Source organism: Anguilla rostrata, chromosome 1 (genome assembly GCF_018555375.3).
Source record: "Anguilla rostrata isolate EN2019 chromosome 1, ASM1855537v3, whole genome shotgun sequence".
NCBI lineage: Eukaryota > Metazoa > Chordata > Actinopteri > Anguilliformes > Anguillidae > Anguilla > Anguilla rostrata.
Window position 1 is genome coordinate 50396544 of NC_057933.1, and position 72089 is coordinate 50468632.

At 39.5% G+C, this 72089-nt stretch overlaps 2 protein-coding genes and 1 non-coding gene across 4 annotated transcripts; 1 reads left to right on the forward strand and 2 right to left on the reverse strand.

Annotated features, from left to right (window-relative positions):
• The first annotated feature begins 5446 nt into the window (after positions 1-5446).
• On the forward strand, positions 5447-22501 carry LOC135257774 (T-cell differentiation antigen CD6-like). 2 transcript variants are annotated; one of them, XM_064340897.1, is made up of 17 exons: positions 5447-5836; positions 11868-11945; positions 13128-13412; positions 13565-13870; positions 14984-15028; positions 16224-16382; positions 17096-17206; positions 17333-17452; positions 18224-18298; positions 18486-18599; positions 19019-19099; positions 19301-19360; positions 20303-20383; positions 20623-20718; positions 20961-21035; positions 21207-21320; positions 22048-22501. In XM_064340897.1, exons 1-17 carry the CDS (start codon positions 5785-5787, stop codon positions 22188-22190), a joined length of 1995 nt encoding a protein of 664 aa, XP_064196967.1. In that variant the 5' UTR covers positions 5447-5784; the 3' UTR covers positions 22191-22501. The 2 variants fall into 2 exon arrangements, with proteins under 2 accessions (XP_064196967.1, XP_064196959.1); XM_064340889.1 differs by having other exon boundaries at positions 5450-5836; positions 17087-17206.
• Positions 22398-37476, reverse strand: cfap418 (cilia and flagella associated protein 418). The gene is made up of 6 exons (XM_064340911.1): positions 37274-37476; positions 32806-32902; positions 32575-32633; positions 32184-32249; positions 28571-28666; positions 22398-27255 (listed from the first exon to the last, which is right to left on the reverse strand). The coding sequence occupies exons 1-6, from the start codon at positions 37405-37407 to the stop codon at positions 27096-27098; spliced, it is 612 nt and encodes a 203-aa protein (XP_064196981.1). The 5' UTR covers positions 37408-37476; the 3' UTR covers positions 22398-27095.
• Positions 37477-37754: 278 nt separating this feature from the next.
• trnas-aga (transfer RNA serine (anticodon AGA)) lies at positions 37755-37836 on the reverse strand. The gene has a single exon. It is a non-coding gene; the product is annotated as a tRNA-Ser (tRNA).
• Between the last annotated feature and the right edge of the window lie 34253 nt (positions 37837-72089).

The following is a 72089-nucleotide window of genomic DNA, read 5'->3' on the forward strand; positions in this document are numbered from 1 at the left end:
ATTCTCCTGTGCTCGTGTTCTCCGGTGTCTATGACTGTTTGTTATTTTGGTTCCAGTGAGAAAGTGAAGTCTCCAGGTCTCTAGTGTCTATACTTACCTGAGTCTCGCGAGTCATCTCTGCACTTGGGTCTGCTACCACTGTGACATAATAATGATGATAGTTGTAATCATAAGAATTGCAACAGAATCTCGCCTAATGCAAACCTTTTGTTAAAATAAATTGAGCATTTAACCTAAATTTTTCTTCACAAGCTTTTTTGTTTTGTGTATGCATCACAAATGCATGGTATTTGACCTAAATCTATTGCAGAAGATATCGCTGGTTGACCCCCCTCTGTTTTTTGAACACTCACTGTGGCTCAGAATTGTAGTTTAATACATATGAAATGAACAAGCCGCTGGTAAGACGCAAAGCACGAGAAAATGGTTAGCTGCTTCCCTCGTGCAGATAAGTGAATTTAAGAAGATAATGGAGAGAGGGACTTCTTCCAGTTCAGAGAAAGTTCTTGCTTAAACAGCGGCAGCGAGACCTGCCTCTGATTCTGCACACTATGATAAAGCGGTCAGCTACTGAACCACACGTTTGGGGTTGCCATGTCACAGCATAAACAAACACTTGATATGGAGTCTCCAAGTATAACTCATGACTTTGAGCATGTCAGTATACTTTCATACATTTGCTGTGGTCATCATAGTTGCAAATGTGTTGTCAGACTCCCTTAATCTACCCTTAGGCATTTGAAGTCTTGCATTTATAAGTGAGCAAGTAACCTGCCAATTTTAAACAGTGCCAGTACAAATATATTTGTGTGTGTGTTTATATATATTATATATATATATATATATATATATATATATATATATATATAGTTTCTTTGCTGACATTTCAAATGATTGCTTCTATACATCATCTCCCATTCCCTTACCCCCCACTGTCCCAAGCCACCCTTAATAAAATTTCGATTTAAAAAGATTTCATTGGGGTTCACGCATTATAGGTAGCATTCACAGTTTCCATCCTGGCAGTCTGCACCTCCTTACAATCTCCTTACAATCACTGACCTCCCTGTCCCCCCCAAATTCCCTAGTTTAATAATCCCGTGCTACCCTAAGCATACGCTGGCCCAGTGCAGCAATACCCCTCCAGTTCACGTGCAGCCCATCACGTTTGTACAGGTGACCTCTGCCACGGAGGTTCTGCACCAAAGCTTTTGTGCTAGCGCCACAAATTTGTCCGGCAGAACCTAAAACCTACCCTTATGTATAACATTGGCTCCTACGTAACCCATGACCATTGGATCCCTCCCTGCAGGAGCTTTTCTGCACACTCCAAGAGATCTCCTTCCTGCCACCTGGCAGACAACACTGTGCAAGAGATTCCTTTTTTTGCGAACAGACTATGCTGTGTACCCCTCTAATGTCTAAGTCCCCCACTATCAGTAACTCCCTTTTCCGGGAGGATCTGACCAGTTAGGTGCCCGGTGGCTCATCAGTACCCTCAGGGTCAAAAGCCAGGTCCAATTCCTGCAAGAGCTGGAATCGGTTGGACACCACCACCTCTGGAGAAACCGTCCCTGTGTGCATGCCTTTTTCTACACTTGTCCCAGACTGTCACCCAACTATCCCTCCCCACCTGCTCTGGAGTCTCCCGACTTCCCAGCTCTGGCATGCACACAAGTTCCTCAAAGGACATGCTACTAATTTCCTGCAACTGTTCATAGTGGGTATATCAAAAATGTACATACTGAGATTAAACATGACCAATGCACATTAACCTTTTTAAGATTAACTGGTTAATGCATTCATATGAATACATTTAAATTTGATTGAGTTTTGATATACTCTACATAATATTTCCTAAATGATGTATTGTTTGCTATTATTTTTTGCTTGAATAAACCAGTGATATTGGTTGAGAAAGAATGAGTGTAGAGAAAAATTATATTTAAAATATGCCAATGAATAAATATTTCATGTATTCATTTTTACCTGTATTCTTCAATTACATTCATATAAAAAGCACAAGATCTGAAATCTGAAATGCAGCAGCATAATGGCACACAGACCCTCTCAAAAACAGTCACAGTGGCATTCCTGTCAGCAGGAGGAGCTCTAGACCAGGTTATGTCAACATGACCGTAGTTTGGAATATTTGTGGTTTAAACAAGAGAGGATAATACAGTATTAGTGTTTCATACTGTACTATTGTTTTGATTAAACTATTGTCTCTTCAAACATTTTTCCCCACTTTCCTCTTGACTGTTCTGGGAAGTGCGTACAGCAACACTCTTCTGATTACCATTCAATAATAGTAAAAAAACAAAGCAAAATAAAAGCACAATCTACCTTTAAAAAAATGTAATTATTTTCTCACTCAAATAAAACAAAATAAAAGTGATAAACATTAGGGGAAGGGTGCCTAATGTTAAGTAAGTTTTGGCATGCAAGGAGTATCTCTGCAATGACTTGACCCAGTACCCCCACAGGAAGTGGTCCAGAAAGTAAAAAGAAACTAAACAAAAACGTCCATTTGTTATGTTTGTTCTTCTCAAAGACGTGCTCCTACGTTACACAAAATAAAATGGAAAACATCCATCCAAAAACAGGGATACAGGGTAAACGTACAGTAGCAAAAGAAGCATTTATATTTTTTGAGGTAACTTACGTCTTCTCATGATGAGCATACAATTAACTAACAGCATTAAGTAGCCTAGGCCAGACTAAGACATCAAAAGGTGCATTTACCACATTTATGAAAAGTTAAACACATTTACATCTCGCTAGGTAGCAATACAATCTGAAACTCTAACATGTTAGCGAGTATGTAAACACCATGCAATTACCAAGCTAGAATGGCTAAGTTAGATCCCTTGCTAACAATAACATTAGCTAATGCTAGATTAGCTACTTGCGACAGCTACACTCTTATTCATAAAATGAAACACAGTGGTAACACAATTTAAATACACACAACAAATTGTGAAAAGGAATTCATTAGCTAGCTCTAATGTTCATCATTAGTGCTCACCGGCCCTATCAAATTAGACCGACTAGCAAACTAGCTATACTTAAAAGTTGCCACAAAGATCCTTCTAAAAAGATAATGTTAATCACCTCAGCTGTAACTATCTAGCTAGCAGACAGGAAAAAATATATGGTACCTATTTCCTCAATGGACAATTCATCTTCAAAATTTCTCATTTAAATTTATTAAAATACAAAGCATAATAAGCATGCACGTCCGACCGACACCAACACAAAACAAACAAACACAAAAACAGCACAATTGATTTAACATTATGTTCAGGAACATTATTTACAATACTTGAGGATTGTGGGTTTTGAGACAAATCCTCTCTGGACGATCACACAGCAGTGTAGAACAGAGAGAAACTGGATAATGAAATTGGATGTGGGTTTCCTCTGGGGGTTGAATGAAAGAGTGTGACACAGGGCAATACATTTCTTTAGATCCTTACTTACTGGATTCTAGTAAATATCTTTTTGAACAGGTGGGCCTAGAGGAAGCACAATGGGATCAAGACCTACTCAGGTCTACAAGATCACCTTTGCATACAAGAAGAACAAAAACCTACAAACAGGCCACTATAGTCAGGAACAACACTAGAAACACAACATACATAATTAAATAAACACAGTCAACACAAAAAAACTGCATAAGATTTTTTTCATAACCTAACCCAAATTCAACCCTAACCCTAAGCCTAATTGCAACACTGTCCTGTCCTTTCATAATCATTCATTATGAAATATGTACTTTAGTGATAAAATATCTAAATACATGTCCCAAAAGTGAAAAGGATCATCGTGAATATTAAAGTCTTTAATTCACTCGTAAATATACAAGTAAAATTTAAGAGCTAATGAAGTTAGTGTGTTCACTTGTGGTCCTTGTGATTTGCAGCTCAACTAATACTGTAAGCATTATTCATCATAATTTTGTCTTCCACTGCCTGGATTAAGAGTGAAGACATTTATTTCAACAAACTGAGTTGAAACTGGTTGTCATTGTCAGTGCCTATCCCTAGCTATTTTACTGTTTACTGTTGAGGGGTTGATTTTGCTGTCATTCTTGGCTCCCAGAATTTCAGAGCTTTTTTGATGTGTTGATTTTAAAGGTCAGCCGCCGTTTTCCTACGTCTCCATTTCCTGAGTAGGACCTTTTTCTTGGTAACGCTTTTTCTCTTTTGGCATTTCACTTACTCACCCCCGCACTAGAACAGTCTACATGCTTCACTCACACTGCTCACCCGATCAGTTAGGTCACCTTTGTCTGATTCATGTCACACTGCTGAATCGGGCTAGCTTAAGGCTGCCATTGATTTCTTACCACAGACAGATAATACTTTCTTCAGAACTAGTTATTTGGGCACACACAATTCCCTCTGTATTACACATATTGGTTCTACGGTAATGCAAGGGTGTCTCACATGTGAATTCCTTACTTGAGACGATAGTGAACAGTAACATAAAAGGCCCCAAATGTTATGTTTAATAGTTTTCACACACACGGTACAATTGATTAATACAGAATGTATATTAACCAGAGTCCCAAAAAATGAAAAATGCATGAAAAAAAAGAATGATAAAAAATAATTACCAACCCATGTGCTCAAAGAAGTTTTAACAAACTATTTAACAAATAAATTGGTGCGTTGGCTTCTCAACGATAATAATAGAAAGGAAAGACGGGAGCCCGCACTCTTAATGAAGAGACTTCAACTTCAAGACACTGAGGACGGCTTAGGCCGAAACATGTCTGTCTCTTTGTTGTACATCGCTCTGGATAAGAGCGTCTGCCAAATGCCTGTAATGTAATGTAATATAATGTCTTTGTCCAAATAAGAATAAAATATGCTGAAAATGATTTTGTTGCGTAGACATTCATAATTTATATCTCATTCATTTAGAGTGCAGGCTCCCGTCTTTCCTTTCTTTTACCAACCTGCATGCACAATACAGGCATGCATGGCAACATTTAGCCCTTTGCATGGATGGCACTAATGTGATAAACATTCTCGCTTCTTTGCGTTCTTGCTTTTGGAACAAAGCTTTGGCCGTTAAATATTACATCACACAATTTCACTAGAACACAAAAACAGACAAGAATATATATTGAGAAACACTCTTTGTCTAACTGAAGATAATTTATCTTAGAAAGAATGTCAAAAATGGTTAGCTCGAACTACCACTATTTTGGAGTGATTTCACATATCAGTGTTATTTTGATTTCACTGACCTCACACTTCAACTACAAGAACACATTTTCAACTAGTATTGTTTAAGTTTCCAGGTCTGCTTTCTGAGTTTTTTTTGCTTTAATATCTAAGCCATGAGCTGAATGGAGAAGATGAGAATCGAAACTGAGAGGTTTGTTCATTTTCTCCCCTCATTACTTTTTCCCGAAGATGCCTTTACCGGCACAATGTTCGTATCGCCATCATCATAACAAAAGCTGAACTTCAGAGGGAGAGAGAGAGAGATAGAGAGCGCAAGCTTTACTAATTCTGCCAATGGCACATGCATGTCAGTGCCTTGATGAGGAGCACATGAACTGCACACCCACGACAGAACCAAGCAGCAAAAGGAAACCACACGTTGCAGTGCAAACAAACAGCAGCAACTGTGGCCCGTTCGCAAAGCTTTTTTCATGATTAAACAAAGGATGTATTAGATCAGATCTTTTTGTTGACTATTTTGAGTTTCAAAGTTCTCTCATACGCAAGAAAGACAGGGCCCCTCAACTGTCACGCTTATCATCAGATGGAACTGTTGAAGGTGGCAATTGTTCTCCAAGCTCTCAGTCTCTGTCAAGGTAATGCACACTATCTCTTTACAACTGGGAACCTTCAATGACATAAATGTGAATGTTTCTGTTCATGTTAGTTACTGGCTATTGGTTGCTGAAGTTGTCATGCTTCAGTGTATACATGATGACCACGGTGATGTTCAACTTCTTGAAGGTAGGAAACAAATTTTTATTTCTGGTGCGCTACTTCACAATAAATGCACCTGTTCTGGCTGGGAGTCTCCTGAGATGACAAGTATGGGTCTCCAGGCAACAAAAGAAAGCAATGCGGGGGAATTTTGTTATATGACAGACCTTTACAAAAAAAAAAAAGTTGAAGTACAAAGGTATCACCAAACTACCTTTTACCTGACACCACAGTGACAATATTTCTAACTAGATATATACGTTCGGCTTTTGTAATGGTTGTTCAAGTGGTTTAACCTGTAATTGCACAAACTGCTTTCTTGGAGTCCTATTATACCTTCTTTCCTCTTTTATTTGATTTCACTAAAAACATTGTCTGCATTCTCATTCATTGTTTACTGCTGTATATATGTTTACACTAGAAGGGTCTTTAGAATATAGAATATTCTACTAGAATATTAGAAATTGTTGTGTACTGTACTCTCAAGCAAAAAATGGTTCTTGGGTATTTACATTTCTAAAGTTCATGACATGAAATATAATTGGGTGTATCATTCCATTTGCTATATGAAGTACCCAGTTCTGAACTTTTTCAGGTTTTTTGTTTCATATGCAGTGCCTGATCTCCTCATTCTAATGTACCTGAGACCTAAAGGTAATGCTAACCCTGGTACCCATTTGACTCTCATGAAAGGCTACAGTCCATGTAATGTAAGGATGTATTCTGAATTAAATGCTTTTAAGTTTGATTTTTAATACAGTGCATTGGCTCATCTGGGTTAGAATGGAACTTGAGCGTCATGAAACACAAAACGTCTGCTATATTACAAAACACTACCGATTAAACAGGAAACAGGCCTGGTGAGAATTTCCTCAGTACCTAATGTAGTAAATAGTTAGCACAACAAATTCCCAATATTCTCACAGGTGGTCTTTATAAAGAGTTAGAATTATGATTTTCAGATGATATTCCTTAAATTTCAGATTTTGTAGTGAGATACATACATATATATATATATAATTAGTACTTGGTGGCTGAGATTTCATAGCTTTACTGAAATTGCCAAAAATTCTTAAAACTTTATGGCACCAAGATAGTATAAATAGTGTTCTATGAGACCTCAAGAATAAAATAATATGGCAAGACACTCCAATGAAAAAAGAACACGCTTTTAGCTGACAACGAAATGTTATATAAATTGGAAATACAGATTTTCTGTTACCTTACTCTTTTGAATAATGGCCTTAAGTGACTTTATTAATAATAATAATAATAATAATAATAATGTTAATAATAATAATAATAATAACAGTAGTTATTATTATTATTATTATTATTGCTGTTGTTGTTATTGTTGTTGCCTGCTACATTACTGAGATGATAGAATGCATCTGGAAACAGAGATAAACGAATACAACAAGCCAGTCCTTATGGAAATGAATTTCCTGAAATATACTGATTGTAACTGATTGCATTGTTTTGTTGTAATGTATAGTGGAATATCACTGTTATATGAGAAATGTAAAAATATAATTTTACACTGCTATGAAATATCAAAATTATGTTTTCAAAAAAGTTAACATATACAAAATACTGCAATATATTCCATTACTGTAAGGGAACAGACAAAAATAATTGTTAAGCATTACTGACTCCATGATGAACAATGGTGGATAGGTTCTGAAAGTATTTTTATTGGTGATCCGATATATTAGTCAGAGTATAGTTATCTTGATTGAATGAGGGTCTATGTTTAAGAATGAGGAACTTGAAAAGACAGGTACCAGGAATGGGCTTAACTATTAGGACTACGCAATTATAGTAAATTGTATATACAGAAATCTGCTTTGTCTGTATCAGCAAACAAGGCATTGGATAATCATTTCATGGCTTTTGTGAATTTGTGAGATTAGAGAGGGCCTATTACAATAGTGGCTTTTGTATTTTTGCCTCAACTGTAAGCACTTCTCTGCTTGATTCTTCTCAAATGGCACCAACTCTGGTAGTCAACTACAAGCCAGGAAGAGATATTACATATCATCAGAACTTACAGATAAACAATGATTATTGGCGGCAAAAGAAAGCCATCTAATAAAAATGATTAATTAGCTTTTCTGACAAGAAATATACATGACACTTTCTTCTCAGATATTTTTTCCCATTTTAAGAAAAGAATATACCTAAATATGTTAAAACAAATTATTCTGAGGACGATGTACCAACTTGGAAAAAGAAAATGAGTTTAATATTGCCTTTTTAGCATACATAATTAGATTATTTGAGGGAGATAATTTAAGTGTCTAATTACACTTGAAACTCAACTATATTAAACGGAAAGCTATTTCAAGTCTGGAATATAGTAATTGCCCCTTTCAAATGATCGCATGGCTGAGCATGAAACCGTATTGTGAAAAGGCCTTAGTACATGAACACGGTAAATTATCACAGCCAACAGCCAAAAAAAGATTTCAACTTAAATCAAAAATTAATCATAATGGAAAACTGAGTGATTACCTATGGACATTTCAATGAAAGTAATTATCTTTAAAAAACTGACATTCTGCTTGCTAAGAGACAGCGACTGCAATTAAAACGAACAGAGAGAAGCCGATAAAAAAATATTGAATAATTTTTTATTCTGCCATAACCCAAATGCAACGTATTCTGCATTCTTCTCGTCACGCAGATCATCTTTGGGAATCATGAATAAGGGCAAGCATTAATGTTTTAAAATGGTTCATTAAATGATTTCACTTTTTGAATGCTTCCAGTGCATCCAGGCTGTTAGGGTTTATTATTCCGTCGGGAAAGTCTGAGCCAGAGCATGCGTTTTATTCTGTGAAGAAACAAGTTGATGTGATTTTTTAAGAAAAAACAAAGATATCTTCTTTGTATCTAACAGACCATTATCTTGACACGTTTTCATCGCATTGTTTTAAAATAAAAAATAGCTGCCTAAATAGATGTAGCTTTACAGTGCCTACAGAAATATTTCACCCTCTGAATGTCGTATTACACATTAAAATTGTGGAACGTTTAAATATTTTCCCCCTTCACAAACAGAGTAACACATTTGTGATGCAAAAATAATATTTTTTATTCAACATTTTTTTAAAAAAGACATTACATTTACATGTAAATGTAATGATGTTTGCATTTTCATAAAATAATTCATATCCCCGGAATCAATACTTGGCCTTTTGGCAGCAATTACAATTGCGAGTCTTCTAAGGTACAATGAGCCCCATAATGTTTGGGACAAAGACATTTTGTTTCTTGATTTGGCTTTTTACCCCACGATTTAAGGTGCAGATTCTCAGCTTTTATTAAAGGGTATAATGGTTAACATAATGATTTCACCATAGCTCAGGAGGTAAGAGTGGTTGTCTGGTAGTCGGAGGGTCAATTGCAAAGTGCTTTGAATAAAAGCGCTATATAAATGCAGTCCATTTACCATTTACCATTTACATAGTCTCCCCATTTCAGAGCATGACAATGTTTGGGACAAAAGGCTTCACGGGTGTTTCTGATTAGTCAGGTGTGTTCAATTGTTCCTTAGTGCAGGTATAAGAGCCATTTCACTATCTAGTCTTGATTCCTGCCTTTGGAGATTTGTGTTTGTCAACACAAGAACCTGAGTTATGTCAGTGAAATCAAGGAAACCATTATGAGGCTGATAATTAAGACATAGGCCAAACCTTAGACTTCTAAAAGTTTTTTCAACTGTTTGTAAAATCATTAAGAAGAAAGAAAGCAATGGTGAGCTCGGTAATTTCAAAGGGCCTGGTAGGCCTAGGAAGACGACTGAATAATTAAAAACCCCCAAACACATAACTACAGAGGCTTCACTGCAAGATGAAAACCTCTGGTTAGCTGCAAAAACGGGATGGCCAGGTTACAGTTTGTTAAGAAATACCTAAAAGAGCTTGCCTGGAAAAAGGTCACTTTTGATGGCAGGAGCAAAGTGTGGAGGCCAAAAGGAACTGCCCAAGATCTAAAACACCCCCCACCTCTGAAACATCATGGCGCGTGTGTTATGGTTTGTGCATGTATGGTTGCCACAGGTACTGGCTCACTTGATGATGTAACGGCTGACAGCAGGAGCAGAATCAATCATGAACTGTACAGAATAATTTTTCTGCTGAAGTTCAACCAAATGCCTCTAAACTAATTGGACGGCGCTTCATCCATTTCAGAATATTGACTTTCTTGTTTTGAACCATTCCTTTTTTATTGCCGTGTGCTTTGGGTTATTCACCTTCTGTATCATGAATCAAAATGCTGACCTCTTGAGAACTAAAACATATTCCTATCAAGGATTTGCCTTGCTCTATTCTTGACCTTGATGCCAACCAGCTTTCCAGTCCTCCCATCAGAAAAGCAACCCCATAGCACGATGCTGCCACCACCATGCTTGACAGTATAGATGGTGCTATCTGGGTGACAGACCGTATTGGGTTTACGCCAAAGAGCTCAACTTTAAACCACATAATCTTCTTCCAGAAGGTCTCAGGGTCTGCCACATGGTCTTTTAACATGTAGTGGACCTTGTTAACATATTTAATGTGACCTGTATATTTTGTTATCTATACTGCAGTATTACCTACATTACAGTATTACGATGTTAATATTGCGTACTGTATTTTTATACTCGTATCCATGTGCAATACTCACGTCTCTGTGCCTAATTCTGTAAATTTTATTTATTTCATGATTTTATTTATTTTATACTTTATTTCCCTTTGTTTAAAGGACAATTGTTTTTTTCAACCAGGGTCTTATTTTCTAGTATTTTCCATCATTCAGTTCTGATAGTATTTTATGCAGCCGCTTCATTCTCAGGTTTTTTTAGAGGTTGTTATATCTCCATGTCAATAACAGTGTCTGTAGGGCATTTCAAAAAACTTTCTGAAGTCACAGTGTATGGCTGTCTGTTAACGCTCAAGTTTTCATGTGTTGCATATCAGATTTTGTGCATTTTGACTGGTTGCAATTCTCTCAGTCGTAGTTCAATGTTCTATCCAAAGTGACACCTGGCTATGCAACAGGGTGTGTTCTGATACCCGTACGCTTTTAATGGGATTTTAATTGTCAATAGAATTTTGGTAACATAAGAAGACATATGCTAGAGCATTTGCATTCATATTCAATGCCAAAGGAATCAGACCGAGACTAGCTCTAGATGTGATTCAAATCAGATTGGGACAAATCCAAACCATCCAATTTCTTGTGTTAAGAATATCAAATACAACATTAATCGAATTCAAGAAATTAGACGTGTTGCACAAAAAGTGTAAATGGAGTCTTACCTGCAAAACAAGGCCCAGTTAGACAGCAAGCCATGCTGCTACTGAATACCTGCTCACACACACTAAGGTCAATATTCACAGAACATTAGTCCTTTATCTTACAATTAAATGAACGCATGAAATGAAAGCTATTGTTTTTAATACATAAACGCATTTTGGTGAGTTAATTTCGATTATTACTGAACTTGCCAACTGTGTTGATGACGATTCAAACTAACAAGTACAAATATTTATTTCAAGCCTATGAATTACACGATGTATAACTGACAGGCGATTAACATAGCGGTCTTCATTTAGTACTATTTTTTGAAGCAGTGCTTCACAGTCCATTTGAAAGCTTTCGGGAAGGATTATGAGGGATGGGTTATACATCACTTTTCTCAGGTCTGTGTAGAGCAGTGTGGTTCCCCCCCAGTAATCTTCTGTTCCACGGCATGTTTAATGACATCCTTTCTGTACTCGGATGTAAGGTTTTGGAAGGAAGCCTGTGAGCCACAATTGTCAAAGAAGAATGAGGAAGCTATGGTAGATGTAAGCCGTCAAGGTAGAGCCTACTGCAGTCAGAAACTCTTGTCGCATATTTGTTTTTCCTGTCTTGTAGGCCTTCAGCAAACCATTTCCCCTTCACAAAAGAATGTCTCACAGTCGGAAGGGACCGATGAACCTGCTACAAATCAAAGTGAGTCTGTTTTTGTTCTGCCATAACTTACATTAAGCATAACACTCGCCTGTTAGCCTCCCACTTCATTAGTCAAGCACAATCATCCCATCAGCAGTGCTTGCCAGTATTCTTCCTCCCCCTATCCCCACTTCAGTTCCTTCCTTTCTGCCCTCACAATCAAGACTGCATGTCTACTACGAGCTTCTGAGGCATGCACAGGATACAATAATCACATAATCACTGTTACTGCAGAGAGGTGGAGTGATGGAAAAGCTGTGTGCTGATTTCTTATCTATATTTCTGAATAAATGCTATTTTTGTACAATAATTCTGGATGTCTGCAATTTGTAGTGAGGATTGCTGCCGGTGACATACAATAATATTTAACTGTCTATGATAACATATTAATCTACAAATTAAAAATCCTGTTTTATGTGAAACTTCCATTTTGTTTTTGATTCACATGGGTACTCCCTTAATTTGTTGTCAATAATTCATTAATAACTTTAGTTTACCTCTCAGACCTATGCTTAAGGCTTGCAATAATGTATCCCGTTTTTATTCAAACAAGAACTGAATTTGAACACTCCCAGACAGAGCACAGCAGAAACAGCCCTTTGCCAAAGTCAAAGGAACTCATGGTTTTGAACCGCACTGTTTATTTGGTGCAGGAGTTTCTAAAAACAGCTCCTCTCTCCAGGTCCTCCCTGGGCTAGGGTACGTTCTCACATTTCCACAGGAAATGAGTCACAGGATGTGGCAGCGTGGCACTGTCGTGCATTACTATGCAAGACTCCTGCAAAACATAACAGTACAGCGTGGCAGGGGTTTCTCTGTGCATGTCGTCAAGCCATGCGGCATGATCTACAAACTATGCCTTCACAACCCAAATTCTACCATTAATCTTTACATGAGGCGGGACAGAATATGAGCACTGTGTGACTCATATTACTGACTCAGTAACAGCAGTAGTGCCAGACGGTTGGAGAGGCACTGCTTGTAACCAGGGTTGGGCCCATTTTATTTTAACCCAAACAACTAAACTGCAAATTTAATTTAAGTTAAAAAAAAAAAGTTCTATGGGCATTTTTTAGTTAATGAACTTAATTTCAATTAAGTTTCTAAATTTACCAGTTTGAAATAGAATTGATCTTAGTTCTGGCTGTCCCTTTGATTTCTTCATTAATTCCTCCCCTACAGCTGATGCCTTCACACCGCAGCTATCCGGCAACTGCTCTGGGACCCTGGGGGTTTTTAACCACGCGAAGTGGACTGCAGTATTGCTGACCCCTCAATCTGCGAGGAAGGTGGCCAATAGAATATGCAGACACCTTGGATGCCTGAAAGTTTCTTCATTTCGCCATAGTGCCCTGCACAACACCACCTGCCTCACCAACTGCACCTACAGTGACTCAAAACTGAAGAACTGTACTGAGGTCTCACAAAACTGCACCAGTGTGACTGAGATTGTCTGCAATTCCTCATGTAAAAGCATCTCTACTTCCTGTTTTTCTTTATATAATCCAGAATGACACAAAACATTCAAACATAAAATATGCTTCTTATTTTCAGTGTAGAGAATTTCATCTGATTATGACCGTATGGTCCTCTCATTGGTTAACAAATCTGTCTTTCAGTGGCCGTTCAGTTGGTGGGAAGCTCTAAACGGTGTGAGGGGCGGGTGGAAGTGTGGAATGCTGAGAAGTGGGGGACGGTGTGCGATGACGACTGGGACCTTGAGGACGCGAGCGTGGTCTGCAGACAGCTGGGATGCGGTTCTGCCTTCCGCGTGACGGGAGAGGGCGGGGTTTTTGGAGTGGGGAGTGGCCCCATCTTCCTGGATAAAGTCAACTGCACTGGAAGTGAGAGTAACCTGTGGGACTGCCCCGCCCAGAGGAGACCAAACTGCACACATAAGCAGGACGCAGGCGTTGTTTGTTCAGGTACTACTGACATGCATAGAATTTTACGCTAAATAATTTTACAGTCTCTGGGCATGATTCAAGAGCCTCTTTGAAACAAATTATGTACAAAATGCATTTATCAATCAGCCTTGTTTGGGCAGTCAGTACATTTGCACTTCCAACCAGACGTCCCTATTCCTAATTGTAAAAACATCTCTGGAATTCGCTAATATTCATTCCAACCTCTAATTAGATATATGAGTACCATGCACATATTGCCTGGACAGCCATTTACTTTGGGTTTCATCGGTACGCTCAAGATATTGCGTAAATTTTCCCCCTGAGGCTTGTGGGAAATATAGTCCAGTTTTGTAATGTCTCTATCTGGACACTTCACCTAACACTAGCACCTCTGTGAAAGGCACAATTTTGCCTTTGAAATGACTGCATGATATTGGCATGGACCAGGGTTCATTAAGCAAACAACAAGCAACAAGCTTTTGCCTTAGATCTTCAAATGCAATTCAGGTTCAAAAGAGGTCATTACAACCTTAAATGTATTCAATATCAATGGAAAATATTAATGAAAATATTGATTGTCCAAGGTGCCATTTTTTCATCCTTGCCCCCAGGTGGTAGGCCCAATTGCATTTGTGCTCATTTCTACAACCCCCTCTGTCAATTCAGAACGCAGACAAGAGCTACTCCAAAACGTGATGTCAGCCTAAGACTCTTTTAATTCTCCAGTCTGCTAGTGAGGCTTGTACTGACATTGAGTCAAATGACACTTCATATTTACTGTAAGTTATACTGGCAAACTGTTAGCGACTGTCCAGAGGACGTGGCTGGTGTGCAATGAGACAGAGACTGGAATCCCTCCCCTCCCTGGCTGATGCTATAACCAATTATGCTACAATGAGCACTAGTACAGCCCAGAAATAATATCAGACTGTGGGTGCCATGCATATTAATTCTAACACCAGTCAAACCTGTTGTAGTAATGGGCACAACCACAAGGTTGATACCCTCAGCAGCGCCTGGATTGTTCACTTTGGATGATGAATAGTTTAGAGGGGTTAATGATGTTTTCAGCTGATCCTGTTATAGATGTTTAATAAATTTGAAATTTGTTCCTCTTGTTCCTCTCTTTAGAGTCACCTGGGGCACAACCTACAACCACAGTTGCTGTGACCACAGGTAAATACCATCTTATGTACATCACTCATTTATAAAGCAGCAAGCAGTATGACTTAGGGTTGCGCAGTGTATTAGTACTAAAGTGCCGTGTTACCAAAATATTAAAATGGTACTACAGTATACCAGCATTTAAAAAAATTAGATACTTTATGAAAACATGCGTGACATTGCTTCCTATTGCAGCAAAATGATTACTATCTATTGTAAAATAAATGCCGTGCTTGCATAATTGTATACCACTTCTGTCAAACCCATGGCAGTTATTTGCCTACAAAGCCAAAGATAAAGGCAAACCTCACAGCATTATTACAGCACCCGTTTGCAAAAACAATTCTTAAAAGTTTGTTTCGCCAAGGATGGCAACACATCCAACCTAGCAAGGCGTCTGACCGACAACCTCCCCGATCTCTTCAGGGACTTCAAATCCTCACAGGTGTAATAATAAGATACAGTAGATACATGACAAGATTATGGTGTTTTGATGGCTTAACAAGTGCAGTGCTTTTGTTTACAAAATGCTCACATCTAAACTTTATTTCTAATTTTGTATTAGATATTTTGTTAAATAATTTTGAAAAGATATGTCAGGTTTACATTTCATTTTATGTGAAATTCTTGGCTATCAGTGATTTAACGTAGTATTGATTTGTCATTTATATCAAGGTACCGAAGGTACATATCGATATCGAAGCCAAAACTTTGGTATGGCAACAACACTAGTATGGCATGAGACAGAATAGCACTCACTATTTATCCTCCAAAATGTTTTTACCTTTTTAGCTAAAATGTGTTTTGTGAACCTGTCCTTTTCCCAAGGTGACTTTCATAAACATTTACACATTCCAGTATGTAGACCCATTTTACATGCCTGAATTTTTGCTAGAAATATGAAATTCAGCGAGGACATAGCTCAAGGGTATAACAGTCGCCGTCTGGCATGTGATCTGACCACACAAACTTCTGTTGCAGTGTCTGCCACTGTAAATGGGAATTCTGCCATAAAATGAACGTTTACTTGTGGAAGAGTAGCTGTCCTCCTGATTAAAATGAGCTCTCGGCAAGCTCTCTAACTGTAGTGAGTGCAAAGATATAGCCCAAAACTACTGCAGGTACCCGCTTTACCAAAGACTACAACAGGTGAGAACTTACAGTCCATGGGTGGCCGTCAGACTAGTCTGTTAACGTGTGCTTTCAGGCGCCTGGACCACCATCATTGGGATCCCAGACGCCCCTTCCTGGGGCCCCAGATACTCCCCGGCAGAGGTGGGCTGCATTGTTCTGTCTCTCCTCCTGATGATGGCATTGGTTGTGAATGCTATCCTCTGCTGGCGTATCAGGAAAAGAGAGAGAGGCGGTGAGTCATGTCATCTGTCACACACAGCCTTGCAATCAATGATCACTATTCACAGTGCCGACGCTACATCTGACAAATGCTTTTATTGGATCCCGTGAGCATCATAGGCACCAAGCATCAATGCACAGTGTGCAATTCGTAGGAGCACAGTGCACTTCCCCTTAATAGTGCATTGAAAGCATATGAAAGTAACAAAAAGCTACTGGGAGTAAAGCTGCTGCTATTCAGAAAAGCTATTGGAAAGTTTAATTTGCATACACAATCTACAGACATGGGGCTAAGTCTGTTAAGCAAGTCTGTTAACAGGAAATGCATTAGCATGGTTCATTCTTACACTGCTAACCATGATACCAGACCCTGCTGGACCACAGCTGGGATCAGCAACAAAAAGACATGATGTGAATTGCAAATCAAATGGTGTGAAGTTGTACTTGGGGCTTACGGCAGAATAGTTTGCCTACTAGCAAATTATAGGTTTGCCAAGGTTACGATACCTACCGGATGTCTGTATGAATCATCCTCCTGCTTCACTGTTAGCATGCAGGAAGCAACCTCTTACTGATCTGTTAATGTCTAATCTGTTGTGCTCCTCTGTTTCTCTGTGACATTTCCAACCTTTCTTGTCTAAAAGTATTTTCATTTAAAGAAACAGTGATTTAGTCTGAGCTTTTTAAGGTGGTCTGAGCAGTTCTAATTGTTTACAGTCCCTGTAGCTGTGGAGCAGAGCAGGAAAAACCTGCAAACAACCACAGGACAGCAGAAGAATGAGTACCGGAGCACGGAAGATGTCCACAAGCTCCCCACTGACAGCACAGAAAACGATGGTCAGTGAGTCAGTTGCCTGTGCGCCCAGCCACCGCCTTGTCTCTGTGTTCTCCTTCATATTGAATGTGTGAACAGTCATCCTTCTTTTCACAAGCTGACACATTCCCGTTTACACCACCTTACAGTCTTACTCAACCCGAGGGTCCTGCATACCCAGCACAGCGAGGACAACTTCTCCATTGACTCAGACTACGAGCCCTACGACTTCAGTGTAGAGCCTTCCGTTGCCTTGGCCACCTTCAAGAGTGAGTTAATGCTGCCTCTCTGCATTTTTAAACATATCTAAAACTCCTTAAACTTAAAACATGAATGTTACAGTTGAGCCCTGCAGGAAGGCCAATAGGTCCCCTCTATGGCCCACTGCTGCCATTTTACACAGCTGTCAAATAATATAAGCTTTTATGGGTTGTTGGATGGTGCATTCTACACTAACCATTTGACAAGTGGTCTGCCCAGCAGTTTGGAATTAAAACTGTGTCAGTGCTCATGGTGGGGCTCTCACACTGCAATGTACAAGTGCCCACATGCAGGCCTGAGCTCTCCAGGTGTGTTAGCAATGGGACAGGCTAACAAACAGAAGTGCACAGTCCAATTTGGGAGAACAAAACATAATCTAATAATGCTAGCCTCTGTATATTCAATGTGTTGCCTTCCAGCTGTATAATCACACCAGGATGTGTGAGCAGTGGTTGTGTCTAAAAATACACTCATTCACTATCTAACATTATGCAATTATCGACATGTTAGCTATTATCATAGCTTCTATTCAATATGAACTGTACCAAATCTAGTAACTATTCTAAATGAATAATATTATATTTCAAGAATAATAATAATAATAATAATAATAATAATAATAATAATTGTACTGGACAATAACAATCAACTCATAAAATGACAAGATAAATTATTTCTGGAACACCCAACCAATTGGTGGCATCACTGGTTGAAATGGTCACCTTCAAGTTGCCTTTGAGTTTAAAAGAAATTTAAAGAAAATGCCCTCTTTCCCATAGATTCTCTCCGCAACAGAGGAGACAACAGGAGCCCCACACTGAAGCCTTCATCCCTATATTGTCTAACTGAAGAAGGTAGGACTTCCTATCTGTTCCACTGCTCAACAAATAAGCAAAGAGCCAGTGTCTTGCATCAAAAAACACAAAATGACAAAACAATACAATACAAAAAAATAATAATAACAATAATAAATGGGGTTATGAAGATTTAAGGCATTAAGAGCAGAAGATCAATCCCATTAACCATGGTGTAAATTGACAGATCAAACCAGTGGTCTAGCTGACAATGCAGCACTTCCTGAATGCCATGAAGACACAAGCAGATTTCCAACATTCAGTGGCATCAGTGACACAAAAATCAAGGCCATCCCAACTGGTAAGTACAGTATTTCTGCTCATTTACCCAACTGTCCTATCACAAGATCAATGGCAGGGCATATAGCAGCAAGTGCCGATGACCAAGAGAATTATGAATTATAGATACATTATATAATACGATAACACCTCTATTTGTATAGCACCTATTTGGAGAAATACAGTACAAGGTGGTTCACAAAATACATTTAAAGCAAAGCAAGACAACAAATAAGGTCAAGAGATAAAGTCAAGAATAAACAAGAAAAATAAAGAAGTTAAAACTTTATGAAAGTATACAAGACCAGGGGTTTTGGTGCGCTAAAAGTCAGTTGCTAAATGTGTTTTTAAAAGAGCTATAGAAGTGGTCACAGAAGTAGTTGTTTGATCTATGGCTAGTAGGTAACGAAAGAGAATCTAAAGCTTGTGTCACTGTTGCAGTGGACTCATTTGATTCCTCCAGCACGTCTTCCGAAGAATTCTACGAAAACACAAAAAAAGAGGCTGAGCTGCCCATTCAAGGTCTGCCTTACACCTCACACACACTCAGCTGTACTAGTGGACATAACTGACCTCAGCTATAACCAATATCAGGAAATGAACAATTATATGAAAGGAATCTGTTGAGTGTGGTATCAACCAAACGTACGATTGAACAAATAATCTCCTTCCCCTTCAGCTCCCAAAAATACAGACGGTTTTCTGATTTGTTTTTTCCTGTAGAGGCAACAAAGGGAGGGGAAGCCGTTCAGTCACAGACAGAAAAGAATCACCCAAAACTAGGTTGGTGTATTTTTCATTTTTTGCCTTTATAAAATGTACACAAACAAAAAAATATGTGCATTGAAACAACTTTACGTGCAAATGCAATAATATAGACTGCTGTACAAAATTCACATTTTAGCTTTTTTTGATGCACAAGGAAACTGAAAATATAGTAATGCAAACACACATGAAAATTACATAGTGTTCAAATAATCACTTTTATACACAATATACAGTACTAAATTTGAATGACTGTCCTTCCAGTCCCTTCAAAAGCAATGAAATCATTCCTGGGAGAGATTTTAAGTGATAATTCTGTAATAAGCTTGGGAATGATATCCCACACTTCTTCCGGGACCTACCAAAGACCATGTAAATAGCTGGGACATCTTCTCAAAAAATGTTTAGTTTCCATATGTATCAGAGTTGAAATATATCGGATGTGCAGGGTAGGCAGGAAAGGCACTGCCTAATGTGTGAAAATGCAGCAGAATAAATCAAAATGTGTCTGATTGTTCATGGACCTTTTTTTTCGCAACTATTTCATGCACTGTGCAAACTGTTTTCGTTCATATAAATACCAGTAACGTGCGGTAAGTCATGTGGTTTAGAAGGCTAAGAGACGTGCATCAAGGCAGAGAAGTTTTGTCAGGCGATACAGTGAAAGCAACAATACTCAATGCCTATCTTGCCTACTCTGACCTCACATTATTGGAAAAAAAATCTATTATTCTTTCCCAGCATTTTTCTTTTTGGAATGCATTTGCACGGAATACACCATCACAAAACATCAAGACATTTTTAGTCATGCATACCCATCAGTGAGAATGAATAAATATATATTTTTCTAAATTGTAACTAACAAAAAGACGCACAGCACTAACCAGGGCACACCAAAGGAGGAAAACAGGCCTGTTGCTAGTGTTAGGAGAGAATCTAATGCTCATGTCACTGTTGCAGTGGACTCCTTTGATTCCTCCAGCACGTCTTCCGAAGAATTCTACGAAAACACAGGAAAGGAGGCTGAGCAGCACATCCAAGGCATGTCGCATTTTCAGCAAATGCACCTGACACATGCTCAGTTACATTGGAGACCATTTCTGACCACCCAAAAAAAATTTTTATTATTTAATTTAATCCAATACTATGTTTTGGAAGTAATTCTCAAAGTATTCTGTTGGGTATTAGCAAGTGAGCAATTGGAGAGAATGGTGATCAGATCCTGTCCTGAATGTTTTCTGCTGCTTGCGTGTGTCTGGATCGTGATGCACTTCCTGCAGAGATGACAGGAAGAGAGCAGCCCAACCAGCCACAGAACAAACACTATAGCCCTGGCCTCACCAACTGCTACCTCCAACCAGACCCCCATTCTCAGGGTAATTAACTGCAGGACTATGTTTATATTTAGTTGTGCTGAATGCTAATTAAAAGTGCAAAAGGAGATGATTTCATGTCTGTATGCATTTGTATGTATTGTCACAATATCTATTGCTTATAAGGGGGGGAAAGGAGTTTGCACAATACTTGTAAAAAAGAAAGACAGCAGGGAGGCAAACAGGCAGTCAGAGACTGGACGGTAACGTTAGGAGAGAATCTAAAGCTTGTGTCACTGTTGCAGAGGACTCATCTGATCCCTCCAGCACGTCTGAATGCTACGAAAACACAGGAAGAGAGGCTGAGCGGCACATACAAGGTCCGTCGCATTGCCAGCAAATTTGGAGCAATCACCAGACTCAGGCATCAGCTAAAACCAAACATTCGTAAATCAACCATTTAGCCACGATCAAGCCGAATGTTCACTGTCAGAAATGAATCAAAATTCACTTACAATTAACCAAAAGACCTTGTGCTATCTCCCTACAAGGCGATGCAGTTCCTACAGAGGCAGAAGTAAGAGAGGGCCCCATCCGGCAACAGACAAAAATCCATTACCCTGGCTTCACCAACTGCTACTTACAACCAAACCCGCACAATGACGGTATTTTGTATATTTACATTTATACAGCCGTGCAGCATTGGCACAAAAGTAATAGCACAACTACACGAGAATGCATCTGGAAATATGTATGTGCACTGCCACATAACCATCTTGTTTAAGTATTGCGCACGCACCATTAACCTAGGATACAAACTAATACTAATCAATTAGAATAATTATAACTACTTTCCTAAAAATTAAAATAAAAATGATAATAATTTGTGAAACGTAAAAACTAGTGAAAAGAGACTGAAATGGGTGTTTGTTTTCCCCCACGAGAGTGGGTGTTGTGTGTGGGTTTAATGGAAAATTTGTCACAAAACAGTCTGAAAACAGGGGCTGACTTTGTTTTCTTCCTTGAATGATGCAGCCCCCCTCCAACTGAAGGTGCTTAGTTCACAGCTCTTGGGCAATAAGTACCATGAACTGCATTCTCAGTTCATTAAAATAAATGTCATTGCTTTTATTTTTTTTAATCAAAACTGATTTTCAATGGTGTATTTTATTTATAGCCACCAAAACCACAGGGGAAAGATTTATTGTGCCTTGTAGAAAGACAGAAAGGCTGGTAATAAAGTATCGGTTCTCATGCCACTCTGACATTAATCTCTGTCGAATCAGATTGTGACATTAAAGTGCTGTAATTGTAGAAGAAATGTAATCCAAACGACTGCGTTGTGCTGCAGGTGAGTGTATGAACATACCAGGAAATCTGTTTTTACCTCAGGGGATTCATCCAGCACTTCATCTGAAGATGATTACGACATCCCTGAGGGACAAGGAAAGCCACTGAGCCCCGCTGTGAGAGAAAACTGTGACCAGTCTTCTTCAGACAGCGACTATGACGATGTCGCCAGCTATGGACTGTGAGACACAAATGGTTCAAAAGCAAGATTACTTATGACAATCCTGTGAAGCTCTTATGGTAACTGTGACTGTTATCGGCAGCTGTAAGAAGATGAGTGTAATTATAAATGTATTATCTTTTTTTAAATGTTTTTCGGTTTTAGAGAGTGATTTGCTCAATGTCATGTCTTTAGGCAAAAGTAGTCAAAATATTCTGACACATGGACTAAATCATGACAAAAAACTTTTATTTGATTTTACATAATTTGTACATGATAACCTGAACAAAAATGTGTTCATACTGTAAAGAAATATATTTTGTACATTTCAAACTATTTTGGTGTCCATCCTGATATGTTTATTCACAGCTATCAGATATTAATTCCTATCAAACATATACAAATTTACAAGTACATTTAAATGATACTTTACATATTTTTGTCAGTAAATACTGACCCATTCTTACTGAAGGGTTGGTAATCATGTCACCAGTTAAAATAATTATTTGTGAAAAACGAATGGAATATAAATATTAGAATACAAGTATCTTATGCCTTTCCCGCCTTTGCATTTTACTGTGGGAAATTTACAGCGTAAAGCATTGTTTATAGAACCTCCATCCACTGCCTGCAAACACCGTATAACCAGGTGCAAGTGATTGATCTCCTTCATACAAGAGACTCATTGTTTGGACTCTTTCTGTATTTAACAGTAACACCTTGCAATAGTTACACTGATGATAAAACTTGTTTGTGGAGTCTGCAACAAACTGTCTCCCCATTAATCCTCCTCAACCTCAACCAATCAGGTTTCATGTTGAATACTGCTCTCCACTGAGAGTGCTCTCCACATAGTCACAGAGGCTCTTCACTCAGCATGAGCTGTCACTCAACCCCGTCCTCATCCTCCTAAATAGCCCCCATCTCCCTTTATCTCACAGGTCTTGAGACAAGCACATATGACAGTGGCTCTTCTATGTAACCTTAAGGTGTTTTCTTACTAAGTTGTAAGTTGCATTGGTTAAAAGTACCTGCTAAACTGTGAATTGTAATTAATGCAGTAATTCACTGTAATTACTGTAACGTTCGTGTAGTGTTACCAATCACAAGTTTGACTGGGTCATTGATAGAAAAAAGCCTGCACTCACTCCATGTGGCGCATTTCACCTGAGGATCTCCAAGCAGACTAAAGGAAAACTGTGCTACCAGACTTAGAATTTCACCAAAACAATGTAAATAAGGAGTGAACAGACTCCTTTACTGGAGCCCAGTTCAGATCAAATCTGTGAGATTACACAAGATGGGAATAGCCATTTTTGAAAAAAAAGACAAAAAAAAACATTTATGTTTCTAAGGCTATGCAGTTACAAATTAGTTTTTTTTACGATTGCTTTGACTCATTTAGCACAGCAGAATTTCAATGTACAAAACTCAAAATGCAAAGTGCCAAACTGACTTTCAAAATTCATACTCCAAGACACTACATCCTATGCTGACATACGAAGTGTAAAACTGTTAACGCAAGGTGCTAAACTGACTTGCAGAATTCTTACCTTACGACACTGCATCCTATGCTGACATACAAAGTGCAAAACTGTTAACGCAAGGTGCTAAACTGACTTGCAGAATTCTTACCTTAAGACACTGCATCCTATGCTGACATACAAAATGCAAAACTGTTAACGGAAAGTGCCAAACTCAAAATCATATGCTCCATTCTCAGAATACAGCCACCTAATATTACAACAATGTTCAAATGCTTATTGCTACAAATGCAGATCACTAAATCAATTCAACAGGTGTTTGTAGTCATGTCTCAGTACTTCCAACAACCTTGCCCAGGTGAGTAGCATTGTAACACAATTGATAATCTCTTCACCACTACATAAAAGGCTGCTTAGAAACCTGAATGTTTCTGACAGCATAGAGCAGGTCGGTGAGGTTGAGGTTGGTAACGAAGAACAGGATCGTGGTCATGGACGGGGTCGCGGTCGTGGCCAGGGAGGCAGAAGAGCAGTTGTGTCCACCTTACTCCCCCTTTCTGAACCCCATCGAGGAGTTTTTCTCAGCCTGGAGGTGGAAGGTATATGATAGGCGTCCATATGAGCAGGCAACGCTCCTTCAGGCCATGGATGAGGCATGCGATGAAATTACAGCCCAGCAGTGCCAGGGGTGGATAAGACACTCTAAAAGATTTCACCTGCGCTGTCTTGCCAACGAGGACATCAGATGCGACGTCGACGAAATTCTGTGGCCAAACGCAGCGGACAGGCAAAATGCTGCTTAAGCACTGTTGCTTTACTGTTGTTTTTGTTTTTACTGTACAATACAGTTGAGTTTACAGTACAGCATTACTGTATGATTTTTCTTTAATGTTTAAACTTCATATAATCTAATCTAATATTTTGTTTGTCTTTCATAAAAACACAAGCGCTATACTGCAGTCTATCACAGGGGATGCTTGCTGTACATAATTTCAAGTACTTATGAGGACAAGTCTTTTTTGCTAACAAGTATTTTGTGTTTGACCGAATTATTTGATAATGGCCATTGTATTTGAAAATGCACCAATAATTAAACTTCAACGATGAACTCTTCTGACACTATGATAAACGTTAGCATGAAATACAATCTAATTTGGTTCAGTTGTTTCTATTGTGCATGCTATATATAATTTTGAGCCCAAGATTAGGAGTATAGCATTTTGCATTATGACCAAAGAACACTTTTGATCAGAAGGATTTAGTGTTTGGCAGCATTATTTGATGATGACTGTTGTATATTGAAAATGCAGCAATGATTTAACTTCATTGTTTTAAATATCTAATGTTCTGGTGCTGTGATAAACTTTTGCATATAATATTCTCTGATTTGACACTGGTATTTTTATTTTGTATGCTATATTACATTTTGAACCCAAATTGAGCAGTATAGCATTCTGTGTTAAGAGGTTTGCACACTGAAACTCTGTTGTGCAAAATGAGTCAAAGCAATCATAAAAAACTGTAATACATGGGTAAAAAATTACATTATTCTTTCTGCAACAAGGAGCTAAAAGTTGGTTCAGCTGATCAGCTCATTTTAATTTTACCCCTGGATTCAAACTGTCACATGTTCAATCTCAGAAGGTACATCAGACATTCTAAAACTGGATAGTTCACGCTCTATACAATTTCTTCTGAAAACATTTTACAACCTTCTTGTTCACTGTTGAAGATTTAACCTGAACTGGCCTTTAGCTTTGTGACCCAAATAAAAGACAGGCCCTTTACATCACTCAACCAGTCTGTCACAGTATTAAAATAACTTTCTTTCAGCTAAGAATTCAGTCATATGTCTGTTAGATCAGTCAACAGCAGGTAATGGGTCAAAAGTATCATGTGATTTTATATGACAACATCAATTCAAGGTGTCAGGATTCACACATTTGTCTCACGATTAAAGTGTTTTTCTTCACAGCTCAAAGAGGTCATTGTGGTGATCGGCATTCAATAACGAGTCAAAGCTATGACGCTAGGAGCAGTGTTCTCATCACAAGACCATTAAGTCAAAAGTGGAATGTTTTCCCGGTTGTCCCACAAATACCAAATCCCACTATTTTCTATACTCTGCATACCTCAAATATTAAAGACAAGAGTAGGAAAAGAAAATCAATCATCTTATTCCTTACATGTCGCACAGCTCAACTGTGATGATAATCCTCCATTCACTTATTTTTCAAAACTTCTTTTGTTATGTCCTAAAACAGGGAGAATTGTAAAGTTGGAGACAAACAGATTCTTTAAAGCAGGCAAGCTCCCATGCCTCCAACCTGAGCACCACAGTCCTCAGGCAGCGCCTTTTCCTCTTTTTAGTTTCTCTTCTTGAGATTTCAGTCTATGATCATGATCAACTTCCTTGAGCCAAAAAAAAAACTTCAGTTTGATTTGATTAAACTGCATACGCCTTTAAAATGGTGCATTTGACTGAATCTATAGGTCAGTGTTTTGGAAAGCAGTTACAGGATTGTCAGGGTCCCAACTAAGGGACCATTCTCATTGGTCGTGGTCATTTGCTTCTGAAATAGGTTAGCTATTTATCAGAGGCAGATAGGCAGTTGCTATGTCCAGTCCTTTCTAGGGCGATATTACCAGCAAGATATCACCAGCAGCTGATCACCAAAACACCAATGGAGAACACTATAGCCCTTGTGGTTATGCATTACTATGTCAAGCGCCCATGTGGTGAAAAGTTGGTCGCAGTGTGACCACGTGAACTTGTGGTTTGTTTCAAGATTCTCAGTGGCAAGCGTCCCATCGAAAATAACAGGCGGTCACAATGACCCTGGCCTGTCAGAAGGGCCCCCAATACAACAGCTAGCATTCACTCACTGCATTAGCAGAGCTACTGCAAGCCTGCTCCAGCCCTGACCAATGATTCATACTTCAGATTCACTGCCATCTGCGCCACACTGCCTTTACAGCAGCAGTGCTCGTGTAGCAAGGCAACCGAGTAAGAAATCTGGAACTGACCCTGTATATATGCCAATACAAAAACATGTGTCAAGGTGTTTTATCAACGTCTGACATGATTTTTGATGCAACATAACACAACACGTGACACACACACTTTCGACTGTGCCACAGGGTCAGGACTAAGGACAGAGCATGAAGAACATACAGAAACAGGCCACACACTCCCGTGATGCTCCTGTGAAAAGTCCATTTGCACGTGAGCACGGACGAAGGTTTGATTCAAGTTCTTGACAAAGACCCTTGTGAACGGAATCACTGTCCATGCTTTTGTACTTATTATGGGAGCATTGTGGTGGCGTGCAAACTCTGTTTGTTTTTGCTGCTTATATTAATGTCATATACACAAAGGAGATCAGCAGTTAAACGTTATTTTGAAAAAATCCCAGCATGATACCCCCAAACACTGTGGTGAACCCTTAAGACTTGTGCTTCCCGCAGACCCACTTGAGATCGGGCTGGTCCCTCAGGTCCGTGAGGATGAGTGTGGAGCGCCAGCTGCACTGGCAGGCGTATGCTCGCGAGGTCCTCTTCCTCTTTAGCTTGGCCTGTAGCTTCTGACGGTCGGGCATGTTGTTCCTAACGATCAGATTGGCACAGTAAGACTCATCAGTCCTCCGGACCCACTGGCCACGCATCCCCATCAGATCCCTGCCTTTGTCCATGCTGCGCTTGCAAAGAACTCTCGGCCAGGGGATGTCACCAGTGGACCACTGCTCAAATCTCAGAGCAGCAGAGGAAAGCTTCTGGGTCAATTCATTTGCAACAAATATTCTTAGTGCAAAAAATACATTTTAATTGCCTTTGCATGAACATACATGAGGTCGGCTGCAAATTTTAAACTAACACTCACCAAAACCAGTTAGTTTAATGTTAGTAAGATTTCTGAGGACATGAAGTCTTTGCACAAACTCACCATGATGTACTGTTGCAAACATATTGTCTGGGGTTTGTCAGCTGTGTGCTATAGCTAATAGAAAATGTTTTAATCTAAGCATATTTTGAATAGTCCACTTGAAATACAAATGCATAGCATCAGGGGCTGCCGGGTGGCTGATCCTATTAAGATACTGTTCCAGTGTGCGGATGAGCCCCAGGGTATGGTACTGAACCTGGCCTGTGCCCGTGCTGACTGTGGCCAGCAGCACAGGAAGGTCCTAACTGGCTATAGCACAACAGTGTCTCATCACACAGCACTGAACCCCTTTGTTTGGCAACCGGAGTCGGCCTGCACAAGCTACACAAACTATCCTTTTATAACCCTGTCATAGCGATGGGGGTCCACAACCAGAAGGTGGTCTTTTTAGGGTGCCTCTCTTACAGTTCCCTCTGCCCTGTCCTGAAAGACTGTAACCCTTGAGCCAATGAGCTGGCCAGACCATAAGGACCACACCAGGGGGGGATATACACCTGCTCATACAGGTCACATCTACGCAGACACTTTCAATTCTGCTGCACTGACAGAATGATATTCTGATCTGCAGTAAAACCCTGCTGGTCATTCCTGGTCCTGTGACCTGGCTAGCATGTTAGACACTACCATTCACTAAATCAGGTATTTAAAAACTATTAGATTGCCTTTAAAAGAAGGCAAAAACAAAGTAATCATATATAGTTATAGTTTACATAATTATAAAAAAACACAACCTGATCTATGCAGCATGGAGCAAAAAGTATTCGCTCAAACGGTGCGTCTGACTTTTGGTGATTTGCGTTTGAGTCTTCTGTTACTCCTGAAAACAGACCCAACACTACCCTCTGGTGGTGTAAACAAATCGGAAAAAAAAACAGGCAGGGAAAAGTTGGTCCTGAGCACTTTTAAAAACTGTACTGAGAAAAATTCCAATGGAATCTTTGGATGCTCTCGGTTTTCCCAACTGCAATATGTGCTTACCTGAAAAACAGGTAATCGCAAGAAGAGTCCCATTCATGATCGTCAAATGACATCACACGGAAGTCACAGGAAGTGCATCTCAGCTGACTGCAAGCCCTGTGAGGACAGAACAACACGATTCAAAACATCCTCAGTGATGCCTGACACCAACTTCACAAGGAGTACTATTGTTTTTATACAAAGGTCCATCTTCAATAGGTTAGTGTTAAACAAAAAACAACTTTCGCACCATAACTCCACCAAGAATGAACACTGAAAGCAAAAAGGAAAAATATAAAAACTGGATATTTACAGTCTCCTGTTACGCTCTGCAAATTTGTTTAATGTGTAGAAAGAATTATGGCTGCCTCGACAAACAATGAAGGGAATGTGCAGAGGAAACCAGGATCGCGGTGAAGAGGTAAAACACAGCCCTGCGTGGACGGCTTGCCACGGTGACCTTAAACACGACGTGGAGGCACATTAAAACCCAGTCGCCTTTTAGCTCCGCAACGCTTCCCCTGTGCGTGTATCCAAACATCAGCGTTCCCTTAATGACGGCCCTGCTTCTGGTTTTCACTTCCTAAAACAACAGACCGTTCCTGACAGGGAGTTTGTGAGATTGTGAAAAGATAAACACGAGTGACCCCGTTTTGTTGGGGAGAGATATAATTCATATGTATGCGCTGGGGCAGAGGGGGTGTGCATGGGGGGGGGTTAACCTTTCCAGAGAGGCTTTTCTGATTACTCTATTCTACAGTCCTGCGACTATGCGTGCATAAGTGCTCAAATGTGGGAGTAGGTCCGATTAGCGTGGCCGGAAACGTCAATCAACGCATGGTGAGACACGGTTACGGTAACCTGGGAGTAAAGGGTGCTGTAAACATTGCTCTAGGTTAAAGTAAATGGTAAATGGTAAATGGACTGCATTTATATAGCGCTTTTATCCAAAGCGCTTTACAATTGATGCCTCTCATTCGCCAGAGCAGTTAGGAGTTAGGGGTTAGGTGTCTTGCTCAAGGACACTTCGACATGCCCAGGGCGGGGTTTGAACCGGCAACCCTCCGACTGCCAGACAATCGGTCTTAACTCCTGAGCTATGTCGCTCATCCGCATTAGCCAAAATCGACTAAGATGCTCGCCCATTAGGTTCAGCATGCCCCTTATTAAATACTGTGAGGTTCTGTGCCGCACGTGTGAGAGTTTTTAAACTGCCGAAATGACGTTTAGAGGAAGCTGGCCGCAGCTTACACTGTAAAAGCTCTGAGTCGCTTCGGCTGTCTGTAACTGCTAAGTGAGGGCTGGAAACAGGGCAGCCCTGCGATGGACAAGGTGTTCGGTTAGCCCGAAGGACCTGCTGTGACAACAAAGCAGGAGGGGAGGCGGTTACATACATTCTTAGCTCTAAAGCTGGCCCTCCTTAATGGCCAAGATCATGAATTATCAACAACTGTGTTCAGCCTCTGAGAAGAGGGGGGGGCTGGGGTGGGTTCTGCACTCATGGGTAGGAAACTGTCTAGGATTACCAGTGATGCAATTTATTATTACACCGTTTCATTTATTTTCTTCCACTGTTCTCGGCTTCCCTTTAACATGCTAGTCTTCCCTGGCTGTAGGGTTTGCCCTCTAATTATACACATGTAGCAGCCAGGTGAAGAGAGACCTGTACCCCAACGCGTTTGAAACCATGAAAACACGGCTTGATCCACGGCAACTACGGCAAAATGTGCCAGCGAAGCCTGTCCACCCGGATTTAAACTTTATTTCTTGGTCCTAGTCAGAGCCAGGCCTCTACTCTACTTTTCCCCCTCAGGAACACACGTGGCCCCAAGTAAAAAAATTTTGGGGCACAGTCCAAAATTTAGTGGCTCAAAAAAAATTTATATAGGAAAAAAAAAGGAGCACAGACGTGTAGTAATGACTAGCTTTTATTGTGTTGTAATGCTGAACAATTAGTTGAATAAATGAACAAATTAATGTGAAATCACACACATATGTATGTTTGTGTGTGTGTGTGTCACCTAGCCTGAGCTCTATGCCAGTTGACCAGGCATTATTAGTTTAGGCTTACCCTTAAAAAGTGACGGGATTGGATTGACTGATGGTCGGTAACACTATATTTGGACTGTGTCTCCAAGGGCCGTTGCTATGTTGTACAAGTTTAAATGTATAACTCAACTTCATTGTTTTTGTGAACATGTCAATCAATCATGATATCTGCGTGGATTACTGGTACTTTTGTTTCTCTCAAAAAATGCCCCTTGCACAGGTGCTCCCAAATATTACTTCACATTTAGCCTGTACAATTTTCACTCACAAATGAGAGTGGAAATGCTGGTACTGTACAGCCACGAGAACTACCCTTCACAGCGCCCCATAAGGATATAATATATATAAAACAAAAAAAGAAAGCCTCACAGCTTAGACATTAGTATCAACGTTGCCAAAACGGTGCTCAGCCCTGTGCTGATGACATGTCTTCGCCTATTCAAGTGAAAGCAAATAATAATAACCCAGTGGCTTTTCCTCAGTGCCTTATATTCTCATATTCCACGGCAGATCATTAATTGCTCTGGTGTGTGTGATGTTGGCGTTTCCAGATGTGTATATAATCATATAAGAATAGTGTCACTTCAGCAAAAAAACAGCTGTGTCAATAGCTCATGCACTGAGCCTAAAATGTGGTCCCCTCTCTTGAGTCTCTGCGGTGTTATCATAGCCTTTCCTTTGACTTGGCAACAAGTACAGTACAATAAATACCCTTCATAAAAACTAAATACATGTACAACAAAAAATCAACACAAGGCAAACGTGTATCTCATAAAATAATATTAGGGGGAAATCGTATTTAACGTTAAATCTGTTCAAATAATGTAGTCTACCCAAAAGCAGTATACTGCAGTCAGAAATGAAAGGCAAAAAATGGCAGTTACTTTCATTCTCCTACAAGATTTATAAATATCATTTTTTAACTATAAGGATACATGTGTGGGTCCATGGCCTCAAGCCACAGCGTATGCAAACATACAATAAGACTTAACGGGGTACTGGGTGTCTCATTCACTTAAGGCACCGTGTGGTTTTGGATTGAATCTGGACTATGTCAGTACCAACCGTAGCCAGTAGCCACACTGGGCAACGCGTAATTGCCATTGTGATGCCCAGGGTACAGGAGAGTTCAGGGGTCTGTGTTTCATCACTCTCTAGTGACCCCCACTGGTGGGACAGGTGCCTGTGGACTGCATGTCAAAGCTGCATATGAGATGTCTTCCTCTGACTCAACTCTATGCGAGCTTGGCTGTGGGCTGCGGTGTGAAAATAAGTAGGCTGGTGACATCACGTATGTCGGAGGAGAACCATGACTGTCTTCACTCTCCTGAATCGGCAGTGCGGGATCGTGCATTAACGTGGCTACAAAGAATAACTGGATAATCCAAATTAGGGTGGGAATTGGATATATGCAGCCTCACGTTGGGTGCCAAATTTAATTTAAAAAGAAGAGAGACTTAACACCGAAGCTATTTCACGACTGCAACACAGCACTGTGCTTACCTTTGTGAAGTACTTTTTTCAACACAGAAGAAAGACTGAACATCAAAGCTATCTCAGCACAGCAGTGTAGCACTGTACTTGCCTTTGTGAAGTACTCGTTCCAACACCAGTTGCTACAGAGCTTCCCCCCAAAAAAACTGGACAACATCTGTAACAAATAAACAAATACATAAAGATACAACAAAAATCAATCCCAAAGATGGAATAACTGATATTCTGACATGCAAAGAGTTCTCATATTTTTGTAAAGAAACAGGAATGATGCACTGATGTGAAGTAGTTGCAACAAAATGGGCTTTGTGACTAGAAGGTTGCAAGTTTGAAGAAACAGATGTTAACCTCTTCAGGAAACCACTTATCTTGCAATGCTTTAGTATACCCCTTTGCATGAACTAGTAAAGTGTAAAATGTAGAGGCCCTGGATACGATGGTCTACAAAGAAAAAAATCATGTCCTGTGATGGGTCAACATACCTTCTACTTGCTGGCTGTGACAGTGAACTCGTACAGTCATTCTTTGTTGCTTTGGGCATCTGTAAAGTTCATAATAAATTAATATGCCTGAACAGTTTTATGAAACAATCTCACTTAAGGCTAATGGGTATCTCCAGGATAGCTTTAAGATTCCCATTTAGATAAGGAAGCATGGTCAAAGTTCAGGCAAAGGCTTGGTAAGAGAACTATAAAGAACAGATAAACACTTACATCTAAGTTGAGGGAGTCACCATCATCAAGTATATCCTCCAGAAGAGAATCAATGTCATCCTCGTCAAAGCTTTTACGTGGCACTTGGTTTGTAGAACTGAAAAAGGGAATGGCAGGATTAGTTATACTATGTTATGTTAATCCGTACAAACAGAACTCCAACCAAAGACTAATTAACATCTCACTTCACTGAACTACATGCACATTTAGCAAATGATACTTCAGAGGGTTACAGTTTTTACTTAAAAAATATCTAAATATGGCATGCTAGCAAGTTCAGTTTAATGTCCAGCAACATGGCGTGATTAAAGTTCGCATGCCATGTGACTATACCCATCTAGTCACATTACTTAATGCAGTAGAAAGTAAAGAATATGGGTGATCTGTCATTCTTTTCATGTCCTTAATAGATCTTACATATTTGTGGAGGCATGAGGTTGTTTGAAAATATGTAATGTATTCAAAATGATCATATTTTTCAAACAATTTAATGGAAACTAAAATTTTACCAGTTGAATAAACACACAAATACAAGGTTTTTTTGTATTATGACTTTTCATTTTATTATTTTTAAAATATGCAAATGAGCTATTTTCTCATTAAATATGTGCTAATTTGCATATATTCGCGGTATTCAATATTTAAGCTCAACAGATAAAATCTGAACTCATTTTTTTTTTAATGTGATCAATAACTCAATAGTTAGGGCTTGTCAGAGGCTTTTTGTCAAAAAAAAGCCTCTGACACGCCCTAGCTATAACATTTAAGAGGCAGTATGTAAAATTATGTAGCTGTATCTATTGTTAAAGTTGAGATAAATTGAATACCCTATGGGCAATATACAGTTTTGAGGAAATGGCTGTTAAAGATTTGCTAATGTAAATGAAATTGAAGAGTTCTGCTTGTCCTTCGTCCATCCTCACAGTGACAGCAAAGGAAATAGCCACATATGGTCATACTGGCTATACGCTCCAGGAAACAAGCTTTTTAACGATATATGATTCAAACAGGTCAGTTTTAAAACAGCGGAGATGCTATCATAAGCTCATTTTATGCTTTGTGTTCTTGACAATGGTGTTATATTATCATTTAAATTAACTATTTATAATGATTATTTACCTTTAGTTTGTTCATTTTATGAACCTATAGAAGTAAAATATGAAAAAATATCAAAATTGACATATGGAACCAAAATAATTGTTTTTGACGGTGGTACCTCCTCTTAAGCCAAGAACATACAGTATCACTAGTAACATCACTTTATCCTGGGAAGGTTTCTCACCTGCATCAGTCAGCAAGACTACAATGCACCCATTTTGTCAGTCAGTTGTTACATTTCTCCTCCCCATCAGCAGGCACTAATTCAGCACAAATGATGTTTCATCCAGTTCATAAAACCACAGACCTCAGGCAGTCATTTTTATAGTGTGGTAGGTAATCAATAGGAAGCAGACATAAAGTCCTATTATATTACACAAAAATGGCTAAATTAGACTAAACATGGCGATGAAATATGCAGGTTAAAATCACTTTGTGTTATGTGTCCAAGACAAACTATTGTCCCTAAGAATAACACTAGAAAATGAGAAAAAATGGTCTTCCTGATAATAAAAAGCAAACAGTAATAATCTATATAACCAGCTAGAAGGGCTACAGCTATCAATTATCACAGAACCAAGCACTGATAATCCTTGGGATTATCATGGCACTTTCTTCTGTTGTTTTTTTCCAGCAAAACCACCAGACTTTCCACATTGATAGAAGGTTACTTCGAATGACCAATAAGCAATTTTGGACAGAACTGGCCACTTGGTGGCGCTACAGCAAATAGCTGAAATTGGAAACTTTGACAGGCCATCTCCTTTGAAGAAGAATCAAAAATGATTTTTACCTCAATTCGTCTCCTCTCATGGAAAAAATGAATTTCTACTGCAAAAAATAACGTATGGATAGATAATGAATTTTCTGAAAGTCTTATTTTCAAAAAATAAATAACAAGCTGTACAAATAAAGTTACCATGCTTAAAAATGTGCCTGCAGTAAGACAGTGAAATGCCATGTGGGTGTGGCTTTTTTAATTAATCTCAAGTGGTTTGAAATAAAGTGACTAAACTTGGTATGTTTACTGATAACTCCATTTCTCAGTCCTAAAGCATTGGCCTGATTATTTCACAAGACGGCACTGTGGAACTCAATGGCTTTTAAAAATTTACTAAAAGTCAATTTTTTTGTAGATATCAGCAACTTTCTACAGTGGCTAATCACCTCATTTGGAATTATTTTATGTAGGTTTTTGTCTGTGCCATCCTGAATTGACAGCCATATTGGATTTTATTTTTTCATATGCCACTTTTCCCACTTTCTCTTGGTTTATTCACCTGAAACTTGGCACACCACAAGATTCCCATTCTCACACAGAATAAATTTGCCTGAAGGACCCATGAGCTCACCATTATGGATTCACCACCATTTTGAATAAATTAAAACCACTTCAATCTCCTCCTACCCTTTGCATCCAATTTACATGACACATGGCAAACAACATCTACAGACCAATCCTCTAAATGTCTGACACAAATGCTTGATACGCAGAGATGCTCTGCAGAATACGTAGGTCCAATAAGACAATTAACTTGCATGTGGGTGTAGATTATTGTACGAAAATGTACAGAAACCCTTAAGAATCAGACAGACCAAAATACATGGTGTTGCTACAAAGCTTCAATTATGAAAAAAGAAATCATTAAGTCATCCTAACTCTGTGTTCAGCTAGAACATTGACATACAGTATCAACACAGTACATTAAGCACTTACTCTACAGATGAAGTTAGATATTTGTGGCTATGAGTGCTTGGCCTCTATAATTTCTGCTTGCAGCTATATTTTTTTGCCATTATCATTTTTTCCCCTCATAATGTAGAACAGTGGTAACCAACCCTGTTCCTGGAGATATACTATTTTGTAGGTTTGCATTTCAGTTTTCAGTGCTAATTTGGCACCCCTAATTCTACTAATAACCAGCTCAACAAGATCTCTAGCTATTGAATGCGGCATGCTTTGATAGGGTTAGAGTGAAAACCTACAGGACGGTAGATCTCCAGGAACAGGGTTGGTTACCACTGATCAAGAAAAACATCCAGCCTTTTGCAAAAGCACTGAGCAATCAGACACAATGAAGAACAATACTCTAACCACCATTCCAGTGTCTTAAAAATTTTGTAGATTGGAATTCTATGAAGTCAATTCTATTTGACGCCCGCCAACCCAAAAAGCATTAAAACAAATACTTATTTTCAGAAAAGGGAACCCACTTATCTGCAACAAATGCGCTATTCAAATCATATCCCCAATTTTTTATCAGTTGCTTAGATTAACTGTTGCAGCCCTAAAGCCGCAACAGTTCATGTTACCTAATATGATTTAGCTATTGTTATAACAGAACTGAGCTCAACTGCAAAATGCAAACTGTACCTTGACTGGTACCTTGACTTTCTGGTTGGGGCTTAAGACAGAACCCAAAAATCAAAATTTCAGTAGTCTAATTTTAAATAAACAGGTGATTTATTTGCCTTTTCTTATTCTGCACATACAGATTTTTACTTTTACACCTTAAAAGAGGTACTACGCATCTATAGTATTAAATTTTTTTTTAGTATGTTTAATAATATTTTAAATTGGAACAATTTCCTTTGGTGCATGCAAACAGACCACTGCCTTCAAGAAAAGGAGTAAAAGTAATATATAAAAACTGGTAGTTATCATTAATAATCAGAAAATATGTACAGACGCTGGAAGCACAGCGTTTCAGTTCAAGCCACTTTAAGTATTTTGAAGTAAAAATGGTCACCATTTATTTTCTAAACAACGAAAATAAAACAAAATAACTAAAAAGAAATATAACTTTCCATTTTAAGGGTTGGAATTTTAAATGCGTCTTGCACTATGCGAAGAACGGTATGCCCCACATTTGTATGTGTTACCAATACATGGGCAGCGTCCCAATCCAGATTTTGCCACACCCTTGTAAACCTCACTCGCAAACTTCACTTGTTGGAACCCTTTTTATATCCGAATGTACTCTCAGTCGCCATTTTTGTAACCATTAGCCATGTTTACTAGCTAGATGTGTAGCTAAAAGGCTAACGTGAACGTTACTGTCTGCAACATGACAAATGCCAATAGAGCACAACTTAACTAACGTTAACGTTAGCTAGTGCCAAGTACCACAAAACACTAGTTGGAGTACAAACTATCAATACAGCTAGTTTGTTAATGTAACTATGTACAGGTTGTGTTTCAAAATACAATTTAGTAATCTGTGCAATGTTAATTGGCTAGCTATCTACACAAGGAGCTCATTGCAGCACCCCAAGCTCAAACAAGCACCCTGGCAAGATAACATACGAGTCTCCTAGCTAGCTAACGTTAGCTATCTAGCTAACTATGGAATGCAAGATAGCAAAGTACCATTGCGTTCGGCTTTTCCCCTCTGTTTTTCTTTTGGTCTCTTTAATATCGGAAGGAGACGGCGAAATCACTGAAACATTGCGGCAGAACTTTGATTCCACCTCATCCAGCAATGCATCCAAATCATCCGCCATGCTGTATGGGCCTTTGTTGTTGCTATGATAGCAACACTACCCTGCTAGTTGCTAGGAACCCACGTACACGCGCACGCTCTGACATAAAATCAGAACGCGCACGGTTAGTTCGCGACGGCGCGGTAAGAAGAACAAGCAATGGGAACAAAGTCAGGCATTTGTAGTTTAGACATTTTTATTTCATTGAAAAGTTCTTGAAAAATGTAAATTTCAATAATCTGCAGAATTCAATATGTCCATCTGCATAGTTTCAAATGAGACAGTTATTGTTTTCTTCTTCGAGCCGTCATCGCTCGTGTATTTTGAATGCCATCATGTTCTCTACTCAGCACATTCTAAAAATGCTTCGTAGTCGGCAGGATTCGAACCTGCGCGGGGAGACCCCAATGGATTTCTAGTCCATCGCCTTAACCACTCGGCCACGACTACTTATTGATATGCGTCGATAGCCTTGTTCAAACGCATAGTGTAGCTATCGTTTTTTAGGCGCTATTATACTGGCCTCATTTTGACATCACTACTTTTAATAGCAGGCCCAAATCTCGCCGGTTTAAATTAATAAATTGTGCTTTGCTAAACACTGCTTTGTGTACGTGTACGTGAGTGACTTTAACTTAAATTTTCGATTGTTGAAAACGTGTTTTTGTTGAGATATAATTTCTTTTCTCTGAGTAACTGATAATAATAATGCATATAAATGTATGAGAGACACGCATACACATACATACATGCAAACATTTGATCTACGAGCCCGGTTTTATGCCCTAGGTCTAAGTGCATAATGAAACGGTGCAACCTTTCTCCGCACTGTTTATTTACTGAAGATAACATATTGTCATTACCACTCAAGAAGAAGATAACTGTTTTGAATTAATTTTTACAAACAAAAATAGCTCTGGGAAACAACAGCAGAAGAAAGGGCACAGGTAAAATTTAAGCACAGCGTTTTCATAGTTTGTGCTAGTGCAGTAATTTGTTTCAAGGTAAAGATAAATTAGCGTATCATTTCAAAACCTTGACCATTTCTTATTTCTTAACCAAGGTATTCATAAAATATATCCAAACTGTTGAAACAATATTTTCTCATCAGCTGCATAAATTAAATTTTTTTTTACTAGTAACCATTAGCATACTAGTTGATTGGTACTGATAGGTGAAGCTTCTTCAAAGCATCATAGTCACTCAAAATAGAAACAGTAACATATACACTATCATGTTTCAATTTATTGAACAACATAATGTAGATGATTAGTGTAGGTATGCATTTTGAGTAGGTAATCTCTTATATAAGCACATACATTAATTAATAATAATCACTAAATTATGGCATCATATTTACATTGATTTTTAAACTCAGTGGCAAGCTAAATATACTCTGTCGGAGGCAAACACATATGAAATAGCATGCAGGTTCTCCGCTGTATCCTAGATTTGTAGCATGGAAACTCAATGGAGTCCCTCTCGAAAAACAATCCCCAACCAAGGTCACATACGAGTCAAAAATTTCTGCATTCTTTTATTTTATTGATGTTCTTTGGTATTTCTATATGTAGGAGATGCTGTACGAAATTTACTTTGAATGGCTCGCCTAAATTTATGAGACATGCAACATGAGGTTACAACACATTGGAGCCTCTGCTCCTGGCCTCTGCCATTTTCTCAGAAAATTGACATGGACCCGACTCTGGTCTGAAATGTTCTAAATGTATTTACACCCTGTCATGTCCACTGGGGACTGTTTTCCATAAGCTAATGAGGCACCAGCGCAAGCTCTGTTCTGTTATTCCTGGCATAGGCTGTCCAGTCACAGGCATACTTCTCCAATTTTTTCCTTCAGTAGCCTAGTGCAAATAACAAATAAGGGGAAATACATCACCCCTTTTAATTTCAGAGCCAAGCCCGAGTCTGCCAAAGTTAACACAAAGCGATCTTAGGCAATAATCAGCAAATGTGTATAAAGTTTCATAGAGCATGACTGCACATTATTCTTGTTTAGCTCATGCTGGCCACATCTGAGTTCCACTAGAGCTAAGGTACGGTAGGCACATACATAAGAGCTCAACAGCTGTATGTAGTTTTCTTTGGGTTTTCCTTGCTATCAGGTTGCAGGACAAGTGCAGCTTTAATTTATTGATTTTATTATTTGTAACGTGGTTCTTTAACGGATTTGCACCCTTTCTGGCCATGGTGTGGGGCCAGCAGCTGAGGCCTCACACCAATTCATGACATATCTCAGAGTAGGAGTCCAGGATCTGTTTTGTCTTTTACCTCATGGATAAAGTTAGGATATGTACAGGGGAAACCTGATGCAAGATCGACACTCCTCACCCAAACAGACACTTTAAGAATACGGACCCTCAAATATCTTCTGACGATCACTATTCACTCTCTTAGTGGCCAAAAGAAGCTATCATGCACAAATATGTGTGTTTTTAGCCCTACCTATAAACAGGTTTCAAGGTTCCAATTACTCGCTCAATGCCCTGGCTAACTAACAACAGTTTGTAATCAGCAAGATTTCAACCAGTGCGGGGTGAAAATCCTGTATTTATGGACCATCGCCTTTATTTTTGGCCATGACTAGCTCTCTTCATTTGGAAAGTACAAGCTCAGAAGTGACAATCAGTGGACAGTTAATTCAAATGTACTGCATTGCAAATAGTGTAATGTATCACGATTATTTCAATATTGACGTTCAGGCTAAGAATTCAGCTTGAAGAAACGATACATGGCTGTTATCGCTCAGCTATGAAGAGTCAACTTTCTGACATGTTGTGTGGCAGAAATGTTCTGATCCTTAGTTGTAACAAGGCCTGCTTTGTGAAATTTCTGCATGATTTGATTTCTGGAGGTTTTATTCTTTCCATTTTAGTGCATGATGCAGATAAGTGTTGTGTGCAGTGAAGGATATTTTCGATATTTACAGAAGTTTCTGATGACCCACTGGCATTATGATTTTATTGATGCAATCAAAGGTTTGTGGTTTAGAGCACTCAAAGTGTGGAAAGTACACATGTGAACTATAAAAAATAATCCCACTTTTAAGATGACATCAAAAGGTAACCTATGCAATTTCAAGTCACATGTTTTGTTTTCACATGTGAAAATTGTACTTTTGAAAAAGTCAGACAGATGTGAAAATTGGTAAAAATGGGAATTCCCATGTGAAGATGCTTTCATGTGACTTCATGTGACCATTTTCTTTTCTAATGTGGAAATTTTCATTCACATGTGGAAAAAGCCAATCACATTTAACATGTGAGTTTTCGTAGCATTTATTCACAGTTATAAATCTAAAACACTATTGAAGCAAGCTGTTCATTCTCTGAGCCATAGAAGCTCAGTTTAAAGCGTAGTATATACAGTACTAGAATGGCTGGCTGGAAGACACATGGTAATGGATCATGAAAATACAGACACTTTTGTGTTCATACCTTATTGTAATATAAATACATTTATGCTTAGAACAACCTTCATAGAATATGGAGTGCATTGTTTTAAATAAAGGCAAACATACATAAATGATTCTTTGTGGTCCCGGACATAATCTAAAAACAGTCCAGTGTCTGATTGGTCCTGCTTTAGCACTGTTCATTTAGTTGCACATCTCTTTTGGCAATTGTTGTGATGGACTTAAGATAACCATGTAGTAAATACAGGCATTTTTGAAGTTAACAGCGTGCTTGCAGATGTGTAGTCCTGGTATGGATGCTTCTGTGCTTAAGCATCTTAAACCCACTGATGATAGAAAACAAGCAGAGGGCCATGCTTCACAGCGATGTAAAGAGGCCCAGACACTGCCATGGGGGATTATGACACACCCGGACTGGCAGAATGGTTTTAGTTAAGAGTTTCAGTAATCACTTTTAGGAGTGTAATATATAGCTGACCTTTGGCAGCGACACACGACCCCACTCCCTGGCGATTTGATCAAAGGAAGCGCTGGTGACTGTGCAAACAGCACTATCAGTGGATTCAGTGGATTTACTGCCTGCTTCTCTCTCTCTTGTCTGTCCCGGGTCATGTGCTGATACCACCGAATGGAGGTGTCCCCTTACAGAATCCCTCTCTCTGCTGATTTACGGCCTGGTGTTTTAACTGAGGATGGTCTGGCTGGGCCAGACAAGCCATTGGGTGTTGGAGTCTATGGCAGGGATTTGTTTTCAACTTCTGGATACCACTGGGTGTAGGACATTTCTACTAGATCCCAGTTCAGTATCAAAAGTTGAAAGCAATTTATGATTCTGGTAGAACAGTGGGCCTGCTCACCTTGGATATGTCGTTGAGGACAAATGTATGAAAGTTAAATGGTCCTCAGTATTTGAGGAACAATCAAAGGATCCTTAGAGTGGTACTGATGGCTGTGAGCTGTCCTCCCAGAAATAAAAAGACAGGGTTTGGCTGAAACATGGTAATCGAAGAAGCCAAAGTCCCAAAATACCAATCCATAATTTTGAAGTGCTTGAGCTGTACAGCTTCCAACCAAAGCCATATGCTACACTAATATACTTTATAACCAGATGATGATTTAATGTATAAATCAATTATCTAGATTTAAGCTAATTGAAGTCAAATTTATTTGCCAACACTATTTGCTTTTAATTAAAACATTAGTTAGTAAAAGACAAATGAGTTTATCAGAATATTATGAATACATTTTCTTTCGGAATAGGATTAGTCTGAATTAATTTATGATGATTTTAAATGGAATGGTGCTACAGTATAAAGTATAAGAGCAGTTGTGGAGTAAAGATATGTCCTCTAGATAAAGTGTTCCTGAAAGTATGACAGGATACTGAATAGTACACACTAATGATAGCTCATGTTCAGGAACCTGACAGTGCCAATCCACCATCCTTTGTCCACTTTTATGGATTCCAAAGAAGGATTACAGCCTTCACTGAGACATGTAATTAAACATAGTCAAAGTAGTTCTCCATTGCGTCAGTAGATAATTTTCTCTCTTCACAACATTGTGTCTGCTGGATAAACTTTCTTTTCCCCTTTTTTGCTAAGACACAAGTTTGGTAATATGAAATGTTATAACTAACTGACAGTTTAATACATGAATGTTCTGAAATGACCAATGAAAGAATCTAAACAAAATGCATGCATGTTGTGTGCTATAAATTTAGATTTTAGATTTATCTCAAAGGCAGGACTGAGATTTCATTTTGGTTTTTACAATTCATATTGTATACTTTAATATCATATTTTGTTGAACAGTTTTATGTCATGTGCAGGCAACTTCATGTCTGGGCACATTATGAACAGGCAATTCACATTTATTCAAAAGAACAGGTGGTTCTTTGCAATTCACAGCAAACAATGCCAACATATTAACTTTTTTTTATCTCATTGCAAAAAAAGATTTAGTGTGATATCTGGTTATCTCCCAGTGGGCTTTGTTTAGAGTGTTATGAACTTAGTTTGTATCTCATGAACTTTAGTAACATCAGTCTCATTCTTAAACAGCAATATCGACGGAGTGTAGCACAGTGGGTAAGGAACTGGGCTTGTAATCGAAAGGGTCAGAGGTTCAATTCCTGGGTAGGACACTTCCGTTGTATGCTTGATACTTAACTGAAATTGCTTCAGTATATATCCAGCTGTATAAATGAATGCAATGTAAAATGCTATGTAAAAGCTCTGGATAAGAGCGTCTGCTAAATGCCTGTAATGTAATGTAATAATTTGCCTTGATATTAGCTTAAAGCCAAAGGCTAGGTTTTTCAAACATTAATAAAAGAAATGTTACAATGTTCAGACTTGCTTACGGATGCACATTTTGAATACACATGTGGGTATTGTGTGTCAGCTATAACTATGTGTGCCAACTATAACAAGATTTTGTTCATACCGAACAATTTAACTGGCGGGACCTTGGTAATACACACTGCAGTTACAGTCCTTCCCCACCGGATGGTGCTGCATGACAGTTGGAAGGAGACTTGAATAAATGTAATGAATGATCCCATGAAGTGTGACTAAGGCATAGTAAACAGGTTACGCCTAATGTTAAAAAGGGGTTATATGAACATAGCCTGTAGGCACCCTCACCCTTGGCTGGAGAACATCCTATTTTCTGTCCGGTAGGTTATTTGTTTTGGAAAATGACATCAGTTGCACTGCTGTTTGGCATGTGATGCAGATGAAATCAGCAACCTGGGGTTGGATTGGTTTATAGCATGGTATGACTAAGAGTGTTTATTTGACTCATTTGATTAGACTTCTCACAGTGTCATTAACTGACCACAGGATGTCCTGAGTTTTTAATGAGGTTCTTAGGTGAGCTACTTTATAAAAGATCTTCCTGATTCCAGAAACCACAAAACAATGCAAAACAGCTTGAAGTGTGGCTTACAGCCACAGCAGTCACCAACGCTCCACACAAACATCAAAACATTGTCCTTCCGTGTAGAACTATTTCAGTGTGTTGAGTACTCAATAAAATGTTTGGCTGAATTCAGTGTTAAGGCAGATTCTATCTATGTATCTCTTCTATTTTTGCATTGAACTTTTTGTTAACATGCATAAGCCCAGATATATTCAAGGTAAAGTCTGCCCCAGGAAATTCATCATAAAGGTTAAATTCTTTTCTACTGAAATATTTCCAGTTCCACAGAACAGCTGATAAGCCCCCGTGCTCAGTTTGTAAACTGGAGAAAAGGTATCTGTAATAAATGCCAGAGAGGGTCCACATGTTTTACTGAGTATGAGCGATGCCATAAAATCCATGAGATAAAAGTCTCATTCTGCCCACGTGCAACATCATTACAGTGACCTAACTGGATGCCTAAGGTCTGGTGCCAGGTTGAAGATAAGAATTATTCAACTTGAACTTCCAGTGAAAAAGCGCTCTTTTGGCTGGGCTTGTGGTCGTTCTGAAAAGGATGCATTGACACGTGCGCATGCTTCTCTTGCCTTTTGCAGACTCAAAGATAATACAATTTTGAAACTTTAAAGTTATTTTATGTTTTGGTCGAAAAAGCAATTGCTGAGATTGTTGATGACCAGCCAAACACTACTGTTTGTGCAAATTAAATTTGTCCAGCATGTTTCAATATGACTAGGCAGTTAAATTTAAGAACACAGAGAAAGAGTGCATCTGTTAATGCACGGAGGCAGCCTTACCCAGTGCTGTAATGCTGTCGATCTGTGATTGCAGGGGTGGGTCTGATTGGGGCTAATTGACGAGGCGAACCCCCGGTCCCTACATGATTAAGTATTCAGTGATGACCCAATGAGCCAGGTGCGTGGCATGCCTTGACTGGTTGATCATCATGGTTTAGCGGCGGCCTCCATGGTGAGCGGTGGCCCCTGTGTTAGTCCCGCCTGGTGCCTGAATCAGCTGAGGCTCATGTGGCTAGCCTGACCCCACTCCCCACGACCCGGTGGGGCTCAGCCGTTAGCTGCCTCCTCCCGACACACATTCTTCTTCTCTTCCGAAGTCCACCTCTCAGGCATGCAAATGAGGCCAAAATGTATTACAGACCTCCCCCCAGTCCCCGACCCCCCTTTTCTCCATCCTCAGCCCCCAGCACCAACACACATACACACAGACACAGGCACACACACACACACACACACACTTGCACATACACACCCTTTCCGCCAGACTCCAGACCTCCGTTACAACAATCTGAGCACAGCTGTCAAAACTCCAGCATTTCCCGTGTAATGACAGAGAGAGCAAGAGAAAAAGATAGAGAGAGAGGGATGGAGCAGGAGAGGGCCGGGGAAGCAATAGGAGGAACGGAGTGTCACGTCTGACATGTGAAATGACACCTCAGTCTGGGCCGCCGCACGGGGCCGGGCTGTTAAGTTCCCATCTCTCTAGATGAGTCATACTCACTCAGTTCTCACTTTAGCCCCTCTGTGCCTGGAGATCGGCCCCCGCACACCTCCCCCAGCAATGAGCTGGGGCAGCCTGGTGCTGGCGTACACTGGGCCTAAATAGGATCAGATCAAATCACATCAAAACATGCGACCCGAGGAAGCTTGGTACTGAGCAATGTTTTGCAAAACCTGACACAGGATGGTGTCTGGTTAATGTTAAAACACATCTTTAAATGAAAAAAATAGACATAAGTGAAGAAAATGTTAACTTTGAGATTACATGGATATAATACATAGAAAACATGGCATTAGCACAATGACGCCATCATTTCTCAAGGAGAAAATTGTAGATCGTCATAATAATGCAATAATGCAATCATACTGCCGCTAACTGACAAGATCGTAAACCGAAGACAGTTGCATTAAAATTTAAAAGAGAAATACCGAAAAGAAGAGAACAATGCAGTGAAAATCTTTTACTGACCGTCTTTATTCGTTTTAGTTTAGTGTAGTATTGGGGAGCTCAGGCCATATAGACTATTTTCACACTTTCCACACTTATGGGGGATTCTGGGTTTTCCATTACAGACGAAGGTTCCTTCCAAACCACACCCACTGCTACCCACAAGGGTTTTTCCATGCAGAGCAATCAGCCAGCCTGGGTTGATTTCTATTCCGTCACTTACAGATTTTATGCTCTTCCTGGATAGGTGTCCAACAGTAACCTTGTTTACCAAACCACAGACTTGGCCCAAAATCACTTCCATTATACCATCTCTAGTATGGACCCACAATAATTGCACGCAACTGTTACAGAAATGCAATAATTGTAATTGTAATAAATGGGAATAGATTAATTGTTGCTCGTAAACTTTGCTTTGGGGATTACACCAGAACAATAGTATTTATGACAAAACCTCCACTATGACCACTGAGAAATCCCAAGCCTGGACTAAAGGGAGCAAAGACCTCACATGTAGAGTGGTGAATAAGGTGGATTATAAAAATAAGCTCAAACAAGCATTACTCATATGAAGCCCATGAGGTGCAATAACCAGAGATTTCAGCAATGCATGAACAATTGTACCAAATTGTGTTTAAGCTACTGGTTTAACATACAGCCATGAAATCATCCAAGCTATCCTATATATATATATATATATCAATAGAAAGCTATCCTCATTAACAGGTAGTTATCATCACAACAGATAAGAAAGATCATTAACATCCAAGATTCAAAAGACAAGGCCTCATTCACCCACTGCCAATTCTAGCACTATATTAGAAGGAACAACAGTAATAAGCAGAAGCTAGCGAGCTCCTTTGGAATTGGCATGGAAGAGATTTTTAAGAGGTCTTCTAGATGTGCTGGAGTACGCCTATTTCTGGGCAATTCTTTAAAAAGAGTGGTATTTTATTGTCATAACCTGTGAGCAAAAGCCAGAATCTAGACATCTACAAGGATGGAAATCTAGATTGACGTAAATGTTAACCCAAATATAGTGCAGTCCAAATATCGCTGGTTTTTCACCTGAGGGAGCCCCTGTTGTAGAGCAACACTTTAATATCACAGCAGGACTGTATTCAACAGGCAGCTAGGGGTAATACACAAGTAGGCTTAGTGCGGAAATGTCTCCTTTTTAGTCTTGGTCAAAATCTCCACTGATGCATTTTACACTAGTCACAGCATTCCTAAGGTACAGACGGTTAAAATCCCTCATGCGAAAATATGCAGTGCAATGAACCTTATAGCACGCATTCTACAAGGGGAAGGAGAGGTGTTTAGTTATCCAGATTCCTTTCGATTCCTCATTAGTCATACAGTATGGGTCCAAGTAATTCCAGACATGACACTGATAAGAATTGGGCTTATGATTAATCAATCTGATTTATATGGGAATTGAAAGGAAGCATGTGTGACACTGAGATACTTGCATTTATTGACGTACAGCTGGTTGTAAAACACCTGAATCCACAGATTCCGGTCATTCAGGGCAGAGGTACAACCAAGATAAGCCTCCAGGAAGTTGGTGATCAACCTGCTTTGCGCAGAGAGGATCTTGAAATACCCCTTAGGGATTTTGTTTGTGTTGGTTTTCAGGTCAGGGCTGTCCATCCTGGTTTACAGCAGATTGTGGTAATGAGTTGCTCGGAATGTTCTGAAATCTCACATTGTGACTATAACTGATAAGGCAGCACTTGTGATCAAATTACATTTTGATAATCCAGTCAACAAACAGGTCAAGTAAATCAGAGTATGAATTGACTGTTGTAATATGGTAAATGACAATAGCTTTCAAAGTATAGCTCATCTCTTGAACCACACTCCTCCTAAAAAAAGAGAATGCCATTGCGTGCAGAGGTTCACCGGTAGTGAAACTGTTAGATTCCTTTAAGGAAAGCTGGCACGGTGATGTTACACGCCAATTATTTGGGAAAAGCGTACTTTTGGTCCGCCTGCACAGGGAATCAAAAACAGTGTGGTTTCACAATTTCAGGATTATTATTGAAAACTTAAGTTCCCCCCACCACATTAAGTGGCTGTGGTGCACACACAAACCCAGAGAGACCATAGAAACACATACAGCGGTTTAGCTTTGGTCCATAGCCAAGACAAATGACTGCTTCAGGTGAAAACAAATCCTGGCCAGGGCTTTTTCCATCCATAGTGTTTCCAGCAGGCCTAACATGTGCACTTTTCCTGCTCAGCCAGCCCGCACTGTTTGCTGGGCCTGTGAATTAATCAGAATGAAGAATTAACAGTGATATGTTGCCCTAGGGACCAAAGACATTTTACAGGTGTTTCAGAGCTCAAAGCAAGTTATCTCTTCAAGTGATTGCGATCTGCTTGGTGCAGATTTTTGTTATGCAAAAAGATTTGGAACTAAGGAAAAACTAGGAGAATTTGTCAACCGCGACGTAAAAATAAAATGGAAATTTTCATGTTTCCTCTTTCCTGGCATCCAGCTCCTTATGAATTGTTGTAAGTCCATAGTAAAAGTATTGGCTATCCTCTGAGCAACAATAAATCTTCAAGAGGGAATTGAGCCTGTTGTCTTTTTTCAGGAGGTCATTTTCATTTACACAGTTTTTATACACAAATTTATACGTTTATGAAAATGCAATGCACATTACTGCATGTGCAATTTCAGCTAGCAAGATAACAGCCTTTTCAGTTTTCACCATCTGTACTGAGGCATGCTGGTGCTTGAAAGTGTGATACAAAAACAGAACAGTATGTCCATACAGCGCTGTTATCTTAACCTTACCATATCCCCTCATTAATATACATCCTACCAAACTTTGAAGCTTGGGGGTGCTTGGCCATCCGGTTTTATATAAGTCCTTAAATCAGCACCTGTACTCAACCTGGGAGGGTAGGGGTTAACTGCTTCAATTAAGGGAACAATTGTTTTAATCACACTATTATGAGCTCAGAGTGACAGAATGCGGAAACACCCTGAAGGGCAGCAGCTCACATCCCGTCAGTCTGTCTTCCGCCTGATGATTACTGGGGCATCGGGGGGGGGGGGGGGGGGGGTTATACTTTAGTCACACAGGATCACACAGGATCACCTGAGGGTATGACACACAGGTGACACATCACAGGTGGTATAAGGACAAAGGGGAAATGCTTCATATAATTTCATGTAAGGGTTGTGACAAATAATATCTTAATGTGAAGATACCGATACCGAAGATACCGGTTTTTATCTATATTTTTTTGGAGACCGTTGTGACTACAGCACTGCATTTTTGTAATGGGATAATAAGGCTCCCAGCAAAGAGGATACAGTTGGCCCAAGGCCTTATGTTATTTTATCCAGTGCTAGATTGGCAGTTAAAGGATTCAAAAACAATGCTTCAACATTGGTCACTTGCAATGGACTAGCATACACCATCCAAGTTGGACTTAAGTGTCATTTACTTGTTGGCATGGAACTTGCAACTAATTATTGGGCTCTACAGCGACACATTTTTTCTTGTCTTGGCTCTGTACTTCACATTGGATTTGAAATTAAACAATGAATATGAGGTTAAAGTGCAGACTGTTTCAGCTGGAATTTGAGAGTATTTACATCCATGTCAGGGTGATCCATGTAGAAAGTGCAGAGACATCTCATGAGCATTCAAATTAAAGATGACAGTCTGCACTTTAACCTTGTTCCATTTCAAATGCTATGTGCTGTAGTATAAAAACAACCAAAATTGTGTCACTGTCCAAATACTTATGGACTGCACTGAATATCTGTCCAATACAGGCTTCTGACTGGCAGCTACATTCACTCGTGTTGAGTGAAACTACCAATACTGGTTGACATTTTGTCTACGTCATACGTTAGCTACAACCAGATCATGTTTAGAATGGCCTTGTGCCGGTCTTATACTCTTTTGCTTTAAGCCTGGAAAAAGGAATTCAGAAGGATGAACCACCCATATTTTGGGGATGTACCCCATATTATTCTGAGAAATCAACTTGATTATGTTGATTATCAATTTACCAGTTCGAAACAGTCCACACAAAAGACAAGCTGGCTGGTTTTATGTTAGATTGCTGGACGAGATGGAGCTATATTAAAATAAGGGAGAAAAACACCAAAAAACCAAAGCAATGTTTGTTCAGTGACTTTGGAGGGAGGAGGTGGGGGTACTAACGGATTATGCACGAAAGAGGGTCAAAATGTGGGACTGCTGCACACAATGTTGGACATCTGGTTTCCCTACACTCTCTGTGAAGACAAGTCTTGGAAATGGAGGCAATTCAAACCAGAACGTGAAGAAAGTGTTTGTGTAAATACGGTCAGGATATCTTGGGAAGAAGACAATAAATGTGCACTTTGTAGCATGCTTGCAAACACTGTAGCTTGCTAGGGAATACTTGTGTTTCGGGAAACTGGGAAGAGAAGTCAAATTTACACCCCCCTCATCTCACTTCACTTGCTATCTACAGCTTGCATCAAGTTTTAAACCTTGGTATTTTCCACAGGGCAGGAAATGGAACAGCTCCTCCGATCCTCCAATCAATGTTCAAACCCTACTGTACATCCCAGTCAGACCTCTCTGTGTTCCACAGCTTTGACACGAATAGCTATCCCCTCCCTGCTTAGTCATGTCTCCTAATCACAATGCATATGTGAATTGTTGGCCCAGCTCTTCAGACTGTATCTTGGTTGGTTATGGTTATAATCTGTATGCATTCAGGATTTTTATTTTGGTTATTCGTTAGCCTAGTTAACTTGCACAAGTGCTTTAGTGATCATCTATACTTGATGGTGTGAAAATGTTATAAGCCACATTCGGCACATTTTCCAATGTTAATAAGGCGGCTGCACTGATATTTATCCAACATTGTAAGTCGCTTTGGATAAGAGTGTCCTCAATGGATTGGACCAATGCCCACAGCCATATCTCTCGTGTAATGATTTCTCCTGTCGAAAGTGCTGTTCTCAGACGGAAAGTTGAGTCCCTTGAGATCTCTTGAGATCTGACCATCTGGGGTTTGAGATTATGTTTACAAGGTTGTGACTGTTATGGGCTTTGTGTGAACCCAACACACTTAGGTTTAGCTGACACTTGTTGCCCCCACAAGAAGCTCTTCAGCTCATGGAAAGCTTTAGATGAATTCTTTTAATCTTCTAAGATATGTATACAGTTTGCTGTGAGATTAACAAATGAATTTGATCCCCTTATATACCACAATCTCTGTCACATGCGAAAGAATCTCTGAACCCAAGGACCACACAGAGACATTCCACAAGTCTCAAAAAGTTTTTTGTGTTTTTCAATACAATTACTTTGATTTATTTTTTGTCACAAATGACGCAGCTCTTAATATTCTCGCTTTGTGTTCACTATGATTTTGTTCTGTGAATATGATTAAACCATAACTATATTGCAGGTGGTAATATACATATTTGACCAAATAAAATTTTTTAAAGTTGTTTTGCATGATTTAATTATTAGAAAACAGACAAGGACGAAAACAGCAAACCAAAATTAACGCACATATACACAGCTCTCTTTGAAAGAACATTTTATAGCACTCTGATGGGATGTAGCAGTCAAAACACCATAGCAATGCAGAAACTTGTGGCCAGTTCATTTCACAGATGATAAACACAGAAAAACATAAAACTTTTATATTCATTATGCCACTCCTTTTAATGATGTAAGAGAGGAAAGACGTGTCAATATTAAACATTTGGAAACTAAATTGTTCAGTGTAACTACAGTATTCTAACATATTATTCTAACTGATATAATCTTGTTTTTTAATTGCATATTATTAGTGCATAATGTTCTGCTGTCTAAAAGACAGAGTCCTGCAATAAAAGACTGCAGCAGCAACGCATTTGGTGTCAGCCGAACTAGTCATGTGCACTGTCATGTTATAATGTTCTATATCAGTGGTTTCTCTGGCAGACCTTTGTGTATTCCAAAGACAAAATGCAATCCCAGTCCTCTATACTGGTTACGGTACCCTAGGCTGAAGTGGGAGAGTGGAATGTGCACAGTGGCTTGGTGATGGTGGGCATGGAGGTGGGTCTGGACATTTGACGATGCTCTCCTGGGCATGGCTTGTGACACCTTAATGGGACACTACCCCAGAACGAAGGGCTGCACCGTGGCTAAATCATGCTCATCTGCTTTACAACCCACCACAAAGGCTGCAGAGTGGCCACGTCACCTCTCTCCCGACAGTGTCACTCACAGTAGTGAATTCTACAAAAAGGTGAATGTCTTCCTTAACCAATCATGGTATCCATTCTAAATTAGAAGACTTGGAAAAAAATAGTTAAAGTGTGACAAGTGATACATCTTCTGGAGTCTTCTCTCCAGAGTGCTTTTGGCTGGCTGCAGACATTTATGGGTTTTCAGAAAAGCCATAAAAATAAAGACGTGGTTGACATCTATTCTTTTCCGGCGGTAAGCGGCAGCGCACAGGAACCATAATCGTATTCGGTTTCATTTCCCCCCAGCGCTCCATTGCCTCACTGAAGTCTGCGGCCTGATTGACTCCAATGGGTGTTTGGGTTTTTAACACTCTGCACGTGTTATTGTACCGCTCAGCCTCGTCTGCATCGTCTGTCTTCTCAACACGTTTTTTTGCCTCTGCTTCCGTTCACCTCCTCTTGGGGGTGTTAAACAACTGAAAAAGATTTTGACAAAAGCTGCAGTTGTACATCTCACACGTTCTGTTCAGTTTTTGCCGCATTTGTACATCAGGTTCTGAAATTAATTTGTGAAAAGAACTTGCCTTTTAATTACAAAAATATAAGAGCTGGGAGAAGCCATTATCATATGTAAGAGTCTATATGGCAAAGACACAAGGATTTTCACATTAGCAAAAAGTATATTAAAGCATTATAAATTAATTTAATTAATTATTTAAAAAACTATTAAAATGCCTAGATTACATAAAATGGTGTCCTTAACTGATTTTTTAAAAAAAATTTTCCCATAAAAACAGCTACTCAGTTGATAAATCAATTCTGGTGATTGTCAAACTGAAGAAAAACACTTTTAATATTTAATTTTAAACACATTTAATACTTGTCAATACTTTACATTAAATTAGCATTTAATTGTAAAGCAAATGATGACTGTATACCAGCTGTAACGGTATTAGGCTTATGATCAAATGATGAGTGGCTGAAGGCCCACTGTGGTAGATAAAATTGTTGAGGACAGTGCCTGAATAGAGAACTTCACAGTAGAGAGCAGTGTTTGGGTAGAGGACAATTCTGTAGATGGCAGTGTTTCGGTAGAGAACATCAAAGTAGAGAGCAGTGTTTGGGCGAAGGACATCAATGTGGAAGGCAGTGTTTGGGTGGAGGACAATTCTGTAGAGGGCAGTATTTGGGTGGAGAACATCACTATGGAAGGCAGTGTTTGGGTGGGACAGGGAGCATGGTGAGTAAGGGCAGTGTTTGGGTGGACAGCATCACTGTAGAGGGCAGTGTTTGGGTGGACAGCATCACTGTGGAGGGCAGCGTTTGGGTGGACAGCATCACTGTGGAGGGCAGTGTTTGGGCGAAGGACATCAATGTGGAGGGCAGTGTTTGGGTGGAGAACATCACTGTGGAGGGCAGTGTTTGGGTGGAGAACATCACTGTGGAAGGCAGTGTTTGGGTGGAGAACATCACTGTAGAGGGCAGTGTTTGGGTGGAGAGCATCACTGTAGAGGGCAGTGTTTGGGTGGAGGGCAAGACTCTAGAGGGCAGCATTTCTTCTCTGCATGCAGCACCGCCACTCACTAGACTGGGGCAATCTGGTCGGGTAAAAGGAGCCAAACTCACTGCCTGCAGCATCACCGCATACTTTCCACTCTTTAATGTGGCACTGTACTGACAGGCATGCTGTGAAGGGCCTCCTCCGAGGTCCCAGTTAATAGATATTACATCGGAAGCCTGTAAAGTACATAGAACAATTTCAACCGCAGAGCAAGGGCCAGACGTTTAAGGGACACTAATGCAGGGGCTAAGTCCCAATATAAACAGCATTTTTCACATGAAAAGGTCAGGCTCTGCCATTTGAAGTGGTAGTACTCATGATTCCATACCCTAATGGATACTTTTTTATTTTGTTGTTTAAACTTTTGAACTGGTGTTATCCTAACATAACAATCGACATTTCTGAATTTAAATGGAATTTGTTCCCCCCACCATACCAGCTGTTAAAATATGCTCCAATCCATTGTGAAATACCAAGTTGTGTGAGCGTTTTTATTTCCTTTTGAGCATGTAATTTACAACCACCCAGAGACTGCAGCTGGCTTCAGCTTTGACTCAGTCAGAATTATTAATCCTAGAGAAATGTTGGCCCACCATTAATAACAGAGAAAACTGTGGCAGTTAGTTCCTCTGCTGTCAATACACTGAATCCAAATACCATCAAAATGACAAGTTAACTTAGAAAATGCGGTGGTCATGCAGGCATCCTCTTCTGTTTAAAATAGAACATATGTTAAAAGCGAGGCAAAGCAATTTATACTAGAAAAACAGCAGGGCTGTAATGCTAGAGTATCATTGAATTATTAATTCTTATTGGTTTTAAAATGATTAATCATCTCCATATAAAAGGAAACATGGTTCGTTCTTGGATGTAGACATTTCACAATTTCTTATTAGCAAGACAAACTCTGTTTGAATTTATCACAGCCAGTTAAGAATCAAATCTTGCCCTTAATGTCTGGGTTAGATCAGTGAACAGCAGGATGGCCAAGCTGGAGTCACGGGACTGAAACATACATTCGGCAGACTGCAATCTGTCTTTTCAATGCATTGACCAGCTTCCTCATAGATAACATGCTGGATAGATTAAAGTATAAAAGTTGTCCTGGCAACCTCTCAGGACATGTTAATTATATCTTATTTAGAAACAGGAAACAATGAGATATTTACCACTCACCAATGGCTGTCAGGGGTGGTAATGTAGCATAATGGTTAGGGATCTGTGTTGTAGGTTTGGTTCCATGGTGGAACACTGCCATTGTACCCATGAACAAGGTACTTAACCTTAATTGCTTCAGTAAATATCCAGCTGTACAAATGTTTTGTATTATAAGCTGTGTAAGTCACTTTTGATAAGAGCATCTGCTAAATACCTAAAATGTAAAGTGTTTATGTAATGTAAGATAGGAGAATTCAGTGGTAATGTGGCCAGTAGATGATCCACAGTCAAGGATGTTGCCAATTGCCAAGTACTATGTACCCCCCCCCCCCCAACCCTCTCACTTTCTGGGCCCTGTAAATGTTGTCTCTATGATCCTTCAAGGTGGGTAGGCTTTGTACAACAACTATTATTTGCTGTCAATACTATCATAGCCAGGTAGTAGCTTAGGTTATATTATCTTCTTTCAGAGTATGTATGTCACTTTGAAAGATTTAGGCTATTGTTTTTTATAAGCACAGGAAACATAGTCCAATGGATTTGTATTATTTTTATGTGAGTCAGTAAACCAGAAATCAACCAATATCAACTTAATTTAACATTATTTCAATGTAGGTGTAAGGGGATGTATGCACGCACAGCCATCTAATGTTTGATTAGCTTGGATGCTGCCATCTGACGAATGCAGAGAGTGGAGTAGTAATCTTGATTTCAAAGGAATCATTCCTTTGATGGCTGACGGCAATGCCTGACACCTGATGTGCTTGTCATGGAGCAGTGGGGTTATGGATAGAGCTCTTTAATGTGAAAAGGACAACATGGGATAATAAATCAATTTTAGTTTCTAAAATAATATGTAGTCTGCAGTGAGTCATTAGTGTAGTTGCTTCAGCAACCCACAACCTGCTCTCTTGCACACTTATTAGTGTAGTTGCATCAGCAACCCACTACCTGTTCTCTTGCACACTTATTAGTGTAGTTGCATCAGCAACCCACTACCTGTTATCATGCACACTCATTAGTGAGGTTGCTTCAGCCTGTTCTCTTGCATAATTATTCTACTTATAATTTTCTTTCCACCTAAAGTTCTGCATGCTTCTCCTCCAACAGCATTTAAATAAAACATACCATTCCAACTTCACAATATTCAGCTTGGTTTAGAGCAGTATGCTTGTACAAACCTTTTTGAAAGTACAAATAGCTTTTGAAATATTAAAAGTTTTTTGGGGAAAAAATTCTCTTAGAGCATTCTCTGGGGGGTAATGAAAAATAGAATGCAATGAATGGAGGCTGTTGAGCCTTGTGACGACATAATACTATTTTAGCCAATAGAACACACAGAAAAAGTACATGTGGTGTTATTTCAGCTAATAGCGAAAACCTTTCAGCCAATAGGATTCACAGAGAAAACCAAAAAGATGGCATTTTGCCAATAATGTTGCCTTTGTACCATGCACTTTATGATGGTGAATGCAATCAATTTTAATGGAATTAAAGATCCCAAACACTTATTAATATCCCTGCTGGGAACAAATGAAGTGATGAATTAATACTGGCAAACCCATGTACCTGCTCTGGTCCTCTCAGCCATGGAAAATGTAATAAAATTGGTGTCTATAAAAGCATAAAATTGGAATGGAAGGAAAATAGGTGTTATGTTAACTGCAATGACACAGCCAGGACAGCCTCCCTTAGGCACAACCTAAGCCTCTTTGTGCCAGGAAAAACCCTGTAATTACGAAAAATAAAGATTAACTCAATATTTTTTATTGTAATGCTATGGTATTTTTCAACTATTTCTCATTATATATACTAAAGGCCTTCTGGCACAGAATTAAGGATGGATACTGGGAATGTTCTTGCGGCATTTGCCAGACAGTGAATGGAATATCGCACAGGATTTATTCAAATCTTTCAGTCAGGCAGGGTAAATCCCCTGTACCACCTAGTGACCTCTGCTATGGGCAGTTCAGTTAGAAATTAAAAGTGAACACCAGGGAAAATACGATATTTGTTCAGAATCATTGATTATCATCTGTTGGCCCATAGCAGCTGTGGAAAACATATGATTTTCTTGTACAATCACTCACCTCTGCTAATAGATAGATAGTGAAGGTACAAATGACAGCTGTTGCCTGCTGTAGTGTGGGCTTGGGTAGGGATTAAAGTTTTTTGTTTTTTATCTGAATGGGTTCTGAGGGGTTTGGATTTAGTTGCACTGATCCTCTAAACAAATAATGGGTTTGAGAATGGTATTTTCACATTTGGTCTTTGTACGTCACTAAATAACATAGGCAACTGTGCCGAGCCTAGTCACTCCCTATTTCATTTAAATAATGCAAGCCATTTTTGGTGATTGCCTGAATTTTCTAATGTGTACCCTACTCAAAACATCTTGATGATGTGAACAAACTACAATATTTCATGGAAGCCTTTAGATTGGTTCATGCTACCATGTGACATCACGTTCAGAAGTAACTTTACCAGTAATAGGATTTCTGTGCATAGTGTGTTTTGATTGGGCCAATACCATATGGCTGGTGTCTTGTAGCTGTCAATGTAACTACAAGATTTTTTACTTTATGTCAGAGAGTTTTGTGATATGTCATACATACTGCAAAATGGCTCATGGAAAACATTTATGGCTCATGTTAATTCTTATGACAACCTTTCTGCAAATAAGTCAAAATTTGAAAATGGCAGAAAATCCTGAATTGTATAATACAGTGGGCTCTCCTATGCTGGACAGTATTGTGGCAGATTGTATGTTCTGTATCAGGATTGGCTGTTGGTGGTATTAACATTTGTTTCCAGGCCAAACAGGGTTATGATCATTCATGTATTGCAATATTAATTGACTGGTATAGCACCACCAAGTGGCCCCCAGCCAAGAAAATTTCTCATTGGCCATTTGGATTACATCTTGGTTAAGGTTTGTAAAAACTGATGTTTTAATTAAAGTAATTTTGCACAATTTTCAGAAACTGGTGGAAGAATATAATAAACAACATAATCTACAATAAAATGTTTTTTAGGGGTGTAAATGAATCAAATACACTGTTTGGAAATGCACAGATAATGCATTGTATTGATATCTTTGACTCATTCATTTGTAATTAATAGAAAAACCAAGATACTTCAGAAAATAACTTAAGGTTAGAACAAAAAAGACCATTAAATGGAAAGAAGCCAAACTTTCCAGTGATAAAAAAACCTGCAAATATGTTCCTCATTCTGTGTGCATATTGGCTCCATCTGAAATCAACTTGTTCCAAAGGAGAGGTATAAAGAAAAGAAAATGTTAATTTGAGCACAGCAAAACACAAGTTTTAATGCATTTCTCGACACATTGACATGTGCATTCAATAATTAACAGTTCCAGAAGTTTAAGTTTAACTTTGTGTCTGCAGACTGCTACTCACCCTTCAGTGTCTCCTCACCAACATCATATGTCATCCCTAGCTTGCAGTTTGCCCTGTGAATTCTAGCTCTTTTTTGGTTGATATGTTTCAGTTTTTCTGTAATCTGAACATGTATGCTACATTCTCCCATTAGCACAACACTGCAAAAAACAAGAGGAATGACAACCAAAAACTGTTTGTGACACGCTGGCTACAGTCCACACTGAGGGCCTGGGGTAGAGGTGCACATGCTATCAGAGCTTTTAATAAAGCAGAAGGGCCAAGTGCATGGCACTGTACAGTAACTACCTCAGTTTAACCTTTAACACTGACAGAGAGGGAATCTGTTATTAGTTATCCAGCTATTAGTGTCACTGTTTTTCTCTGCAGTGAAAACTGTGGCAGTGTTATAAAAACACAATCAAGCATTAGCCACACTTGTAGCACTAACTCTTCCAAAAGAGCATGTTTAGGAGGGAAACAAGAAAGAGGGCTTCTAATGTGACTGTGGCTACTCAGTTATCTATGCAACAAGTTCATTTTGCTTCTCCCACCTACTGCTTTTTTAGTGACAGATTTTGCCAGCGATTGCCAATTAGCACAAATGAACTACCCCATTCTACAAACCTACCCTGACCTCTTCCCCTTACACACACACATGCACGCATGCACACACACACACACACACACACACACACACACACCTCCACAACATAGCCTTCCTCTGGCTAATCCTGGCTACCGCGTTGAGCTTTCCCCTGGGCGGGCCAGTGGCGATGGGATGATGTGATAAGGCGGAGTGGAATTCCAGTCTGGGTGTTCTGTGTGTGACCTGGGTGGCAAAGGGAGTCAATGAACATCACTCAACACTTGACTCAATAATGCACCCTCTCAGTTTTTCCCCCCTCCCTCCTCTTTCAATTTTTTTTGGTGTTTTGTTGGGTACCGAAAAAAAGGAAAGCATCAAAGAGAAAGGGGAACCAATCTGAACTTTTTACCTCCAGCAATAAATGAAGAAAAACACTGGCTAACCAGGTTAACCGGCCATACAATTACTAATTTGACACTAATCAACAGCTGAGATTAGCATTAAAATTGCATGAAATTGAAGCTAAGATTGTGATCGGCAAAGCAAATCCCATTTCTTTAAAACTTGCAATTCTTAAAGGCATTTGTTTTCGTAGTATTACAGCCTCACAAAATGTTTAATTGTTTTGAACGAGACACCCACCCTCCAAAATGATTTAGCAAAATACTAATTTGTGTTAAGTTCATAAAACCAAGGATCAACAAACAGTCTCATTAAGACAGAAACCAACTGAGGCAGTGTGTACTCCTTTAAGACATGATCTTGAGGAGGTGGAGGATTGCCTGAGATGCATCCTGAAATGGAGAGAATGAGACGACTTGGAGCATGGTATATTGTCGAGACGGTTTTTGTGCCCCAGGAGAAGTTAATTAGGAAGTGAAACCTTAAATGACCAGACGACAGGCTGCTTTGTTTGGCCCTAAGTGTTCTCAGACAAACGTCACTGAAAGGTACTTCACTTTCTTTTGTAAACAGAGAGCTAAGGAATTCCAACAAAAATGTATTTTGTGAAGCTCTGCCTTTCATCAGATGTTGACCCCTGGGTAAACAGCAAAATGATTTGTTTTAATGAAATATGCAACTGAAATGAAAAAGAGTTCCTGATCTTATGGCCAAGAACATTTCAAAAACTCACTTATAATTCCTCCTAAACAATTGTGTTAGCTAAATGGACAGACTTGGCCACTGAACCCATTAAGGAATATCTAATAGATTTTAGTTCATTTTATTTTTCTGTTATTTTAAATGACAATGCACAATTTTTAAGTAAGAAAAGACATGTACTCCTTTAGAAAAGGATGGAAGACACAAAACGTTTTAACATTTTATTTTCAATGAATGTAACTGTCACAAGACTCAGTGAGTGGCCCCAAGTACAGAAATATAGGCAGGCTAGATATAAAAAATCCAAAATACTTTACTGGAGAATTCAGGCGAAAATACCAAGAAAATCAAAAGGTGCAAAAAATACAGATGAAACACAATAAACAGGAGAACACAGGAAACACTGGGAAGAATACTCTGGAGGCTAGAAACACGAAGGGCAGGCATAGAACTGGGGAAGTTCACACAAAGACTGAGTGGAGACACTAGAGAAGTGGGGAAAATATATACACAGGACCACACATGCAGGTAATCACCTAAATTAACTGATATGTGCAAATTAACAAGAACAAATAATATAATAATAAAAAGAAATTAACACAGACTAGATATGGAAATGCAAGGAAAGGGAAACAGGCAGCTGCTGGTAGTCAACAGGGGGAACTTGTGACATGTTACAGACATGAAAAATTGTTTCATAGAGAGAAATTGTTATATGAAGAATATTGCAGTGCAAAAAGAGGGATGTGTCTTCCATGGGTCAAAGAACAGTTGTTCTGTGGATTTTACGAGCACACGCGTACACACACTCACACACACACACACACAGAGCATCATGCGGAATGGGTGAGGTGATGAGATGTTTTTATTATTACTAGCCTCAATGATTACTGCAAGTTTGGTTTGAGTCACCGGGTTGCGTATTGCCACTGATGCTGTAAGCCCCTGCTTAATGTTGAGAAGCAGTTGACAGCTTTAATGAACTTACACAAGCTGCAGGTGCATCCGCCAGCCCATAATCAGGCACAAGTGTTTCGGTTCACACTTTGGCCCCAAGGACGAGCCAACGACATCAGAGCACCGCAGCAGCACTAAAGCCATCAGCCCCCACCACAGAACGTGCTGGAAGAGGTGCGAATCGCCTCTGCTACAGTAACACTGCCCGAAGTCAAATAAACTGAGAATTACAGCTGGAGTTACGTGCAAGCATTTCAAGACAGTTAACCCCGCAGACTTCTGCAAGGTGAAATAAAGGAGGGAGACTGGGAAATGAATAGAAGTAATGAGATGACAAAACACCTGAGAGATACCACAACTGGAGACAGACTTACTGTTGGACTGATGTGAACTGCCTGCACCTTACTGGAGGGTCAACAATGGATACTTACATACGAATTGCAAGGTTGCTGCTCAAGTGGTATGTTCTGTTCGCATTACAATGTTGTGTGTTAGCGCATTGTTATGTGTTAACCTGGAATAAAAGTTGTCCATTCCATCACTGCAGGCCACAAAGGCCTGCTCCACCCCCATCAAGTCTGGCCCATAGTATATTGTCCTGTTTGTAACTCACATTCTGTATGGTGGCATCACTGTAAATGTTTGATTGGTTCAGTATTAAGGTTTGTGCTTTTTCCCTAATTACTATTAGATGCTTGTGGTACGCAATCACTAAAGGTCAACCAGGGCCAATGGATTGCTGAATTATTATGAATGGAACACATGCAGCAATGTGGCATTTCCAGTGCCTTTGTACAATAATGTCACTATGTGTTTGTGTGTGTGTGTGTGTGTGTGTGTGTGTGTGTGAGTGAGTGTGTGTTTGTGTGTGTGTCTGGGTGTGTGTGTTTGAGTGTGTGCACCAAGTGTGTGTATGAGTGTATTGCTGTACTGAAGGCCCAGTAACAAGAAAAAGAATGCAGGAAGATCTTGCAAATACCAAGCCCTCTGATTAGTCTTGTATAACCGGAACACTCGACCACAACAAACACTTTTTCACATTAGCATTGTAGCTTGTCCATAAAGTCTTTTCCCAGGATGTGCAGAAGATGTGTGCCTACAACCCATTCTACCAGTCCTCAAATTTCCCTCTGTTCTCACTCAGTAGGCATCCACAACTATGGTCCAGTGAGGTCATGTTCTCATTCAAACCTTCCTTAACCCCCCTCCACGCATACATAAACAGAGAGCTATGCCCTGATGTACCATTTTTTGCATCTGTACAATACACAATCCACCCATCCATTATGTACAATCTGCTAATTTACAGTAGTCTGTGTCTCTGTCTACCCACACTTTAGTATACTGGATTACAGCGAAGATTGTCATTGCAGTACTTTAAAAAAATTATTTTTTTTAGAAAATACTGGGCTATTTGACAAAGTAAATAAATAAATGAATAAAATAGACAGGATGGACACTGAAGCCAGGCTTAATCTGACAAGAAAGCTATTTTGAAATGTCTCTTAAGACTCTGTGCTCTCTTGTGCTCCTATAAACATGAGGGAACCATCCTATCAGAGATATGAAACAAATATAAATCTATCCATGAATGCTCAGATCAAATTCCAGAAATGATGTGGTCAAAACCTATAACACAATACATACAAGCACGTGAATGTGCTTTGAGATGGGCTTTGTTTCACTGAGCACTTACACTTGAGCCTTTAACAAAGTCTACAGTGTGGAGATATATTTTCAAATCTGGAAAGAGTATGGTTGTGCATTGGTATCAGAGACAAAATTGAGAGACATTTAGAAAAACTAAAGTAGTGCGATGGATTAAATCAGCAACACCACAGCACTCCTGCAACTGAAAGGGTTAAGAAGCAGCTAACGTTTGAATACATGCTTGCTAGCTTCTGTTAGGGTGTACTGTCTACCTAGCAGCACTGAAATTAATTGAATAATCTAGACCTCTAGACCCCTGCAGTAATAATATTATAATTGTGCCATGCTACATTTTCATAGAATACTTCACCTGCAAACTTGCTGCCTGAATCACAATCACTGCATTCATGTAGCTAGATGCTATAGCTGGGTCTGCTATGTTTCCTTGGTTGTCTTTCTGAGGCAGCTTATAAAAATAACTTCATAGCCTTTAGGAGTATTGTTCCACCAGTGTGCAGTATTTTTTTCTTCTCCTGTGGCTTCACCAGTTACTTCACTCCGGAGGAGGGGGATATAAGATCTCCAATTGTGAGGCTTTTCACTGCTAAAGTAGGGTCTTCCCTTACTCAGTGTCAACATGCCACTTCAAGCCCAGGCTGGTGACAGGCCCTCGACATCAGTCAGTGCGCGGATGCGTCTGCACGTTTGAAATGGGGGAGGCGTGAGTGGGCCGCATGGACCTGCCTTCCTGGCACACAGCCACAACAATGACACTCAGAGCTCTGTGACAGGCCCAGAGGGCAGCTGCTCCATTATCGGGAACAGGAAACGGCCCCTCCAGCCTCCAAAACGCGCGGGGCTTGTGAGAATCCAAGCCTTGCATGCACTGCTGCAGCAGTATCTACCCCCTCTGCTGCTCGTTCTCTCATATTCGCTTCCTATGACACATTCACTCATTCATTCAATGGCTATGTAATGACTGTGGAGGCCAGCTGCAAGGTGAGACACAGGCCGCATTCAAACCTCTGAATGAAATGAAACCTGCCTTTTCCACTGCTTCACTTACCCCACCCCCACCCATGCCAGTTATTTCAGGACAGGAGACCAAAATTACCTGCTCACCTTTGTCAAACTCCAGAAAAAACTCATCCATTTTTTAAAATGTTTTCTCAACTGAGCATGTTCTTGTTCTGAAAATTGAACAGCTTTCAATTCTGCAAAGTCAAAATGAAGATCTTGCACAGCTCATGAGTTTTTGATTAACCACGGCACCACTTTGCTGAGAATCTGGCCAATTAAATGCTCTTGCTTTCACAAACTATTGCTCTCGTGTTTAGCTCCCCAGTGTCCCCCGGCAACTCCTTTTGGTGGAACGGCGTAAGCCTTGTACATGTTGTGACTTAAATATCTTGGACAGCAGGGCGAAAAGTGTCAGTGGGTATATGAGTTAATGATGGATTTTGTACTCCAGTATTACATCACCACAGGATAGGTGAAATACAACATGTGGGCTGCCAGGTTCCACCCTGCCTCCTGTTGCAAAGCTCTTGTATATTTCTATGCGCACATGTTGCTTGGAGATTTTGGTGCTTAATTCTTATGTCCTGTTATGGGCCTCCATGTCAGGCCCCTGTTGACTGGCCATCAGACCAACCCCTTCCAGGGTTATGTGGCATAGCTGGACAGGGGATTATGAAGTCATTAGTTTAAGTAAACTCCAGATGGATTAACAGAAAGTAAAACAAGTACCATCTGCTTTAATTCAACTATTAAACCTTTTTAAACTTAATTTGGCAACATTTTATGCAAGGAGTTCAGGCCCCCAAATGTCATTAGGAAATTTTTCAAAAGCCATGGCCAAAATATGGTACATTTTACTTGCACATCATTACCTTCAAGAATTATTAAAAGGTAACACATCTGGTTGAAAAAGGGGGGTTGGTATTAGTCAGAATGATGGATAACACAGTCCCGATTTTGAATCTGTAACAGTTACAGTATATATGTAACTATGACTATCAAAACTGCAGCAGAAAAACAAATATCATTCAATCCGCAGGGATTACTTGTGATTCCAAACACGTGATATGGCGCAAGAGAAGGATGAATGCACTTCAACAGATTTAACACTCAAGATCTACATGATGAAACAATGTCTTGCTGGATGAGCACCCACCCTTAAGCTGGCTTGCAAGGGCTTTAGGAACAGTTCAATATCAGCTATTCTCAAATTCACACTGTGTTATTGGGAACACCTGAAACACTTGATTGTGCCCTCCTTTATGAAATAAAAATGCAGGCCCTGAATTCTTATTCTTTTTTAGGAAAAGCCACTTCGGCCTAGGCCGAGCCAAAACTTAATAGGGCACCAAGGCCATTAGGCAGTCGGCAATAAGGCCAAAAAAAATTGGACACAAGTGTGTCAGGGCCAATCGGGGCCAAAAAACTGACTGTAAAAAGATTTATCCCATCCCATTTATACAATCAAAATTCACAAAAGAATGGAGCATAGAATGGTAAAAGGGTTTGATATAAATAAAATATGGCTCATGCTAATGATTCCTTATTTATACACTCAAAAAATGCTGGGTTGTTTCTGTAAATACATTGCTAGGTTGAACATTTTAGATCATATTTTTGGGCTGTTTTAGTTCACACACTGGGTATCATCAGGTGGAGTTCAACAAATATTTCCTATACTCTGTGGCCATTGCCCAGAACCCCATGCTGGGTCATTGTTGTTCCTGCCTCTATCGTACTAGCGGCTCGAGCAGGGCAGTTGCACTGGTTAGTCAAACTGAACTTACAACCAGAGATGGATGGGGCTTGCACAGTGGAAGTTTTTTAAATGGCAAATAATATGTATACTTTCAGGAAGTCTAGCAAACAATGTTATGGTAATTATTTGCATTGAAGTCATTGATGAGATGGCTGAATGTTGCTGATCTGGTTTCAGTCTGTATGATAATTTTGGTTTGCTGAGTATTTACATTAACACTCTGGGCCCAATTTTGGTGACAACGCAAGCACAAACGCATAGAGGCACAGGTCTGAAGTAAACAGTAAAATTCTACTACAAATTCTAAGTGTATTAAAACTAGCATAGCTAGCTGGTTAACTTCAACTCGATGTTTGTGTCTACTGTACCAGTCAGTGCATATGTTCATGGTCTTCTGCTGTCACTGCGTGCCAACCACTCTCTTCTCTTTTGAAACAAGCCCAGAATTTGTCACTCACCCTGTTTCTTATCTGTTGTAGGCCCCCTGTGTAACACAGTGGATAGAATCAATGCATTCACAAATGCAGCTATCTGGCGACTGCTGCTATCCATAACAAATCCTTGTCCGTTACCATTTGACAAGTTCTTGATCTAGGGAATTTCTCCCATTGGGCTGAATGCACAAAAAACTAAAAGGCACTAGTGTTTTATTGGGCATATACAACAACATAACCAAATAAGGTCCAATGACTAGCTGAATTCAACTAATCTTTCAACTAAAACATTGGAATTAATTCATTTTTTTTTCATAATTCACATAATTTGCGAATGTTTAAAAGAATGCCCTTTAACACCCGAGAAACTGTGCCTAATTGAAAGCTGTACTGTGTACTGTATTGACATACACTTGATGCTTTTCTGAAAACAGTAGCAAGACCAAGGTAATGTTATTAATTTGATTTCCAGGTCATTTATTTCCATAAAAAAGATACGGAGGACCCTCTGGTATACAATCTGGTATAAAATACTAAGTACACATAGTTTTGGAATTCAGGAAAATTACAACCTGTTCCCCAATTAGTATTAAATAGGTTCTGCATCTTTACATGACACAACTGATTAAACATGCAACCCATTGATATTTTTTTTTACCACAATCACCGCTTGGTTATTGGCTACTAAAATGCAATCATTGATTTTCTGTAGGCACAGGTGCTGCTTGTTCAATGACTTCATCAGAAAGAAAACAGTCAGTCATAAAAATGTGCAAAAACCAAGGTCACAATTGTTTTTGTTTCAAGTGACTCTGTCAAACATAAAAATGACCATGCTTTGTGTTGAACCCTCTCTCTTTGTGGTGTATGTTTATTTAAGAATTTCTGTCAAAACAAGGAAAAAAGATGAATGTGGCTAATTAAAAGAACATTTCTTTGGTAGTCAATGTAATAGATACCCCATTGTGAGGTCTAGGGGCATGGCTTTCTTTAAAATCAGAGCCACTTCAGAGATCGAATCTGACTCTTGCAAAAGCAGTTGATTTTTTAAATTTCATGAATCATCTAACTTACTTTCTCCCTTGCTCTCCACCCTACCCCCCAACAGTTCTGCAAAAAAAGTCATTTATTATGTATTAAATAAATGTCATAGATGTTTTGTGGTGTATCCATTCATGGCCTTCATAATCTGTGTACATACAATACAAGAGTATAAAGTATAAATGCCAGGCCTTGACAGAAAGTATGAGGTTGATAAAGCTATTGAATCATTATATGGAAAGGTATTGCAGTAATTCTCCATACTAGAACACACCTGCTGTACCTTGAGCATACAGGGTATATGAATATGTTTTCCCTGGTGTCAGAAGCAATGGAATCCAACTCACTGCAATTAAACAGTAAACTGGAAGTAATTAACATAGAGTTTGTAGTGCATAAATTGTTTGAGTATTGTTCAAAGGTGGAGACCATTATCCATTATGCAGTGAGAGCTTGTTCATTTATCTGAAATGGATTTGTCCATTAAAATACCCCTCCAGATGTATTTTAAAACCTTAAATATATTTTATATTGAATAATAATTTTTAAAAAATAATAACGTTTTATACGGTTTTTCAAATAATGTTCAGTAAACTACCATAGCATCTCTATACCTTTACCCTCATTGCGAATGGCAGAATCTATGAATATGCAAATTGCTGCTGTGGTCCTGGGCTATATAGTAGGCATGGCATCTGGATTAAAAATCAGTTTCTTCACAAAACCCATCAACGTCTGCTTGAGGTTCTGGAAGCAGTCATCTGTAAAATGCATGCTTCAAACAAAGATTCCCTCAATGCTGTCAGCTACATCCACACATTTGTTATAACCAGATTCCATCCATTTTTGTTTAAGAATGGGTAGTTTTGTAGTGAATGGAACAAAGTTCCAACCTCAAGATTGCATCCTGAAACTTTGCAGTGTGCAGAAGTACAAAGCTCTCTGGCTACAATGGAAGAATGTGAAAAGGTGTTCTGGTGACAAATTTCTATACAAAATCTAATCTGTATAGTGAAAGACATGCTTCTAAGAGGAGTTAACCATTTAAAAATCATGTTTTTGAGTGGAGGGGGACTTTAAGAGTAGAATGTCATTCTACTGCTAGCATTTCAGAGCAGCTCTGTGAAGGCCAAAAGTCATCTGGAAAGCTACTAAATTCTTATAATCCGCAAGCTTCACTGTGTTTGCTAAAGACAGGCTTTAGTGAAATTTTGAAAGGGATAATTTTTTTAAATTGCTTTTAATTCAGCTCTGTTTAACATCATACAGCACAGCTGATGGAGAAGAGTTCATGTGTAAAGCCGGGGAGCGCTGTACTTTTTATGTATCTTGTGCTGCTTCCCAAATGTCCTGGAAACTGTCTCTGTGGTATTCATGCTGTGGGAAGAGGAGCACAGAATTGCAACTGTAGGCTCGTTAGATGTCCATCAAATGAGTGAGTAAATGAAGTGCTTTTCAGGGGGATTGGTTCTGAGTTTCTGATGTTGCCAGCCTGTTAGCTATATGCTGAATTGTGACGCCACTACAAGTTAGCCGCTGTGCCCAATCATGATTTGTTTTGTGCTTTTTGGACTGATGTGTTGTGTAGGCCTAAGCAAGGTATCAGCTAGTTGTGATGATTGTTTTGGTGACTGTGTGCCAACATTTCAACCAGCCTGCAGCCAAGCACTGTCCAGGCTGAGCCCTGTTCATGGTTCTGACCTTGACCTACTTTCCCAATCGCATAAGTCATACAACCCAACACATTGTCTACAACAGTGTTTCCCAACCGGTGTGCCGTGGCACTCTGGCATGCTGCGGCACTCTGGTGTGCCATCAGGCAAGTTCAGGTGTGCCGTGTGAAAAATTATTTGAAAAAAATTTTCATGCTCAAATGAATTAAAAAAAAACTTAAATGAACAAATCCCATTCACAAAAGCCAAAATAAATGTCATTAAAATGCATATCGCTTAATTAAAACCCCAAAAAAACATTTAGGCCTACGTGCGTGTGTGTGTGGAGGGGGGCTGCAGGGTGTTTATTTTTTATGCTTTTGATAATGGTGTGCCATGAGATTCTGTAAATTTGGAAAGTGCGCAACGGAAGGTGAAAGTTTGGGAAACGCTGGTCTACAATATCTAGGCCTAACAGTGCTGTGTGTGCACATGTTTTCTTTTGTCTGAGGGTGACGGAGGACATGTAAAAAAATCTTGCACAGGAGCCCGTCATAACTACCTTCCACCACTGACTGCTAGCCTTCTTTTTACATGCACAGTAACTTTGTTTAATGTTCTAAAGTTCTAAATGACAGGCATGGAAAACAGCTCAAATGCATTAACCTTCTGGATGGTGAGCGAAACTGAGTAGTATTGGGATTGGGGCTGCCTGACGATTACCCCCTCTCAGATGATGAAGGAGAAGGCATGTGCTGCACGGCTGCGGACAGAGACTGCAGGCTTTCAAAAATGGTTTGTAAAAAGTCGTTCATGTCGGCCAGTGGTGGTTCCTTGGCTTGAGAGGGTGTTGTGAATTAGACTTAATTCTGCTGGACCCAGGGTTGGCTTGGTCTTATGTCAAGCAGGGGACAAGGTAGTGGACCCAAGTGCGGGGAAAAAGCCAAAAACCGGATAAATTCAAAAAGTTCTTTACTGAATTAAAAGAAAATGTTACAGAAAAACAAAAAAGAAAAGAAAACAAAACGGGACAATGCAAAAACACTGGCGACAAGGCAGGGCAGAGGAACATGGGAGACCAGCAGGAGAGGAGGCAATAACAAAGACTAAGTGATGAGATAGGAAACACAAGGGCTAAATACTAACACTCTCAGGTGCATACACTACGGTAATGACACAGACACATGCAGAACTCACAGAACGCTAACACAATGAATGAACAGAGAACACACAAACAGAAACACAGCAGCTGGCACCCTCTAGCGAGAGCCAGTATTACATTACATTACAGGCATTTAGCAGATGCTCTTATCCAGAGCGACTTACGCAACTTTTACATAGCATTTTTTTTACATTGTATCCATTTATGCAGCTGGATATATACTGAAGCAATGTAGGTTAAGTACCTTGCTCAAGGGTACAACGGCAGTGTCCCAGGAATCGAACCTATGACCTTTCGGTCACAAGCCCAGTACCTTACCCACTGTGCTACACTGCAGCTACACTACACTGCAGTAGGCACTGAGGCATTGTTGGAATGAGGTTCCCCCAAGTGACTTAATGTCCACACTTTTTTCAGTGGACAGTGGTATCAGTCGTAAGTTTCTAAGCCATCAAAAATAAAAAACAAATATTGAGTCTCAAGGTTCCGGCTTCATAAATTCATGAACCACCCCACTCTGCACAAGACAACGCTAATGGGAATATATCATTACTGTTGATGGTAGGAAAATTTATAACAAATTATAGCTTTGAAAAGAGTACTGGCTTTTCTATTGTATAACTGCATGTATGTCAAATATTGCCACAGGATTCCTCAAGCTACAACGGACAATGTTAAATGAGGCACAGTCAGGTCGCTCTAATTCCTTGCCTTGAGGCTTGACAGGGTGAGTTCTGGGACAGGGGAGGACAAGCTAGCAGGAGGCCGCAATGTCCCTTCAATCCGTCTTAGAAAGCTCAGCTCTGGCATGCCTCTCATTAACGAAACAGCATGCTGTCTATGGGAAGTTTACTGCAGTGTAATGACAAATGCCCCGGAACTACATATCCTCGAGGCATATGCTTCCCTACACTCCTGCCAGAGCACTGGAATCCAAAGCAGACAATAATGAAAGGGGGAAATCCTTCTCTTTATTTCTCTTTCTGGGGAATTAGGCTCTGCTTCATCTGTCCCCATATATTTTTTTCTGCCAGGATGCCACATGGATCTTTTTTTCTTTTTTAGGTATTAGATTTTATTATTAGTTGGATGGATACCTAAAAAGTACTTTTTCTGTCGAAAATTGTTGATGATTTTTCTTAAAGCTATCTGCAAACCTAACAATCAAATTTAAAACTGGAATTTAAAAATGAAAACGAAAAGTTTAAATACCAAAAAATACCAAGTGAATTGCCCTTACAAGACACATATGTCCTGTATTACCAACCAAATATTTTCTATTGTTATTTATTTCTACATGTAAGAACCCTTGGTTCCATTTAGAAGAACACGCTAATGTAATTCTGAAAGGTAGTCATCTACTTTGGACTAACGTGTCTAAAATGTGAACGTATTATGTGCACATTAAGAACGTGTAATTACAGAATGTTAGTGTTGATCTCCCCTCAACATCACAAATGAAAATTTACAGAGGACCAACCATTTAGAGAAAGTTTAAATTTTATTGGGTGGACTGTAATTCAATTTACTGCTGAAACAAAAAGACATTTATTATTGTTGCCACAACCACTCAAGATGGGTGGAATATTTTGTTGTCCTTATGTAAAGTAGCCATTTTTGAAGTCTACAGTTCTGTAAACAAAGAAACACCCGAGGCAGATTTTATATTTGCGCAATAATCAGCAGCCAGCACTTCGGAAGCTTTTGTCAAATCTATTAGCTTTTGTGAACTCAGTTTCCCATTTTGGCGCCTTGGTGTCAAAGGGTTTTGGCCCAGCCTGCAATGTACACCTTTACAACAACAAAAAACAAACCTGGTTTCACTAAAGATCATGAAAATAATGCATTTCATAGAAGTTTCAAAAAATGAATGGAACCATTTTCACCCCTTTGTCACATACACATGTGCACATATGAGCTTTGCCCTAATGATCTAAATAAAGCCTAATTTCAGCGGTTTTTTAAATATCTGAATATATTTTTCCAGTGCTTACATCTGTCTTGTTTGCTCATGTACCTGTCAGCTCAAAAGCTGATACCTTGAGCCCAGTTTAGCCTCCATTCATGTGGTTTGGTCAGATACAATCAATTACAACATCTCAGTGAAGTTTTAAAGCAGAATGAATTGTTCAGCTGACAAATTAGGGGAACATCCACCCCTCCTCTCAAAGTGTGCATGGTGCTCTTTTCCAGGGGGAGAATTATCAGTCTCTGCTCCAGCAAGCTAAGTTGCATTTTTTATGCATGACTGATTTCCCCAAATGTCCTCCTGTATTTGTTTCCATGGCCAGAGGAGATCAGCTCAGATGGATTCTCTCGCAGGTGTGATCACTTCCAATGTTGTCCCCCTGCTAGCTTCCCCATCCTCGCCCCCACCCCAAACCACCCCCTGGCCCAGTCGTGCAGCCCAGTCGGCTCCTCCTTGGCCCACTCCTTGGAAACGCAGGAAAGAGCCAGCGAAGGGAAATGAGTCTCAGGGAAGTGCTGAAGTTTAATAAAGACAGAATGGATGGGGTGTGCCCAGGACTGCCTGAGTGCACGGGATGAGGGTGAGGCGCAGTGAGGGGGGGTGTGTGGGGGCCGCTTTTAAAAGAGAAAGGAAACGAGAGATTGAAGGCCATTACCACGGTGAATCAGGTAAAGCAAAACCAGCTGCCTGGTGGGTCCCCAGCCAAAGTGAC

What these genes read in the sequence shown, in the direction of transcription:
- cfap418 (XM_064340911.1), bottom strand. Translation starts at nt 37,407, where the DNA reads ATGGCGGATGATTTGGATGCATTGCTGGATGAGGTGGAATCAAAGTTC. An exon ending in TCACAGCCAGCAAGTAGAAG is followed by an intron (nt 32,250 to 32,574) that starts GTATGTTGACCC and finishes TATTTGTTACAG; the next exon opens with ATGTTGTCCAGTTTTTTTGG. An exon ending in TGCGATTACCTGTTTTTCAG is followed by an intron (nt 27,256 to 28,570) that starts GTAAGCACATAT and finishes TCTGATCGTTAG; the next exon opens with GAACAACATGCCCGACCGTC.
- LOC135257774 (XM_064340889.1), top strand. Translation starts at nt 5,785, where the DNA reads ATGGAACTGTTGAAGGTGGCAATTGTTCTCCAAGCTCTCAGTCTCTGT. An exon ending in AGCTCTCAGTCTCTGTCAAG is followed by an intron (nt 5,837 to 11,867) that starts GTAATGCACACT and finishes CCTGTCTTGTAG; the next exon opens with GCCTTCAGCAAACCATTTCC. An exon ending in TGACAGCACAGAAAACGATG is followed by an intron (nt 17,207 to 17,332) that starts GTCAGTGAGTCA and finishes ACCACCTTACAG; the next exon opens with TCTTACTCAACCCGAGGGTC.